Source organism: Enoplosus armatus, chromosome 13 (genome assembly GCF_043641665.1).
Source record: "Enoplosus armatus isolate fEnoArm2 chromosome 13, fEnoArm2.hap1, whole genome shotgun sequence".
In the NCBI taxonomy this organism is placed as follows: Eukaryota; Metazoa; Chordata; class Actinopteri; order Centrarchiformes; family Enoplosidae; genus Enoplosus; species Enoplosus armatus.
The window spans coordinates 23,998,712-24,070,227 of NC_092192.1; the positions used below are offsets into that span (position 1 = coordinate 23,998,712).

General features: G+C 43.0%; 4 protein-coding genes across 6 annotated transcripts; 1 reads left to right on the top strand and 3 right to left on the bottom strand.

The window, feature by feature from the left end:
• Nucleotides 1-8,608: 8,608 nt before the first annotated feature.
• amot (angiomotin) lies at nt 8,609-26,650 on the top strand. The gene is made up of 12 exons (XM_070917336.1): nt 8,609-8,669; nt 10,740-11,778; nt 15,276-15,900; nt 16,757-16,901; nt 19,829-19,921; nt 20,162-20,307; nt 21,829-21,978; nt 22,152-22,348; nt 22,646-22,774; nt 23,543-23,781; nt 23,938-24,192; nt 26,437-26,650. Exons 1-12 carry the CDS (start codon nt 8,609-8,611, stop codon nt 26,568-26,570), a joined length of 3,213 nt encoding a protein of 1,070 aa, XP_070773437.1. The 3' UTR covers nt 26,571-26,650.
• A 7,266-nt stretch (nt 26,651-33,916) lies between these two features.
• Nucleotides 33,917-44,781, bottom strand: LOC139295720 (mitochondrial fission factor-like). Of its 3 annotated transcripts, none has more exons than XM_070917970.1 (8): nt 44,703-44,781; nt 43,489-43,721; nt 42,691-42,815; nt 41,375-41,472; nt 38,589-38,786; nt 36,502-36,588; nt 34,643-34,712; nt 33,917-34,523 (listed from the first exon to the last, which is right to left on the bottom strand). In XM_070917970.1, the coding sequence occupies exons 2-8, from the start codon at nt 43,709-43,711 to the stop codon at nt 34,392-34,394; spliced, it is 933 nt and encodes a 310-aa protein (XP_070774071.1). In that variant the 5' UTR covers nt 43,712-43,721; nt 44,703-44,781; the 3' UTR covers nt 33,917-34,391. The 3 variants fall into 3 exon arrangements, with proteins under 3 accessions (XP_070774071.1, XP_070774069.1, XP_070774072.1); XM_070917968.1 differs by having other exon boundaries at nt 38,589-38,789; XM_070917971.1 differs by having other exon boundaries at nt 38,589-38,789; nt 43,489-43,682; nt 44,703-44,728.
• A 7,622-nt stretch (nt 44,782-52,403) lies between these two features.
• LOC139295804 (transmembrane gamma-carboxyglutamic acid protein 3-like) lies at nt 52,404-58,480 on the bottom strand. The gene is made up of 4 exons (XM_070918063.1): nt 58,466-58,480; nt 55,417-55,465; nt 54,624-54,784; nt 52,404-52,961 (listed from the first exon to the last, which is right to left on the bottom strand). The coding sequence occupies exons 2-4, from the start codon at nt 55,424-55,426 to the stop codon at nt 52,404-52,406; spliced, it is 729 nt and encodes a 242-aa protein (XP_070774164.1). The 5' UTR covers nt 55,427-55,465; nt 58,466-58,480.
• Nucleotides 58,481-63,761: 5,281 nt separating this feature from the next.
• Nucleotides 63,762-65,763, bottom strand: ripply1 (ripply transcriptional repressor 1). Its single transcript, XM_070917728.1, has 4 exons — nt 65,666-65,763; nt 64,558-64,636; nt 64,231-64,304; nt 63,762-63,963 (listed from the first exon to the last, which is right to left on the bottom strand). Exons 1-4 carry the CDS (start codon nt 65,761-65,763, stop codon nt 63,762-63,764), a joined length of 453 nt encoding a protein of 150 aa, XP_070773829.1.
• Nucleotides 65,764-71,516: the final 5,753 nt, after the last annotated feature.

The following is a 71,516-nucleotide window of genomic DNA, read 5'->3' on the forward strand; positions in this document are numbered from 1 at the left end:
GGTCTCATGCACGTGTGGTGACTCAAATCTCTTTGGTCTCTTCATGTCTCCAGAGTCCTGGTCCTTTCTTTTGTTGAACTGGACTGTGTTTCTTTGTATGAGAATAGTGAGAGTATCAGCTCAAGGACGTCCTCTGCAGTGTAAAATAGCTGAGGGGAAAGTCACATTCTGCCTCCATGTTATCTTTTGATCATCACAGAAAAAAATAGCAGTCTTGCCCAGCAGTCCACCCTGCTGTTGTTAAAGTCACAAGCCGTGAAAGGGGGAAGTTACAGTCTCGAGTATTTATCTCATTGACGGTTGGCAGAGTAAACGCTGGTAAAGCAGTTACACTAGTGCACAGGTATGAAGGAGTGGCCCAGTGCTGAATGGTCGCCAGATCCACCTGTCTCTACTTCCCAGCCCCACCTGTTGGAGCGAGGGAAGAGGAGGTGTGTGTGTGTGTGTGGGGGGGGGGTTGCCGCCTCAGACCTGCACAAAGTAGATGTTGGTAAAACAGAGGCACTCAGTGAAACGGACAAACATTGGATTACCTCCCAGTTTTTCACTCGGGTTGGTTTTATAGAGAAGACACAGTGATTTTTCTGGAGGAAGCCACACAGGTAGGAGCATTTTTTTTTAATTTAGGGTGGAAGCGTCATTTAGCTTGCAGTTATCTGAGGTGCTCATGGGGAACACATGAAAAAGCCCTTAATCCAGTGGTTCAGTTTGGGAAGAGGGGATTAAAACACACATTGTGTTTCAGCCTCAGTTTTCATCAAAGCCAAAGACGCCGTTGAACTTAATTCACGAGTTCATAGTTTCTTTGTTGTGATGCCCTGGAACCCTACTTGATTTCAGTATATTCACTTCTTCATATCCGGAGTACCTTGTTGTATGTGACGCTGGGTTATTTCTAATTCATAGATTTCAAATCCCTTTCAGATGCAGGAGGCAGTGTGTTTTCAGCAAGTAAAAAAAGTTTTCAGCATAAACAATAACAACCGCACAATAAGCCAACGACTGAAATGAGCGATGACCAAAGAATGTGGCAGTGTGGAAAGTCATGAACAAACTTGCAGCTGGAGACTGACAGACAATGATCTCACCTGCCTTTGGTTTTGCATTTTAGAATCTCAATAAATTGCGTGCTAGTTCACAGTGTTTGTCAGAGTTTAGAGTTACGGAGTACAGCCTTCATGCCTACCAAAGTCCACCCTTGAGAGGTATAGGTTGTGAAAACAGCCCTATAGTAAAACAGTACAGGGGGATTAATCCTGAATTTTACCGACCAATAAGATAAGCAAGGTTTGGGTTTGGCTAGCTGGCTATTTAGCTAACGTTATATTGGGTGCCTTTTGTCGACACTCGCTCAACATTTCGTAAAGTCGATGTGCTTTCGTGGGGGGGGGGTTGACGTGCTACAGTAACCTTTCCAAATGTTGAACTCATTGTTATGAATGAACAGTTATGATTATTGACAAGTTTGTACTTAGCATTAACACGTTAGCGACTAACCACCACCGTAGACCGTTTTTCTTTACAAGGATTCAATGAAGGAACGACACCTACAAATATTATCAATGTCGGTTGTGTATTTCTTAAATTGCTGTATTGGCCAAGTGAAATTAATAATTCACTAGTGATAGGCTTTAGGCCTATAGTATACTATTCGCTTTGGCTGTGTTCGAAATCGCAAACTAACGTACCTCCTACTATACTGCCTCAATGCATACTCAACCAGTATGTACTGCCTACTTTCAAGTAATTGAACTATTAATTATGCCATTACTAGTAGACTGTTCACGCTGCAAGCAAGTTGTATCAATCACATGACCAGTCCATAGGCCCCTAGTTATAGTTCAAAGATTATTGGACCCCAAAGCCAACACTTTCTTACTCCATTTCAATAACCAGCTAATGTCTAACAATAATAAAAAGCACTGCCCTACTGGCAGTAACTGTGCAACCGCTGGAGTTGGCTGTTTGATCACTTCAGAAAGAAGACATCTATGCAGTCACAGCCCGCGCTTTACATCACAGGGTAGCCTGGCGAGGTGCTACAAGTGTGCTGTGTTTTCTTGCTCCCACGTGGTCTGGTTGTGCGACAGGAAGTGAAGTCAATGCATTAGCTGTCCTGACAAATGATGACGGCATTATTTCAAACTGCAGAGGAGCCTGGCTGCCGTGCTCTTAAACAAACTTGGTGTGCAGAGGACAGTTATTATTTAGTGACCAGGTCATAAACTGTATGTGTGTGTGTGTGTAGAGAGAGAGAGAGAGACAGAGAGACACTTCAAGAGTTTGGGGAGACTCCCCATTGTAGGATAGTGCTGTAGGATACAAAAGCACCATGAATCAGGGTCAGTGATGTCAAAACCATACGTCAGTCATTAATACTCTCCTCTAGGTATGTGCGATTGGCCTGTGTATAGAAATACCACAAGGGAACTCAGGTATGGTGGCAAAGTTACATTTATGGATATAAGGCAAAAAAGGGTTGTGTGCGTTGTCTGTGGGTGACTACGCCGCGAGTGTTAAGTGCCCACGACATGGAGTTTTACGTTCTTGAGCGCGCGTCGGCCACTATGTAGCCTACAGTGGCCACGTGCAGAGGCCTCATCGCTATGCATCGCTATATGAGTATAAGTCTGGCTTTACACGACAAGTTTACATTCACACGCACACACACACACACACACACACACACACACAGATCAGCACTATATATCACGGCAAACGCACCTTCAGACAAGTGAATGTTTAGACCTTGGTTGCTGAGTTAACTGTTTGTATGAACGGGTTTATGGAGACGCAGGGGTGTTCAGGGGGAGGAGGACAGAGCAATACATCTGGAAGTGATTATTTAGAAGGGAAGGTGGATCAGTTCTGTTGTCATACTGATTGTCTTACTCATACTGTCTTCTGTCCTCTCAGAATGTTTACATGTCACCCAAAATTCCACAGGTGTGGCACGTTGAGCTACATCGGCTTGTGTCTTATGTGTGTTTTGATTCCTGGAAATGTTTCGTGTGACTGAAGGGCTCCGCTGATGCATTTTTTTTTTCATGTCACTGAATGTTTTGTGCTACTCTTCACTTCTGCGAAGCATATTTACGTCTTCCTTGAATAAATCAGGAGTATTCAGCGTTTTCTCAGGTGTGGAAGGCCTCTTTAACATCATAAGCTTGAATGGAAATCGGGCAAATGAAATACTTCAAAGATGAGCAGTTGTCTACAGTGGGGTGACACATTCCTCTTGTTCACAGGCAAACTGACAACCGCCTTTTTTAAATTCAATCAGTTTGCCAAATCAAACAGTCAATCAAACTTTAAATACGGGGGGAAAAAAAGATACCTCCTCCAGTTTTTTTCCCTGTGTCGGACAGACGTTTGTACCACATTCAGTACATGTGTGTGTAGGTTTTGTGTTTTTGTGCGTGCAGGTTTAGTCAACGGGATAAGTCTGTGTTTAATGTTGAGACAAAACTGGGCTGAGGCCCACATCATGTTACGTAGCAGAGCGTCTTCTCGGTCTCATGAAACCCTCAAAATGGAATTTTACAAATGGATAGTGATAAAAAGCTACGCATATTTATTTTGTGAAAGGAAAGGGTTTTCCCTGTACAGTGAGGCTCATGAACCCTCTTATGATGGAAGACGGACTTCACGGAACCCTTTTGGTTCACTGTCACAGAGACACTTTTTCCATGATGAGTATTAATGGCTATTATATTATGAATGTGGTGACGGGGTAAGAAAAAGTATGGAAATCAAAAACAGCTGGAGATGGGATGAGAGCAAGCAGAAGAGGAGAAATGATTAAAAAAAAAAAAAAAGAACCCTGACAAGCTTCGTATAGTGGAACACAGGTACAAAACTGCTCGCACAGTCACATAACTAGGAATCAGAGCTGCACCGGTTTAAAGTTTTACACAAAATGCCCCTCCTTCTATTTTTGTTTTTAATTGTTTCAGTTTCCATCCGTCCCTCTGTGCCATGTGTGCCAGAAGGGATCCCATTCAACTTGCTCCAACACCAACATGTTTCTCTGTAAACATCATGCTAAGGATCTGGTTTGCTCCCAAATTGCCATGGTGACTGCGGCGCATTCAGTAGCTCCCTCGAACGACATTTTTGTTTCAATTTTAGTTTTTTCCGCTTTTATTACCGAAGCCCGTATTACCTGTGACAGAAATACGCTCATCGACGTTGCAAAAACCAAGCCCAGGGATTGGATTACGTGCAGTGGGCCTTGAGACTATCGCTGGTGACTCTGTCTTCCAACCACCCAGCCAGACCAGCTGGACCAGACGTCAGTGCAAGAGATGCGATCGCCCCAAAAACAGCGGGAAGTGCACAGATTTAGCCCCCCATCTGGAAAGGAAGCCACGCTTTTAATCATGCATTACCCATATCTGTCCAAGTTCTGCCCACTTTGGGATATAAAGGGGAAACTGCTGATTCTGGGGAAGGTGCCGATTTATAGATCACAAGTGGACAAGTTGCAAATGGGCTTCTTAGAACCCACATGAGCAAGGTTTTTTTATGCTCAGCGACGAGTCGAACGCAAGCACACCGTCGGAAATGATCTTAAGTTCAAGTAGAAATCTAAGAACATCTTTATAAGTGAGGCCCCAGATTTTGGTGGGTAGTGTATGAAAAATGTGATGTCGCCTAATCAGCCACCATGTTTTTCCAGTTTGAACTCGAGTTGCAAAACAGTTGGAGCTACTTTGGGTACTCCTGGCTCTTTAAGTAAAAGTGTTTCTTTTGTTGCTTTAATTATCGGTACAGAAGATGAGAACAAACAAATGTGAGAAAATACATGGTTCTTTCAGTCAATTTTGATTGAATTCCACATGGTGTTTGGTTCACAACTTTTAACAAGGCAAGACTCTGAAGCAATGGTGACCGAGGCTCATGGGTGTCATAGTATTTAGAGTCATCCACCGAACTGACAGAAAATACCTGATTTCTCAGGATCAAGTTGAAATGATTCAAACAGGTGGTCACAACATAATAATAAATATAAATCATAATTTTGAAGGGGAAATTGAGACAGCGGCTCCTCCAACGTTGCAGCTGTCTTGTGTTAGCCCGAAGTGACAGCAGTTCCAAGCTGACGCTCGCTGAGCTCGTTCCAGACCACAATCAATGCGTTTACAGGCACTGTATTAATACAGTTACTCTAAATGCATATACATGCATCATGTCAGTGTGTGTGTAACGGAGTAGACTGACAGTGTAGTGACAAATGCTCAGTTGTGGAAACCAAGCTTATTTAGACTTCTGCAGGCCACTATTCGTTCCAGTTTCAGTCGGACTTTGATTGGAATTATTTTAAATACATTGGAAATGCATTGCTACGTGTTGTGAGCTCTCCTTTGCTGCTCTGCTGTGACTCTCACTGCCTGAAAGTCTTTTGTCACACACATGTAAAAAGCCGATGATAATTCCACGTACCTGTATACATAGCCAAGAAATCAGCGCTCTCCAGGAGAAATCTATCTGGGGAAACCAGGTTTCTACAATCCCCTAAACCGATTAAAGAAACAGGTTTCTCGTTTACACTGGAGAAAGCCGACTGTAACCTTGTCACTTAAGTGCATGTAAATGAATGAGGCAAAAGTTGTGGGCCGCTTTGCAAAGCTATCACCAACTTCCCAGACACAGTCTTCCATCTCAAATGAACCTATTTATTTCCTCACTGCAGAGTGTTTGGGTCTCAGCGACGCCGAACCAGCGCCTCTACATCCAGGACCTGCTGAGCCTACAGGAAGGCCAGAACCAGGAGTCGAACCACTTGCCACCGTCACCGTTACACCGGACCACCTCTCACCAACAACATCACCAACCTATCTCACCTCAAGTCCCGCCCAGGCGGCCTCCCGGTGGGCCTGCTGCAGCATCGCAATATGAGCCGCTGTTGCCACTGATGCCCCTGAGAGAGCGCAGTGAGAGCAGCCATACAGGTAGGTATGAGGGGGAGAGGACCTATGACATTTCGGGCAAATAAGTTGGTTAAGGGAAACAGATAAGGCAGGAAGGAAAGAGAGGAGTAAGGGGTAGATATTTGAGGGCAGACGAAAGGAGACGGAGAGACAGGAGAAAGGAAGGGCAGAGGAGGTGTTAGGGCAAGTCATATGGTAGAAAAAGTGCAAATGGATTGTTAAACCAAGGGAGTGGGATAACAAGTTTAACAGTCTGTGCGCACAGTTTAAGTAAGGCTTCCAGAACATCCATCTGGCTTTCAGAATAAAAAGGGGGGAATTATAACTCTTGGCAAACGCGCTCGTTTTGCCAATGGTTTCGCACTATTCCATTGATCAATGGGTGGAGGTTATGGTCAAGAAACAGCAATGTGCCAGCGAAGGTGAAGGAGAAGACTGGAAGCTAGTAAACACTGATGTGAACAATGCAGGATTTAGAATATTTAAAAAATCGGCTTTGCAAATGTTTTATGAGAAAGGAAGTGCACTCAGTGCCTTTTGGCAGGGCTGAATCATACACTCAATGCATGTTGGTGAGTAACCTTTACTAATGAAGACTTTGCAGTGTCTGATGTAAACCCTGCTGTGATTGGCTAATGGTCATTAGGACATATGTTCTGGTATTCTAGTTGTTTGCCAACAGTGATTCCTTTAGGAATTCCTTCAGTGGGTATAAATAACAAATTACATCACCTTAACAGTATAATCTAACCTCCCATCCCTTTTATTCTGAAGGTCAGAGGTGCAAATTAGAAGTCTTATCGTTCACATGAACACAACGTGCAAGACTTCTTTTTCCCCCTTACAGGGGGAGTCTGTGCACTAGGCTATTAATAATGAGTTACAAAGGTTTTCACTAAGTCACTGCCTCCCTCATCTCAACAGTATCATCTGTCATGCCATCCCATTCTCGGCTGTCTTTATTTCTGTTGTTTTTGCTGTTTTTATTTTTATTTTTTTATTTTTGTCCTCTGTCCTCCTCTTGTCCTGCTGCTAGCTGGCTGTGCAGGGAGAAGATTTTGGGGGTGAACTGCAGGAAATGGCAGTTGAAGTATGTTGGAGAGAGTATCCATGCACAGTCTAACGGGCTGGGTAGTGAAAAAAACATAAACATCAGCTGTACATTTTACATGCATTTACTGCAATATTTTATGTATTAATAACCTTTTAGGTAACAGTACTTTCTTGCCTATAACAGCCTGTGGACTGATTTCTATGTGAAGGTCTCGGGACGTTTTTGCTGTTCTGTACAGCCAACAGTGTGCAACGCTAGCTAACGTTAGCTTGGAAACGGGATCCGCTATCGTCAACAAACGACTGGCACCCACCAAAACAAAGTCTAACACAAAGTCCACGAATCTTGCTTGCTAACGCAGGTGAATTGCAAGCTAGTTAATTTATCAAAATACTGTCTTGAGTGGATAACGTCAGCTAATTCATCCAGACTCCTGGGGCTAGCTTGTGTTTGCAAATTACTTTATTAGTTTATTACTTTATCCATGCAACGCAGCCAAGTTACAGCTAGCTGGCCAAGCTTAGCTTGCTTGCTTGCTAATGTTATCGCTAGCAAAATATTGGTTATGTTAGAAATGAATTAATTGCCGTTTTTTGGAGGGAATTTATGTTTTGGAGGGAATTTAACATAACTTTTAAGTTTGCAACAGATGGAGATGTATCAAATACATAAAGGTGGACATCATCAGTATAGCAATTATAAGAGACTCAGCCAAACTGGCACACGATGTGCCCTAAAGAAAGCATGTAGAGGCCGAATTAGACAGGTCCAAGGTTTGACCCTTGAGGGACTACACAGGTTGGAGGAGAACAATCAGACACTTTAGCACTTTAGCAATGGATGCAAAGAACTGGCAATTCGATAAATAGTCGGTAAACCATTCAAGAGCTAAACCAGATCTCCCAACCTACTTCTTCAGATGATATGATAAAATATCTGTGGTATCGAAAGGAGCATTTACAAATTAACAGATGCAGCTGGACTGCAATAAGGTGTTACTTGTGACTGTAAGGAGAGCTGTCTCTATTCTGTGCCTCTGATGAAATTCATTTGATCATTCTCTGCAATTTCCAAAAGTTGAGTTCTGACGACTTTGAAATTGATGTTGAGCCATCGGGTCATATAACGTGGAAGCTATTGAAAGAAAATCTGAATTCTATTATTAGAATATACTTCTAAAACAGAGGAACTACTAATATTTGATTTCTATTCAAAATGTATGTGCATGCATAAACAGTTTAGAGCTACCTGTAGAAATATATGGGCAGCTGAGCAACAGCTAAGCAAAACAGTTCCACTGAACTGAACGGATGTGGAGGCGTAGATGAAAGCTTGTCAAAATGTCAAGATGAAAGTTTGCATATTGTATCTTTAAAAAACGTCAAAGGTTTATCAATGTCCAATGGAAAGGTTTGCAATCTTGGGTTGTTAGTTTAATTTTCTTGCTTTATGCAATATGATTTTTGTGGACGTTTAAAATGAGCTTTTGTGCATCTGAATTTCCACTACCCAGCCCATTATACTCCAGACTCTTCAGCTTGAAGACAGTTGACCATTTGATGACATAGCGCCAAAGCTAACATTTTTCCTTTTGTCTCATATGATCTTTATTTACCCACAGATGTTTCGGAAAAAAGCATCTTCCTCCTTGAGAATGAGAAGAATAACAGAAAGCGCTAGATGTAATCATTTCTTTCTTTACTCTGTCGAAATAAGGTAGAGTTGTTAACATTCAGTGTTGTCAGAAGAAACCACGCTAATATAAATGCAGCCCTACACTGCCTGCCCAAACAAACTTGAAAACAACTTAATTGTATGCACTTGTTTCTCAAGACTGCAAAAAGGTTTTGAGTTTAAACCTTTTGCTGAATGGGTTACCTGTTGGGGGTTTTACTGGCTCTAGGTTTGATTTTCTTTGATTTGGACCTTAACAACATATTCATCCCAGGTGGTTTCGAACTTTGACAATGTTGGATGTTCAACTGAAAACACATTGCTTCTGTCTTTAACGTTGTATGACCATTTCCAATCAAATTTCTGTGAGAATTTCCAAATCACTGGGTTTTGTTTCCTTGCAAATTTGTATAATCCTCTTTTTTTTGTGTGTGCCATAGCCAGTGGGTTCCAATCTCATACATTTCAAGTAAAAATGATAATTTTCCTGCCCTTTGATCGCTATGAAGGGGTAAAATGGAGTCACTGTGATCCTGGGTGGTCCTCAACACTTTGATTCTGGGGTTCACGCATGTAGTCACTTAGTTTAAGTCCATGTAGCCTGACTGAAAATAGTGTTTTGTGACTGAAAATAGTGTTTTGTGGTGAAAACGTCAGGCTGTTGACACCATCTATGCCTGTAGGAACTCAGATCAGATCAAGGGTAGAAAGTTTGCCGTCTGACTCACCTGTTTTTCAGACTGACTTTCCCCATCAGCCCTGGTTCATTTGAATACTGACATGGAAATTAATCAACAACAATTCTGATGATTGAATAATCTTTTCAGCTTCTTCAAAGTGAGGGTTTGCTGCTTTCCCCTGTTTTACATCATCTTTGGTCGCAAAAAACAAGATATTTCAGGATTTCACTTTAAACGTATTCACGCAGATTAAACCATTACATGATTAATTGAAATAGTCAATAGAATAATTTCTAATGAAAATAATCATTATTTGGCGCCCTAGTAGTGAGCAGTGGTAGAAAGTAACCAAGTACATTTACTCAAGTTGAGTATGGTACTATTTTATGCTACTTTATACTTCTACTCCACTACATCTCAGAGGTAGATATTGTACTATTAAACCCAATACATTTATCTGAAAGCTCTAGTTACTAGTTACTTGACAGGTTCAGATTAACGATACAAAATATAATCAGTAAATAAACAATCATATTATATCAATAGGCTTTATCGGTTCCCAGGTGGAAATTCAAATGCTACTTAATAATTGTAATGCAATAATACATATATTATTCTGAAATAGGCGATTCTGAATAATCAGCACTTTTAAGTATATTTTGATGCTAATACTTGTCTACTTTTAATTAAGTAACATTTTCAATGTATTTTCAATACAAAGTAGCTGAGTATTTCTACGGTGTGGTATTACTACTTTTACTTATGTACTTAAGTAATTAAGATCTGAGTACTTCTTCCACCACTGGTAGTGAGTCAAGAGTGCAGGTTTTTGCAGAGGTCACAATGTTGTGGCACTTCAGGCTAGTGCTCAAAGATTTTGTTTTGATTCTGTAATGCTTAAAAGTTTAGCATTCACATATTCTGTCACATCATGTAATGTGTAAAGTTTCTGCTTTTGTCCTTAAACAACCAAGAGGCAGCTTTCTTTTGCACTGTAAGCATTTCACATTAGTCCAATCCACAGGCCCAGTAGCCACTGTTTAGTCATCAAACAAGGGCCAAGTAAACAACGCTACATTTCATAATGTCAAATGATCTCTTCCGGATCCACGATTAGTCATCACACAGCTGTCGCAGTCAGCATTCTCTGGTTTAAATCGTTAGCTTTGATATTTGTGTGGTTTGTTTGTGATTTGGGTTCGAGGGGTTCAGGGTTTTGCTGGTGGTTTGGCTCCTCAGGTTTTTCTCAAATTGTTCTTCCTCTGGCCTCGTTTTAATTTCCGACCATGCATCAATGGGTCTTCCATGGCAGAGGTTAATGCTTTCTGTCCCTTTTTGTCTTTTGTTCTCTCTTTTTCCCGTGTATTTCTGGAATAACTTCTTTCTTCATCATCACAGGGAGTATTGACCGTGGGCGGAGCTTGTCCTTCCATGAGGTGCGCGGCAAGCGTGAGGCAGAGATGAGGGCCGCAGCCGATGAGTCGTCCAGCAGCAGCAACAGTGTAGGAGGCGGTGGCAGCACCGTCCTGCAGCGCCTCCTGCAGGAGCAGATGAACCGGAATTATGTGCTGCAACAGCAGCAGCAACAGCAACAACAACAACAACAACAACAACAAGGAGGAGGGGGAGCAGGAGGTGGAGGTGGAGGTGGAGGAGGTTACTCAGGACAGGGACAGGTTGGCCCTTCTGATGATCACTCCATGACTCCCCACATCGCCCGTCAGGAGCCCCAGGGACAGGAGCTGCAGACGGACAATGGCCTGGAGAAGCTGGGCTCCACCAGAGTAGGAGGAGGGGGCGGGAGCAGTGGAGGAGGTTTAGGGACTGGAGGTGGAGGCAGCAGCGGAGGTGGTGGGAGCAGCCAAGGGCAATGCCTGAACCCAGAGGACCTCCCTACGTACGAAGAGGCCAAAGTGCAGTCGCAATACTTCCGTGGTCATGGGCCTCCTCCTCAGCCTCAGCAGCAGAACAGCCAGCCCCAGCAGCCTTCCCTCCCCGTCTCAGTGGGTGCCGCCTTCTATGTCACTGGGATGACCAGTGCCAAGGTGCGCACTGAGGGTCGCCCCACAGTGCAGCGAGTGAGTGGCGCGGGGAAGGTGCACCAGGATGATGGGCTGAAGGATCTGAAGCAAGGACACGTTAGGTCTCTCAGCGAACGGCTTATGCAGCTCTCCCTGGCCACCAGCGGCGTGAAGGCCCATGCCCCCGTCACTAGTGCCCCACTCTCCCCCCTGCTGCCCCCACCGGGGCCGCCGGGCGACTACTACAAGCCTCAGCATCGCGGCCCACCTCCAGACTACCCCTTCAAAGGAATGGGCTCGCCTACCAAGCAGCAGGAGCCTGGAGGCCATTTTTACCAGGAGCAGAGAGGGAGGGAGCACTCGAGGGAGGTGCCCCATGTCCGATACCAGCCCCCACCTGAGTATGGCTCATTCAGGTAAGGAACGTGCACACACACACACACACACACACAGACAGTCCTTCATCATCACACACAATGTGTAGGTATTTTAAAAAGTGCTTTTTTGGAATGATGTGCTTTCCTGTTAGACTTCAAATGACATGAGGACTCCATCATTTGGTCTAAAGACATCTCAACCCTTTTTGGCCCATTGTCGGAATTGTTGGATCTACCAGGCCCAAAGTCATCATTACCGCTGATTGGGCTGAAGCAAGAATGAGCCCCAACATCCACCCAAATATTTTTGCACATCATGCCAGACATTAATCATATTCGAAACAATAGGGTTTCTTAATACCTGCAGAGTACATATACAAGTGTAGGGGTAGACGAAAAGACGATCTCCAGCTGAGATGGACTTATTTCAAGTGAGAAATAAAACATAGAGGTTCTTAGCTGGGTTGCCCAATAATACCACAGGGGATTTGGACAATGCCTAAATGTATGTGTGCCTAAATATGTGAAGCAGTCTGTGACATTGGATATGTTGCCTCTTGACTTAGGTTGCGTCTCTTGTCCCCCTTTCAATAGCACAAGTGAGGATTTGGAATTGTTAATTTTATAACCCCATAATTTGCCATAGCTTTTGATCAGGCTTAGCAAAGCAGGGACAGAGTGCCCCCTTCTTTTGGTATATGATATTCAGTACTTCCCTAATGTTGGAAATCTTGTCGGCCCTTAATGGATCCATTTCGGTCCCGCTCAACCATGCTTGGAATTGAATCTTCTAGCCTCCTGGCTAATACTTTTTGGAGACTAATTGGACACAGATTTCCTCATTTATCATTAGGTTTCCCAGGCTTTGGAAGTAAAAAAAATAAATAAAATCAATGCCCCTCTCATGGGTATGGAAAGAATCCCATTTTCAAAGGATTCTAAAAACATGTCAGCGGTTTGCACAGTTTTTTCTTTTGAACATCTTATATACAGTATATTGATAGGGAGCCGGTCAGGCAGCTTTTTAATTTGCCAGGCCAACAGTCTTCCAGGATTTCATAGTAAAATTGTTTTAAGCCTGAGCGATTTTGCAGCTACCTTGGAAGCAGATAATTCATTATACTGGGATCTTATCAAAATCAACCTTCCCTCTCATAGATTTGGAGCAAGTATCCTTCATGATTTGGCCTCTGATATCAGCCTTACTTCAAAGGCATTGAAGGTATTGACTTCAAAGTCAAGGAATTAGTTGGAATTAGGATCTTGAACGGTTGAAACCGCCATCTAGGCAGGTCACTCACCATTGTGACATCTGTATAGCATTGAACATGCATGGTCAGGTATTACTTTAGACAACAAGGATCTGAGATCACTAAATTCGAGAGTAAGTCTGACGATTACTAATATCACGAGTACTCTTTGAGGACAGGTTTAAATTCCCTCCATATCCTTTAAATTCAACTCCTAAATAGGCCCTTAGATGGATCCAGAGCACAATTAAAGTCACCAGCAATAATATATTGACCGCAAGGGGTTGAAATGGTCAAAAAGAGATTATCATAAAATTTGAGGTCATCAATAGTAGGCCCATACATATATATATTTGTTTTTTCAGTAAGTAGGGCGCCCTGTGCAATAACAACTAAACCTTGTTAGTAGTAGTTGAATACAGCTGTACAGAATACAATATGTCTGTGTGTGAACTAGTTACGATTTGCCTTTTAGGGCTTTGTTTTTTTCCGCCATGACACAAGCATGTGTGCCCCTTTATCTACACTTTTGTTTGTAATCCCAACTTTTAGAGTCTGATGTTACTTTCTATCCATCTGTTAAGTCTGTCTGTATTCCTGACATTTAAAATGAAAGTCGTGTTTGGGCCATTGGTTCAGTTGTGCACATTCATCACAGACAGTGCTCTACAGTACACTGTAAAAAAAAGAAAAAAAGAAAATAGGTTATTTCAACAAGTAGAAACTGAGGAGTCAAAGAAAAACTTAAAATGAAGTTCAGTCAAGTGAGTTATACTGATGAGAGCTGCTAGTAATGCCAACTTTGTCACCAGTAAAGCAGTTTTGAGTATGATCCCTCATTCCTAATTATGGTAGCTTTTACTGAAAGTTAGATTTTAATTTTAATGTGACTTAGCAGGGATGTGTTAAGGTCAAAACCAGGAGCAACGTTGTTCCAAACAGACTCATCATGGGGCTTTCTGCACAGCTGCACCTTTGTTTCGAGCGCTGTCATTGAACTTTCTGACACACACAGATGCTTTGACTCGCAACTGAACGTTAAAACTGTCCCGTTTCCATTTAACAAAGAAGTATTTCGGTGCGCTATTGTCATTTTCATATTAGCTTTTGTAAGACCCGAAAAAAACCAACAAAAAAAACCCAACGTCTTTTTGACTCGCAAGTCACGTCTCTAAAGACTTGAGGCGTGACTTGGACTTGGGTCCAAAGGACTTAAAAAGCAGCTCCGGCTTACATTCATCAGGTGGACACAAACACCGCTCCAGATGAATGCTAATGCGGGGCTAATGTGGGTCCCTCAGCTTGTTGTGGAGCCCATCTGGAGCTCTGACATGGAGCTGTTCATGTATGGGAATATCTCACTGGACATTGTTATATTAATAAATATCACTTTTTAAACACAGTTTTAATAGTAATTCATAATGTTAAAAGCCTGTTTTTTTAGTGCCATAGATGTTAAATCTTCTAATCTCATTTAGTTTGCGTCTTCATCACAAGTCACAGCAAGTACAGGACCACAAAAAACATCTTTCAAATTAAGGGGAAATCCACAAAGACACACATTCATCACTGCCTTCCCGTGATTATCACATAGCTGTATTTTGACTTCTCCAACTTGAGAACTGAATGAACTCCAACATGAGCTGGAATGATCAATTATCAATTTGCACTAGCAAGCTTATCGACGCTAGCTGTTCTAACCCGTGCCCCACACACACGGGTTTCCAAACACACAGTGTCACAGTTTGCAATTTGGAACCCACACAGGCCCGTGAGGAGTGCCATTGCCCAATGAAGACTTTCCATGGTTTCCCAATAGTGTTTTTTTTCCGAGATGGTGAGGACGGATCCTGTTTGGCCTGTTTTTTCGCTTTACCTCTGAGCAACCAGATTCAAACAGCCGTGAATACCGCAGAATTCTAATCATCAGGGCAGGACGAGTCGGGACATGATCTGCTCGGCTTTGGTGACGTTCCTTTTGAAGGGCTAAAAGGCAGGAATGTTTGCCCTGCACAAAAGCGAGTGAGCAAGCAAACAACAGGTGAATCTGACTGAGCTAGAGGACATTTACGTTAAAAGTTAGCAATTAAATCCTTGCCTTGCCGCTGTTTAAACACTCACTGTTGGACGGTCTTCCCTGAGAGACACAGGAAACCTCATTGTTTATGTATTGTTTTATTCATGCTTATACAACGCAGGGCTGCACAACGAAATGCAAGCTGCAGTCCGTTTATGCTACACACTGAGGTTTAGAACAGTGTAATCACACAGTTTATCCCTCCTCAGGTCCAGTAAGGAGGGTTCAGTTCACTCCCAGAGGCCCCTTCACCAGCACAGTCCCACCTCTTCCGTCACCTCCGTGGGCTCCTTGTCCCGCACCCAGTCCTCGACCCTCAGCAGCATGCTCAGCGCCTCCCACTCCTCCCATCCCTCCTTCCCTCACCAGCACTTCCAGGGAGAGCCCTTTCCCAGCATGGGGCCCCGCAGTCCACAGGGTCCCGGCTCCCACCAAGCAGGCGAGCCCTTCATTCTGGGGCCCATTCACCCAACGCCACCAAGAGGTCATGGTTTCCCTCATGACCCCTACGGCTCCACCCCGAGGATGCACCATCAGCAGCATCAGCATCAGCATCAGCAGCAGCAGCAGCACCATCTGTATCAACAGCAACAGCAACAACAACAGCAACAACAACAGCAGCAGCAGCAGCTGCAGCAGCAGTTCCAAGGACCTCCACCTCCCCAGCCCCAGCTGCCGGTCCAGGTTGGGCATTTCCCCCACCCCCACTCTTACTCCCACCTGCAGGGGGAGCCCTTTGCTATGATGGCACGCGTCCACCATCTGGCAGAGGAGAACAGGGTGCTGAGGCAGGAGATGGAGGCCTGCCGCGAGAAAGTCACCAAGTTGCACAAGGTAATATTTTTTGCAGAAGAGCTTTAAAGGACGAGGATTTAAAAAAAAAGTCTATCTTAAAACAATATTGACATGCTCATGTGTACACCGCAAGGGTTATTCATTGCTGAAATTGTTCCTCCTGCCCATACTAACCACAAAGAGACCTCTTCTAAAAGCAGTTTCAATCTAAGTAATGGGACACAAAATTCACATTCCTTGTTTTGTGGAAAAATGCAATCTAAGGCTCAGCTGAAGCTAATACTTATGTACTAAAAAGACTGTGGACAATTGGACTGAAATGTATAAATAGACAACAGCAATAACTAGTGCATCATATGTGATGCAAAGGCAAGAACTGTGGGTTGCTTTGAACAACAGCGTCTGCCCCATATGGTAGAAAGTGAGATTTCCATGTCTCATTCGATTATAAAGCAGCTCTAGGTGCTATAGAAATACTGTGAAAGTATCAAAAAGCTCAGTCCAAAGAAAAATGAAACACAGCCCATATTCAGAGACTGTGCCTTTAAAAGGAGCTGTTGGGACTTCCCTAAGGTTGTGATGTCACTGCACTCAGCCACACCCCCAGCAGGTCATCTGATTCAGGCACAGGGGGTTCACCGTGAAGGGCCAGTAGAAGACAAATGACGACTTTTTTTGAACTGTGAATCATGCAACAGCTACTCTAGTGGAGTCCCAGAGTACAAATAAAGAGCTGAAACAAGCATAATATGGGACCTTTTAAAGTAATTCATTCAACCATCTTGGTTAAATTCTGTTAAATGTTCGCTAGTTTTGTAAGTCTTGTTGTTTGGTGCATCTCCTTCACTCTCCCTGTCTCTGTTTCCCTTCATTTCCCCCTGTACCCCTTGGGCAGTTGGAAACCGAGATCCAGCTGGTGTCCGAGGCCTACGAAAACCTTGCCAAGTCCTCCTCAAAGAGGGAGGCCCTGGAGAAAACCATGAGGAACAAGCTGGAGCTGGAGGTGCGCCGGCTGCACGACTTCAACCGGGACCTCCGAGGTGAGGGAGCCGAGAGGCGCAATAACTGTGCCCATATATGACAAACATGCACTGGCTTCTTGGCACATTTTATGCTGTACAAGTATTGACATAAATTGAGATTTTTTTTTTGTTTTATTGAGGCTATTTTATTAAAGGTAGCTCTGATTGGCTTATTTCCTTATCAAACATGCAATGCAACACTCACAACGCCCTTTCCTTTCCTTATCAGAGTCTTTTATAGTTGTTTCCTGCAGTAGCACACGTGCTGCTTCTGCTACATTTTTGTGGGACCGAGGCCCCACTCAGACCTGGTATTAACATGCGTCCTGGGTGATCAGATCAGTGGACAGCTCCAAAGTACGTCTGTGCACACCTGCGTCTCCACATGCGTGTAGCTGCCGTTAGCTAGTTAGCTCAGTTAGCGGTGCAGCTAGCCAGCCGGCCTATTGGCTGTAAAGCTTAAATAAAGCTTTATTAAACGTCCTCCTCCCCACGGTTCAAAGCTCCTGTGTCAGTGGGGTAAACACCAGCACTTATAATCAAGTTTAAAGGTGATGTAGGCCGAATGAATTGGGGCAATACTGAAATAACTGTTCTGCGTTTAAACAACGATTTGGAAAAAATAACACTTGACCATTGTCCTCGTCAATTCTCGCCAGCGCGCACACACACGCACAGGAGAGAAGAAAGCTTCGTTCATGGTTCAGAGCCCAGACTCAAGTCCACTGGGAGCCTCTCACAACAAATCACCACAGAGCCTTGTTTTTCTTCCCTGCCATCTCTCCTTCCTGCTTCCCTTCTTTCTTTTTTTCTCTCCCTTCGTAGCTTTGGCAGTGTGTTTTGACGCGTAATGGATACTCTCTGCTCTACTTTTCTGGGTCAAAGGTCAGCATGTACTCATTGGGGCTTTTGTTTTGGAGATCTTGAATGAAATCAAGTCGATCTTGCGCTCCGATGACACATGATTGAGTGTGGGTGTGTGGAGCAAAGCTGTTTTCATCTGCATTTGTTCTGCAGCTGTCACATCTTCGACAATGAACCAGTCGACCATTGTCTGGAATCAGTCTCAATTCAATTCAGTTTGATTTATATAGCGCCAAATCACAACAAAAGGCATCTCATGACACTTTACATACAGAGCAGGTCTAGACTGTACTCTTTATAATAACAACAATTCCCACATAACTGATGTTGGATTGTATTTAATAGGATATGCAAAAAAAGAAGCGATGCCAAAACGTGTTGAAAAGAGAAGTTTTCGTTTTTCATTTTTTTGTGGCATTTCTGCTCTGTTAGATAGTAACAGCTGTAGAGAGACAGGAAATGCAGGGAAGGGGTGACATGCAGCAAAGGGCTCAGTTTGGAATCAAACCCGGGCCAGTGCAGTAAGGACTCAGCCTGTGTGTGGTGGCACTCACTCTATCAGGTGGCTCTGATTTCCAAAAAATCAGTTTGTAATTTGTTTGTAGTGCTTTTTGCCCGCTTTGTCTTAACGGCAGTCAATCCCCCCTCACCCAAAAGTTGGGGGCCCTCTAACTGTCATGCAGCTACTGAAGCTGTAATCAGCAGGTTTTTGGTATTTTTACTTAATTGTCAAAATTGCAATAGAGTGCTGCAGGAATGAGTCCTAAAACCCAGGAATGAGTTAGCATTTTTAACACTTCCGGTTCCCTCATCTGGAAGTCAACAGGTTTTTTTTTAAATGGGTTTTTGGTTAGATGCCTGAAATAAGGTCTGTGGTTACACACAAGCTTAAGAGATTTACACGTTTTGTTCTACGACATAAAATACGTCAGTGAATGGTGAATTTTGAAGCTTTTTATGCGTCATAAAAAAGGCGATTGCTAACAAGTGGCGAAATGAGACTACAGAGGTTGTTGGGGACATTAATGTCTTCATGCCGAACACGGAAAGTCATCTACTCACTAGTCCGCCTTTACAGCCTTGTTGTTTTTATACTATCTATATATCTATATCTATCTATCTCTTAAAAGTGAAGCTTAGCGGTGGTGACGTCGAAGTAATGCGACCGTGGTGCAGTTCGTTTATAGCCTAACATTAGCTTTTCACTTCTGGCGATTCCACTTACGCTTCAAAAATCACAAAAGTGGTTCTCGTGTGCGTGCACTCCTTTTGACTGCTGTTTTATATAAGTGAGTGATTGACTTGTCAGTTTATAATTTTTTTGTAGCGGTCACATTTTCCGACCGGGTTGGTTTAGAACGCAGAATGTTGATAGGGATTGCATGCAGCCCTTTGTGGTCAGTATGGTAGTATAGCCGGTAGCCTATGGGCTATTTAGTAGAAAATCCAAATCATCTCGCAGGTCGGAAAAAAATAAGTGCCGCAGGCCTGATCTGGGCCTTGAGTTTGACACATGTGCAATAGATGAATCATCTCATGCTGCATTTAATCAAATCACTAGTGTTTGCAACTCAGATCACTTCGAACAGAGTACTTGCCCTGCATCTCAACCCTGAGTGATGACTTGTACTCCTCCATCCTTAAAAAAAACTAAAACAACTATTGTTTCATTTTGTTTTTGTGTGAATTGCTGAGCAACCGGCTCCCAGAGGGGCTTTTAATGTGGAGGGGCGGAAAAAAAGGAAAGAGACAGAGAATGTGTGAGTGAGTGAGGGAGTCGAAGAATGACAAATGTAATAAATATGTGTGTGTGTTGAGTCAGAAGCAAATTAAATTAAGAGATTAAAAAAAAAACTGAGACAGCTCTTTCAGCTCTAATACATTGCATGTTTAAGTGAGCTTGTATTCACATTAACAGGCCTGCAGGGGACGCACATGTGCACTGTCAGTACGAGGCAACAGCAAGCTCTTAACCCTTAGTCCGGAGTTCCCCTTTAATGTCTGATGTGTGTGCGTGAAATCTTTCTTTTTGTGAACTCTGAACATGAGTGTTGTTGTTGTTGTTGCTGTTGTTTTTAAAGAGCGCATGGAGACAGCCAATAAGCAGCTCGCTGCTAAAGAGTGTGACGGCTCAGAGGACAACCGCAAAACCATCTCCCAGCTGCTTGCACAGAGTGAGCACCACACACACACACACACACACACTCAGAGGCTGGGACATAAACTGTTAAAGTTGAATCCATGCATGGATTAAAATGTCTAGGTGGGCATAGCAATAACCTTTTTTTGAAAATGAAGAGGATAGACGTTTTGTGTTTGGACATGCTTTTCACGTGCTTGTGTGTTTTGTGTGTGTGTGTGTGTGTGTGTGTGTGTGTGTGTGTGTGTGTGTGTGTGTGTGTGGGTGTGTTCAGACAAAGAGACGCTGCGCGAGAAGGAGAAGCTGGAGATGGAGTTGAACGCGCTGCGCTCTACCACGGAGGACCAGAGGAGACACATCGAGATCAGAGACCAGGCCCTCAACAACGCCCAGGCCAAAGTGGTCAAGCTGGAGGAGGAGGTGAGAGCGTCCGCCTGCTGACTCTTGACCGGATGTAATCCTGGTTTGGTGGATTTGGCTTTACTGCTCATTGCCATCTTCATCCATCCAGAGCCATAAAGTCCTGATTTAGACAAGAAGATGGATAAAGACCTACATGTCAATCAAAATTAGTTTGTTATCAGAAATTATGTAAAGTTTGTTTTTTGAGATTTTTGACAGTAGCGAGATAATGAGGAATGGCATGAGGCGCCCGGGCCAGACCCGAGCAGGGGACATTGTGGTTCACGGTTGGCACCGTAACCCCTGACCCCAGTATTTCTAGTAGTGAGGTGATTAAAACATACATGACATACATCTTACATTATTCACTTTTTTTGAAGCAAGATTGATGAACACCAAGTAAGAGGGTAAGAGCAAAATAGGAATATAGTTTGTGCATGTAAACACACCCACTGCTGCGTAATGAGGCTTTGACATCTCATTTGTGTCTCCTTGCCGGAAAATCAGGTTGCTTAATATGTTTGTGATTCTTGACGAGTTGCACATGTCTCCTGGTTACCGGCGTTTTACTTCTTAGTGGGACATTTCTCAGTGCTGCTGCTCCCAGCGTTCCGGGCCCGATGTTGGCCGGCTATCTGGCCCCCCCAGAAAAGTTTTTAGGCCTGGTGGCAGGTGTCTTTTGATAGGGTCCTGGCACGAGAGATTTGAAAATGTGACTGTGTAATGTATTGTTGGAAATAAGTCATTTGTTCAACACACATTTAAAAAAAAAAACTAAAAAAAAACAACTTACAAAGAATCTGACGGACTGACTGCACGTTTCAGCTACAACAAAATACATTAAATCAAATTCAAACAAATAATAAAGTTTTTGCACACAAATTTGAAAAAGAAGTCCTGATTGGCTACTGATTCGTACAGCAGTTGGAATGCCGGGAACAACAAAATAAAGAAAATGAAAAAAAAAACACAAGTAATATCAAAAATGTCTGCACTCCACAAAAATCCAAACTGATGACTTCAAGGCCCCGGGAAAAATCGGCACTCGATGCGTTACATTTGCTTTTAACTGTGCCCCCTCCTTCATGAGGTGCTCGCCGGCTGTGCTCTGCTAAGGTTATTTGGCCTTTACCTTTCCTCCTCGGCATTATCCCGAAATGTCTCAAAGGAAGTACCCGTGTCTCTGACTGTTTGGCTAGGTGGCTAAGGTTGCCATGGCGACATTAGCCGGTGGTAGTTGTAGTGACGTAGTGACTCGATTCGTGAGCAGGAATTGATTAGAAATCCTAGCTTCTGTATAGTGCATGCGCAGCTGTGCATAGGAGCCGGGCTAACCTCTGACACAGAGTTTCCCTGAGGTAAAGCTGGAGTATTTGCTGCACTGGAATGTGTTTTGGTCCAGATGTGGTCGCCAAGGAAACAGATGTGTGCCATCTTGAACTATCAAAATAACCTCACAGAGAACTAGGTGAATTAGCACAGCAGAGTTACCATGATGTAAATATTACCTTCTCTCTCTGTGTGTGTGTGTGTGTGCAGCTGAAGAAGAAGCAGGTCTACGTGGAGAAAGTGGAGAGGATGCAGCAGGCTCTGGCTCAGCTCCAGGCAGCCTGTGAGAAGAGAGAGCAACTCGAGCATCGACTCCGCACAAGGCTGGAGAGAGAGCTGGAGTCGCTACGCATGCAGCAGGTAACCCGACAGCCCTGTCTCCCACTAGAAAATATGTCAAAATAATTGTATTGATTCATCTTTTACTATTTAATCTTGCCGTAACATCAAATCACTACATTTGGGAGGTAACAAAAGTGCAACATATTTCATCATGAGCCCCCCCTCTTCTTGTCTCCCTTTGTCCTTCCCAGCGTCAGGGAGGCTCTCAGAGCAGTGGCGTGGTCCCGTCAGAGTACAACGCCACAGCTCTGATGGAGCACCTGAGGGAGAAGGAGGAGCGGATCCTGGCTCTGGAAGCTGACATGACCAAGTGGGAGCAGAAATACTTGGAGGAGAGCGTGATGAGGCAGTTTGCCCTGGACGCTGCCGCCTCCGTCGCCACCCAGAGGTACGAGTGCACGAGTCGCACTCTCTGAGCCCTTAAGTCAAGCCAAAACGTCCCCAAACATAGCGGACTTTGTGCTCCCTGATTGGAAAAGTGGAAGTGAAATTAGCTGTTAAGGTCTGGTGTTTTCCCATAAAACAAGCACCTAACATCTAGTGGTCATTAGAGGAAGTGCAGCTTGTTTGTTTTTTTCCCACTCACTTCAACACTGCAATGGTGGGTACTGCTCGTTTCAAATGGTCTCTTCCTCCTAAATACCTTTTAATCATTATTGTATTATTGTATTGCCCTGTTTTGCAGGGATACATCTGCAGCAGTGATAAGCCACTCTCCCAGCAGCAGCTACGACACGTCGGTGGAGGCTCGAATCCAGAAGGAAGAGGAGGAGATTCTCATGGCCAATCGGCGCTGTCTGGACATGGAGAGCAGGTAAAGCATTCTCCACACACAGGCAGCCTCCCCGAGACCTGGACATGTTAAGATAAATGCATGGAGCCGAGCAACAGCCTAGTAAATATTCCTTTCTCTTGGGAAGGTAATCATCACTTAAGGGGGCTATTGGACGGACAGCAAGAAAATGTGTTTTTATAAATTTAATAAAAGCCTCAAAACATACCAAACTGTCCATGAAGAAGACTGCATATAAAGATGGACGACGCGACTGCTCCCCCTTCCCATGGTGGCAGGCTGCAGTATAGGTTATAAACCCTGCCCCCTCCATGTTAGCGGATGGGACATGGGCCAAGCCAAAAAAAAAAAAAATCAAAGTACACATCAAATGTTTTTTTACCAAAGGTGGTTTCTGTCATTTTAGGTAGTTCTTCTCACGCTGATGTTTGTGTTTTTCTGATACGTTCGGTTTTAATTAGTTATTTGATGCTATAAAAATGGGGTGAAATGTCATGATTGACAGCTGAGATTGACTGTGGTGTGCTCACGATTGGGTCGGGCTGCTGTATGGGTGGGACCTTGCACCGTGGCTCCACTCGCCGATTGCTACTGCAGGGACTTGCGGTTTGGCTTCGTTTTTGTACAGCGGGAGGAAGTGGAGACGCGTCGGCCATATATACAGTCTATGGTCTGCACCAAATGAACTGAACTAGAAGTGTAAAAGCACTTGTGTAGCTCTTAGAGTCTCACTGTCCTGCAGTAACAGTGGCTTCATTCTGGTCCTCCCTCTTGTTCCGCTTAATCCAGGATAAAAAATCTCCACGCCCAGATCATAGAGAAGGACGCCATGATCAAGGTGCTTCACCAACGCTCCAGGAAGGAGCCCATCAAGTCGGACGCGCCATCCGCCATGAGGCCGTCCAAGTCTCTGATGTCCATCTCCAACACTGGCTCCGGTGGTTCAGGGCTTCTCTCTCACAGCCTGGGACTCAGTAGCTCGCCCATCACCGAAGAACGCAAGGACACCAGCTGGAAAGGCAGTCTGGGTAAGAACCAACAGAGTATTTACCACATGTGACACTTGTGGCACAGAACAGCAGCTGATACTATGGGTGAGAAATGGGGACAGACAGTCACTTGTAGCTACTGTCCTACTGTCAGTGTATTTGAGTAACAATTGCTCTCTTGTCATGTTCCTCCAGGGGTTCTGCTGGGTCCTGAGTTTCGTACAGAGTCTCTCAGGACGGAGTCAATCTCATCGTCCCCCTCCCCGGTGCTTCCTTCCACACCAATGACAGCGGGCCACTCGAAGACGGGCAGCAGGGACAGCTGCACACAGACTGAGAAGGGCCAGAGTCAGGACACCAGCAAGCCCAGTACTCCAGCCCTGCAGAGCATGACGCTTCCCGCCCGCCTGTCCAGCCCCAGCCCCGTCTACATCCCTGATCGCATAGCAGGTCAGCTCACACTGGGAGATGTCTAAGGCTCTGATCACACCTCCAGTGCCCCTCAGTTTGAGGGTGGTGTCTCGGCGTAGTCGGGCAATGGTAGTTATTGCTCAAAGCGTTTTCCCGAAAGTTTAAAGAGTCACGAGAGTCTTTGACCAAATGTAGGTTGAGCAATGGATCCCAATGCATCCTCAATACCAGATCGTGTAGTCTGTAAAATGTCCAAATGATATCCAGTTTAGAATTATACAAAACTGAGACAAGCAGCAATGATTAATATTCTGGTAATCAACGTATCTATGAACCGAACAAATTGTTTCACCGAGAGATATCAAAAGGAAAACCCACACATAAAGTATGTCGAATAGAACCAGTAAACAAATAACCAACATTATCGATCTCTTACTGACCTAAATGTACTCATCTCACATTTTTTATTTTTGACATCCAAAACAGCACCATATTCACATGGCAGCCATTTTCCTCCGATGTCACGCTCAGGGTGGGAAGCTCAAAGGCTGTTATCATGTTGTGCTGCTGTGTTCCAGGTTGCTAGCCGTTTCCCGATTGATCAGCGACTGAAAAGACAATAGATAGTGAAAATCCAGAGGGACATTGGGCCATATTTCAAGGTGAAACAATATATTTGATGACCCATTAGCTACCATTTAGCATTCAACCACTTCCCAGCTAACGTTAACATTACTGTTTCATAATGGGCTGGATGTAATGAAGCTTGTAACGTGACGTTAACTGTCTTGATGTGGTCTGTATTAACATTACACAGACATATGTGTTCCAGCGAGCATAATATCACATGACGTTACCGACTTAACCACATCATTTCTGAGGTCGGGCGACAGTTAACGTTACATTGCGATTTACATCCGGTGCGTTTTACTCCCAGGCTTAAATAAATAAATGTGTCCAGATGTGTGTTCAGAATAAATGTACGCCTTTCTAACACCATCAAACGGTAACGATAGCTAACGTTAGGAAGTGGTTGAATGCTAACGTTGGCTGTCAAACGGTAGCTAATGGGTTATCAAGCATTATGTTTTACCTTGAAATATGGTCCCTCCGGATTTTCACTCCTCAGTGTCTTTTCAGTTGCTGATCAACCGAGAAGCGGTGAAATGACCACATGATAACACATAGCACAACATGATAACAGCATTCGAGCTTCCCACCCTGAGCGTGACGTCAGGGGAAAATGGCCGCCGTGTGAATATGGTCTATGGGGCAAATATCTTCTATAACCTTCCTTCAGTACACACAAAATGTTGGGATACTATGAATGACGGGTAATCTTAATCATGACAAGGTATGCTTGGAAGTTGTAGTGATTGATGTGATGCAGCCATATCACGTCACCTTTGGAGGCCTTCTATTGGCTGAGTCGGTGCTTGAGGGGTGGGCATTGTGGGTAGTAGATATGATCGTAGTCCTTGGCTTGTTCACTCGCTCACTGCTTCCTGTATAACAGACACCCAGGGGCCAGTTTAATTAATCTGGAATAGAATGATCCGGATTTGGAAATCCCTTTATTTTTCTAACCAGGATCAGGTAATCCGTCTTACTTTTGTACTGGAAAATTGGATTGGGATCACCCTGATCCAAAATCAAACTTTTTATGAAAAACTACTACTACAAAACTACTTTTGACTGCTTCATCTCTGACGATTGTTTCATTGCAAATACTTTACAGTGGTAAAGGATAATTAAATTAAATTCATTTTTACTTTATCACAGTAATAGTAAATCAAGTGCAAAATGTAAATAAATGTATTTAAACTACATGAAGTGTATTTTTGATCAGTTTCAAAACGATTTTATGACATTTTGATCCTGAAATCCACCCTGAATCCACCCTTCAGATGGGACCAGAATAATCCTGTTTTTTTGGATCAAAGTGATCCCAATCCTACTAGAAAGTTTTGAACAACAACTGAGGGTTTTATCCAGATTAAAAACAGGACTGGATTACGTGATCCGATCAGATTTTCAGAATCCAAATTTCCTTTTGAACAACCCATTTTCAAGATTTGATCCAATCTGATGGCTGCAATACAATCTGATTAATTTTGAACAACTGGCCCCAGTAGTTTACTCTATCCTGAGAAGTAATGTGCGATTTCGAACACTTATGACTCATCATCATCATCTTGCATCAACAGTTTACGAAATAGACAGGCTGGATCATCAGAAATGCTGACTGATCATTTTTTTCAATGTTTTTTGTCACCTCTGTAGATGTGCCAGTGTTTCACAGCAGCACTCTGGAGCGAAGGCTCCCCGTCCAGTCCCACCCTCAGCAACAGGCCCCTACTCCAGCCCCGCCCACCCAACAGGAAGTGGATAACGACATGGTAGAGATCCTCATCTGAGCCCATGACTCATCCAAATGAATGATTGGACGGCAGCTCCATCAGACAAACACAGTGACAGATACGAAAATCATCCCAGCTCACCCCTCCAAACCTGCAGCTCTGTCTGTGTTTGACTAGCCTCGCATAGCCAGACCTGTCTCCACACTTAGGAGAAAGGTCTGGCTCAACCCATCGTCATTCTGGGATAGGGGCAGAAATAGAAAAACGGTCTGGTTTGTTTGATTTTCTTTCAACCAATCACAATTGTCTCGGGCGGCGCTGAAGCCCAGGATGCAGCGACCGTGCCCTTTCAAAACGGTAACACGCAGGAGAATTCTGACTGAAGTAGTTGACCAATGGCAGACTTATACCAGCAGCCTACATCCGGTGAGTCAGACTAGTGTTTGACTGACCCACGCCAAGAGACATTTTCATACTCTTATGTTTACATGTACATTCATTCAAACGCTTCCAGCTTGACTGGAGTTTTTTTTTTATTTTTATTTTTTTAACACATTTCCTTCATTCCCTCACTAAATCACTGTTTATCATCACCTTAGGAAAACCCAGAAATCAGAAGCAAAAAGCAGACAAGTGACGCCCCCCCCCCCCCCCCCCCCCCCCCTTCCTGTCTCATCTCAGTGTTTTTCTGCAGTTTTCCTAAATGCATATGAAAATATGAAGTGGCGACTGGAACGTAAAAAAAATGTTCACAAGCCCCATATTTATTTTTCTAATGCAACTCTGCAACTAAGTCCGTTTTGTCGAAGAAGTTAGACAACCTATTTAAAAAAAATAAAAAAAATCATGACGTATGCTTCTAAAGGTTGACGCGGTTAACATTAATGAGATGGGGGAAAAAAAAAAAAGAAGCGGGCAAAGCTGAGAAGCCAAAATCTTAAAAATTCAACATAAAAATAATTCACATCCACACACACACACACATACACAAATGTATTTTAAATATTTACATTTAAGGTGAAGGATTTTGCTTTTTTGTCACTGTTATATGACTCGCTGGGGTCGGTGACTACTGCACTATTTTTTGGAGGGGGGCTGGTGGTTAGTGTCATTGTTAGTGTGTGTGTGTGTACAGACTAATGGTGACCACATTACTAACTGCAGCACCGACGGGCATATCAGCACATTTGGGAATGTTTGCGAAGCATTTCTTTCTTTTCCACCATGCATGATTAATGATGGGGGAAAAAAAAAACTGGCCTTGCTACAAGGACTTTGCTGTTAGAGGAAGCAGCTTGTTACTTGGACACGTGATGGAGGTTTGTAAACTCTCCTGTACAGAGTTGCTCATTAGCTCCATTGGACCAAATATACCTTTTTTGTTGCATTTATTGCACTACTTATTTTTTAGGAGTGTGTTTCTTTCTTTCTTTCTCTTTTTTTTTTTGATATATGACTTTAAAGACGTCTGACATTAGGTGTTGTGGTGGTGTTGACGCTAGTTAGACATGGCACTTGGGTAATCAGAAATGATGTAAACTATGAACATTTTTAACTGTGTAAATAGGGTATTTACATTGTGTATGTACTGTAATGGCCTGCGTAACTGTGTGCCGTGGAGGGATCTGAGAGCTGAGCCTTTCAGCTGTGTTACATTTCCAGGGCTGTTGAATTAGTGAGTTGGGATGTTGCCTTTTTGATAGCGGACTTGTTTTGCCCCATGGTTGGTGCAAAGTAACTGGCATCTCAGTAGCCCTGTTTGCTACTGGCACAGGCACCACAAGCCATCACATGTGTACTAGTACCTTTCTCAAACTACCCCCTACGCCCCCTCCCTACCCACTTCCACTCCGCTTACGCGTCCACGTCGAGGGTCCGCCATATTAAATGCCATCCCAAACCAACTACCAGGGAGTGGAATAACCCCCCCCCCCCCCAACAGCGACTCTGTACCAACGCTGACTTATTGACCACATGCAACGCCATGCATACAAATATGAGTTCCGTGCAACATAAACTGCTCAAACAATATTGACATTCATTGTCCTTTGGACATTTCATCCACTTAGGTGATATGTAGGCCTAAAGAAATCATGTTTATTGCTGTGACATTCTTCAACAATATTATCCTTGTCTTTACATGAATTAAGGACAAAATGTTTTAATCACATTACAGTCAAATTACAATGAAGAATGTAGGCTATTAGTCTACACGAAACCATGGTTACGAAACGTTACAAGAGAGGGAGGTTCGTCCCAAAGCTTGCTGCTGTATTTAGACCCTACACCTTCATGAAGGGTGCTTCACTGAGCTGCGAGTGTGACTTCAAACGGAGTTCACTCCATGACGGAGTGGGAGTGGGGAGGGTCCGGTTTGGGAAAGGCCCATAGTGTTTGGCGACCTTTGTGGCACATTGACTTCAGGCAGGCAAAGCTCTAAAACTACTCCGTCTGATGACTTTTCCCTTTTTTTGTTATATAGTTGACCTAGGGTCACTAGGTTCTCTGCCTCCTCCCTGCGCACCAAGCTGGAAACTCTGACCATTGAGAAGATGGATCCACCGTTTCACCACCACCAGAGATGTATTTGAAAATATACTTGGATGAACTACACTAAAGTGTATCCTTCAGAAATGATCTTCTTTTTTAAAAAGATAATCAGACTAGCTAACGTTTTTTCTTGAAACCCTCTTGAAGCCCCCTGAAGTCAAAGTGCAGCTTGGGTCAGTAAGGACGCACAGTCCTCATAAATTCTTTATTCTCTGGACTAGTACACTTGTGCAGGTTTGCGCCAGATCCAAACTGGCTAACGCCTGACTGTGTCCGTGCTGTGAAGGGCATTCTTTTGTGTTTTGGGAACATGGTTCCCACTGCACAAGTGGGGTGGCAGGGGGGGTGAGAGAGTCAGACAGTTTTGTAACCCCTAACCCTGCCTGCATGAGCCCACCGGTGTGGGTCACTCTCAAATGGCAGGGCCTCTCGAAGTTCCCATGCTTGAAAAACGAAATCTTTGAGTATTTTAGTCCCAAAATTGACATAAAATCACTTTATTGTGACTATTTAAATGTTCAGGCACTTGTATTACCGTACATACCATCCATCTGACTTGTTAGTAGATCAAAACAAACCACGAAAAGTATTTTCAGACACCATTTTGACCAACTTGAGGTTTGATTTGAAGTCACACACCTGCCTTCAAGAGCTGTCAGTTCGGTTGTGAACATGAAAATGTATGCAACAATCGACGGAGTTTGCTCATCCGTTGTCCCGTTGAATATCATTTTGTTACCAGGCTAAGGCAGTTTTGCATTACTTTACACTATGCATAGTGGAGTGTTGGGTATTGGCCGTGAATGTTTTCCATTGGATTGCAGGAGTACCCTCTAAGCTCGACATATGCTTGCTTTTGACCAAAGGTAACAGAATGGATCGCTCCGTCTTAAAAAAAAAATGTTCAAAATAAGGTGAAATATAATCTTCAAGTGGGGTGAGGTCATTCGAGAATTTTGTTGAAATAAGTTAAGATGATATTTTGAGACTCTTAACAGAGACTATTAAGAGTCTCTCCAGTCATTTCAAGATATTGGCATTGTCACACGTTTCCCCCGAAATGTAATCGCATCGTTTAATCTACCTTTTCATGTTGGCGACCTCCACTTTTAAATCAAGCCACAAAGTCAAGAATAGCTGAGCCTTTTCAAAATCAAATGTTTTTTTTTTTTTTGGACTTATGTGGTTAAACATTACATTTCCAGTGACGTTAATATAGTTAGATAGAGATGTCCACCCGAAAACCAAAAAAATGTTGGACCAAAGAAGTTGAGAGTGGTCAGCTTAACCGTTGTCGTCATTGTGGAGGGTCAGTAGGATCATTTCACTAAAGAACTTAACAAGTAATGCACTGATATGTTGTAGCTGCCATTTTTAGCAAGGTATAAGGATAGACCACTACTTAACCTCATCGGCCAAAATGAATGGTGTTAGTTTTTATGGTCCACTACAGAAATCTACAATCCGTGTGTGTGCGCGCGCGAGAAATCATTTGCAAGTCGAGCTGCTTTGCTTTGCTTTCCTGTCATGGAACAAGCATTTTGACTGAAACATGTTCATAGCTGCCAACACATTTTAGTCTTCTGTTGCTGTGGTGTCCAAAACCCCACGTTAGTATTGGTGGATCCCTAGAGAAAAAAGGTTCCTGGTCAATGTAAAGGTCTGTTACTGGTTCCGACGTGTTACTCATGGGTTGTGTGAAAGCATTACAGAGCTGAAAGCAAAAAGCACAATGCCAGTGTTAATTAATAAATATGTTCACTCATTTTTGCCATCACCAGCACATTATTATGTGTCCTTTTTTTGCTGGTACTTTAAAATATCTATCCCAAGCGTTGTCTTGGAATCTTGGAAGACAATGGGCCCTGTGGGAACTGTAAGGCTTCAGGTGGGATCGCTGCAGGTTTCCAAAGGTAGACTGCAACCTTCATGGAGATTTTGGTGAACCTTTGAATGGGTTTCAATAAACCAATCCCTTCAAGTACAGCAAAAAGTCATTTACATTTCCATTGCTGGCATTCCCTGCCCTGAAACACACATTTCACAGAATGTTCTTTATAATCAGACCAGAGCATTTCAAAATACAAAAATCTTCTTTTCTCAGTCGGTTTGCAGAAGACAAAATGCCAAAATGCTGAAAAGGATGTACAGTTTAGGATAGCTCAAAACAGTGACGTGTAACGTTGGGAATTTCTAAATCTAGCCTTGCAACTAAAGTATAGGTGTGAGAAATATCTATGGTTCTGATCAGGCCTGCACTACTGTAGGTATCTAGTTTGAGCGGGCTAAGAAAACCAGCATATATTCACATTTTAGAAGTTGGAACCAGTGGATAAAAATTAACCAATTACCAAAACAGTTAGTCCATTCATTTTAGTCAATTAATAGTTTGAGCTCTACTTCAGGCAATTCTTGTCAGCAAGGAAATGTTTTCATGCGGCACTTGAACTACTTTATGACACCTTCATCATTAAAAGCAATATGAATCAGAATCAGAAATACTTTATTGGTCCCCGGTGGGAAATTATACAATTATACACGCTGTTAGCATGAGGGTAGCGTTAACAAGTGTCTGTTTTTTGATGGCCATCTGCACTTTTTTTTGGGAACTGACAGATATGTGCCTTCATCATCCCACCTGAGAGCTCACCACAGGCCTCGGTCCTGCACCAAAGCGTCCCACAGCTTACAGTCCCACCATGCACACACACGCTTTTTTTGTGCAAGGTAAAATCACTTTGAAGCCACGCGCTTCGCTCCTACAACCTATGCAGTTCCTTTTTACAAAGAGTCCCATCATGTTACAAGTGCCTCCACACCTGCCACGATACAGACGACTCGTGTTTTGTTTTGTTTTTTGTCTTTACCAGGCACTAGTCATATATATATATTTTCCTGTGCTGGCACTTCAGTGATTAAAAGCATTGCTGCCTGTTGTGTGCATGTGGAGCTACCATCCGCTGTCATTCACTGCACCTCCTGAATGTGCGGTTTTCCCGTAATGTGACGGATGCCTGGCAAAAGAGAAGCTCGTTTCAAAACGGCTGTGAAGTTTTCCTCAAGGGGACTGGTTGCGCCAGCTGAAGCTCATGCTGAAAAGATAAAAGTTAGGAGTTGCAGTGTTGCAGTGTTTACCAGCTGTAAAAAAAAAATGTCAATGCCTGCATTGTATTTGTATCGCCTTGTATGCAATTTTGTCATTGCTGTACAATCACAACTCACGTAAAAGCAATTTATTTTCTGATTAATGATCTGTTCTTCTACAACATTCATCTCATACAGTTTCTTATATTATTGTATGAAGTCATTTAGTATTCTTTCTGTATACTTCTTCTGACAACCCCCCTCCCAAAAAAAACAGTCTCCAAATGTTTGTTTCATAAATGAGTTAAGTTAGTATTAATTGAATTCTTTTTGTTAAATAAATGAATACTGAGACTTTAAGGTTGTTGCTGGTGTTTAGTTTACGTCTTGTGTGTTTGCATCAAGGCTCATGCAACCATCAAATAAACCACAAAGCGCTAAATTTAAATAGATAATCTACTTTTATTAAATAAACACTGAGGAATAATGGCACAGCTTTACCAAAAATAAATAGACAAAAAGTAATATTTAACCCTCACACAAGAGCTTCACCTCAACCAATCAAATGTGCACTGCAGACAAACAAAAGAAAAACACAAACACACACACACACAATCTGTCTCCAAGTATTATCTGCAGCTAGTTTCTAAATGTGGACAATTCAGCCTGACAAATGAATGCCACTGAACTTCTCAGTAACAGTGGAACAGTATACGGCGTTATCACTCCTTCATCCCGCAGTGTTAACGCGGCATGAAGAAATCTACAAAAGCTACACTTCAGATAACATTTCACCTTTGAAATACCTTGACAGTCATTACACTTACTGTACACTACTGATGTGATACTTGAGATTAGTGTTAGTCTGTCGTGGGAGCATTACCTTCATACAACATTGTAACAGAGTGCTGCAGGAATGAGTCCTAAAACCCGGATATGAGTTAGTATTTTTAACACCTCGAAGTCAATGGTTTTTTTTGAATGGGGTTTTTGTTAGATGCCAAGGTTGTTCTACGGCATAAAATTCGTCAGTAGATACACGAACAAAAACGTGTACGTTTCATAAACTTTTGTTTTGCCACAGAGCTTATTTTCTGCGATAATCCAAAACCCCATGGAAAAATCCCATTGGCTTTTTGTCGAGGGAACCAGGGCGATGCTAACTTCCGGGTTGGCCTACAAAAATACGTCATCCCTGCAGCGCTCTATTAGGTGTCAGCCCTGGGATTGTTTGGCGACCTTTTTTTCCAAGGTGCACCCCGCCTCTCGCCCAGTATCAATTGGGATTGGCTCCTCCACCGACCCCCGAGGATAAGCAGGTATAGCTAATGGAAGGATTCTTTTTGCCCTTTTCACTGTCTGAGACCACAGCTCCTCGAGCACTCTTATGTAAGTACTACATGTGTATGTGTGTACATTTGTTGGCGGTTCTCGTGAGGACCCATTTTTGGATGGATATTTGTACTAAGTGAGGGCATTTAGGCCAAATCTCACATATTTCAGGGGTTAGTTTCAGGTTACAGATTGGACTGAGATTCCACTAAGACTTTGTTTGACATTAGGCTTGAATTGAGGAAGAGAGCAGCAGGGTTGATGTGATAGACATTATCATGTCATGTTGTTCACACTGCGTCATTTTAATGAAGTCAGTAAACTTTTCAGATTACTGTACAAAGTAAGTGACTGACGGCAGTTTGTCATGACCTTGGAGGAGACGACCCCCCCCCCCCCCCCCCCGATGATTTCAAAAATAAACACTGAGTGGACTACTACTCACAGCTTTTGCCTCAACAATTCCTACAAATCCCAGAATGCCTCTGAACAACACCCCAGAAAATATGCATTCAGTTAAATATTCATCTGTAGGTGGAAAGAGACATGACCGTATGGTGGTGGTCAGTCAGAGATTCCCCCCAAAAAAGTTGCCTCATTAAACCCAACCTAACCTGCTGCGTTGCATTCTGGGTCTATTTCCTGTTACTGTCGGTGTATAAATTGGTCTCTGTGCCACTTCTACAATTCATTTCTCCCTGTATGATTATTGACTGTCGGATGTTGGAAAGAAGCCGTCGGTCTTTGATTCTGAGTGACAAACACAAAAGTCGGACGTTTACGGTTGACATTTCTCGATTGCTAAAACATTTTCTGCACAGCTGCTGAAGTTAATTAACTGAGGAAATGAACGTGGGTCCTCACAAGTTTAGTCAAACAAATGTGTGTACACAGTGAGTGTGTGTGTGTGTGTTATCTGCGGATCCACAGCCAGACGTTGAGCAGGCAGGCGGAGAAAAGCAGTGAGAACAGGACGACTTCAGTATTCCTCCGTTCAGTGTTGTGCCTCTCGAGGGCTGCCAGGCGGCGACTCATTTTCATCACCTACGCAGACAGACAGGGAGACAGGGAGACAGACAGAGACGCGAAAAGTGACGATGAACAAACAATGCTAAAACCGAGCAGGAGGCAGACGGAGAGGCTCGCGGGTTTTCTCGGCCTACCTGTCTCCTGAGGATGATGAACTCAACTGCAGCTCCTCCCTCTTCTTCTGGGCTCCAGTTCTCCATTGTCCTGAACAAGGACAGGAAGAGAGAACAAGCTCTATTGGCGTACACAAACCAAACTTCAACGGAATACCAACACTAAATGGAACAAGGAGTGAAATAGAATGGTTTAAAAGGAAGTAGTTGTTGCCGTCTGACAACGAACAGCAGCAGTCAGAACTGGAACCCAGTCCACTTAAAAGCATGGGTTCACATTTATTTCAAGTCTGTCTTAACACTCACAGGCCTGCATGTACACTGAATGAGACTTTGTTCCTTCTGTCCGTGTGGACAGGACCACAAACAGATTTCCCTCTTAAAGCAATTTCAATAGAAGTGATGGGAGGCAAAAATCCACAGTCCTCTTGCTGTGTAAGAATGCATTCAACTAATCAATGCATACTTTCTTTCAGAGTGAAATGACACCATTAATGCCTTGCTTCATATAAGAGATATATAGAGACAATTCTGCAAATATAGTATGCTAATGTTAGGTTTCGGTACCATTCATTTTAATAGAGCGCTGCAGGGATGACGTATTTTTGTAGGCAAACCCGGAAGTTAGCATCGCCCTGGTTCCCTCAACAAAAGGCCAATGGGATTTTTCCATTGGATTTTGGATTATTGCAGAAAATAAGCTCTGTGGCAAAACAAAAGTTTATGATACTTACATGTTTTTGATCAGCAAGATAATCTTCACTACACCGCGGTCACGTTACTTCGACGTCACCACCACGAAGCTTTACTTTTAAAAAGAATATAGATAGATATACATATATAGACAGATAGATATACAGTATAAACACAATCAGGCTGTAAAGGCGGACTAGTGAGTAGACGACTTTCCGTGTTCGGCATGACAACGTTTAATGTTCCCGCAACAACCTCTGTAGTCTCATTTAGCCACTTGTTAGCCACTTGTTAGCAACCTGCCTTTTTTAAGACACGTAAAACCTTCAAAATTCACGAGTGGGATATCTACTGATGTATTTTATGTTGTAGAACAAAACTTCTCTTGTGCTTGTGTTAACAGACCTTATTTCAGGCATCCCACCAAAAACCCATTAAAAGAATCCATTGACTTCAAGACAAGGGAACAGGAAGTGTAAAAATGCTAACTCATTTGCGGGTTTCAGGACTCATTCCTGCAGCACTCAATAAGTACATTTATAAGCCACATTTCCAGAGAGTTTTTTAAGACATGTAAAACCTTCAAAATTCACAAGTGGGGTATCTACTGATGTATTTTATGTCGTAGAACAAAACACTGAAATCTCTTAACCTCGTGTTAACCACAGACCTTATTTCAGGCATCTAACCACAACTATGAGCTGTAACAGCTGTGACAGGGACACAATGCAGGCGGCGGCAGCTGAAGATGAAGATCAAAACAGATGAGACATAGTTTACTTCTGGACCTCTGATTGTAAACTTGATGACTGATCTAAAGACGTAAACTTGTGCAGAGGAATGCGCTCCGATGCACACTTTGATAAGGACCATATGAATGAGGAAATGAAGCGGTGTCTGACAGACTTCCTCAGGCTCAACAGAAGGAGACGGAGAGAAACTTGTTGAAGAAAAGCTGCCAGCGAGCAGGTTAGGTTCACTGCGGCTGTTACCACAGTCACCTCCATCTCAGGGTTAACTAAACTCAATAGTTTTCACTAAACCCGCTTCATCAAACGGGGCCCATCACTGCAGAGGTTACTCCAAAACAAGAGGAAAGATTTTGCTCAACAGTTTGGCCGAGTACATCGCAGCACAAGCATGAGGGTTCTTTTGGCACATAAACACACACTTTTCCCTTCAGTCACCTTTTCTTGCTGTGCTCCACGTGTGCTGCTGCAACAGGCACCTCGGTCGCGACTCTTGCTGGTGGTGGCCTCTCTTCACTGCTAAATCTTCACTCCAATAAGAAAAAAAGAGAAACTACAGTCTGTCTGTAGGACCTCCAACAACATGACAGGTAACCAAGCTCCCGACAATGCACGGATTTCAGCGGCTTGCAGAGGGTGAAATGTTAGAGCAAAACAGAAATAAACGAGGTGCGCGATGAGAAGCAGATATTGGTTAAAATGGGACGCAGGGTCACACTATTCGTCCCTAGAAAGCATTTGTTGACACCGCTGAGCCACATGGAGCACATTCCAAGTTAAAGCAAAGCAGGTGCATGTTGGCGTTTTCCACATAGAAAGATTATTTACAAACATTTGAGTAAGTAATTCATCAGCTGCAAAAAAAAAAAAAAATTAGGTTGAAAACTTAAGAATTGTGGATATATGGAGAGTGTTAATACATTAAGCAAAATAGAGTGCTGCAGGGATGCCGTATTTTCGTAGGCAAACCCGAAAGTTAGAATTGCCCTGGTTCCCTCGACTAAAAGCCAATGGGATTTTTCCATGGGATTTTTGGATTATTGCAGAAAATAAGCTCTGTGGCAAAACAAAAGTTTATGATACTTACACATTTTGTTCAGCAAGATAATCTTCACTAATGAACACCACTTTCATGATTTTCGGAGCGTAAATGGAATAAAAAGCCAACGTCAGGATATAAACGAACTGCACCACGGTCGCATTACTTCAACGTCGCCACCACTAAGCTTAACTTTTAAGAGAATATAGATAGATATAGATATATAGACAGATAGATATAGAGTATAAACACAATGAGGCTGTAAAGGTGGACTAGTGAGTAGATGACTTTCCGTGTTCGGCACGAAGACGTTTAATGTCGCCGACAACCTCTGTGGTCTCATTTAGCCACTTGTTAGCAACCCGCCTTTTTTAAGACATGTAAAAGCTTCAAAATTCAGCTTAATTTTCATTTTGTCGTAGAACAAAACTTTGAAATATCTTATGCTTGTGTTAACAGACCTTATTTCAAGCATCCCACCAAAAAAAAACATTAAAAAAACCCTTTGAGACGAGGGAACAGGAAGTGTAAAAATGCTCACTCATTTCCAGGTTTTAGGACTCATTCCTGCAGCACTCTGTAAGTACGTTTATGAGCCACATTTCCAGAGAGTATCATTAAGTAGTGGTGCATGTAGTTTTAGATCATGAGGTTTTTGTTTTTTTTAAATACCTGGAACTGTGTGTAGATCATGCCGCCCAATGAAAAACACACCCTTTTGTGCAAGAATTTGGCTACAAAACACTTTTGAGTTCTACCAATCAATCCACAATCCCATTCTTGAACCAAGATACCCGGAGAGTAAATGAAATTAGCAATCAATGGGTAAAAAACACTTTAAAAAAATGACCATCACCAGTTCAAGTTGAAGGGTGCAATGGAAGCACTGGAGAAAGGGTTAGTGCTAGTAGGAGACCACACACACACACACACACACACACACACACACACACACACACACACACACACACACACACACACACACACACACTTTTTGGGACTGTCCTAAATGATCAGAATATTTGCAAAATATACAAAAAGAAATTAAAAAAATGTTTAGATATAGAACTGCCATTAAAACCATCGTACTTTATATTAGGAATGTTACCAGGAGATGTAGAAGATAATCCGATATTACTATTGAGAGTCCTTCTTCTAATTGCCAAGAAGATAATCACAGTCTCCTGGCTGAGGCCTGCATGCTATTTATTTATTTGTAATAATGTATAGTCTTCTGTTTCCTCTGGGTTCTTGGACAAAAGTCATTATTCATCCCTGTTCATGGGAACTATGTATGGACATTGAGAGGATGCCCCCTAAAGACATTTATGCCTGCGTTGTGTCTTTGAACATGTCACTATACTGTGCGATTGCACAAAGGATATAAAAAGAAGTAAAAAAAAAAAAAAAGTGCTTCTCATTTACAGGTGAATATTTTGGGGATGGAGTGAGGGACTCATTGAAAGCTGTGAAATATGGCTCAGACCTGTGTTTCTGGCTGACCGTCAGCAGGAGGCGCTGTGAGGCCTGCAGGCCCAGCTGTTTGGCCACCTGTAGAATGGACTGTGGAGACAAAAGGCTGAGGGGGGTGGTGGGGAGAGGCTGGGCCTGGCCCTGAGGGTCGCTGGTCTGGGCGGAAAGAGAAGCAGTGGAGTGCTGGTGGAGACGATGGCCTGAACCTCGACTGCTGCCAGTGAGGAGAAGTGAAGGGAGGAGGACAGAGGGGAAGGAGGGGGACCAGAATTAAAAAGGGAGGCAACACACATCACCAGGATCACATTAAGACAAGAGACTATGAAAGAATAAGTGAACAATGTAAGAAAGGATAGCATGAATCAGGTGGGTCTGGGGGGGCAGTAAGGAAACGAGGGAGAGTAAAAGGAAGAGTGGAGAGTAGAATAGTAAGTGGAGGGTTGGAGATGAGAGACGGGGGGAGATCGAGCAAAAATGACTATTTGGAAGGTACAAGCTAATGGCACATGGGACAAAGAACTGTTGCCATTCAGCCGCCGCACTGCTTCAGATTTCAAAATAAGTTTTGAAGTTTAAGACAAACTGTAGATCATCCAAAACACGGTAACCAGAGGGAGAGCACACATTAAACTTCTTTTTGAGTCCCTTTATTTGATGCCTTTTAGAACCACCGTGAATTTTGTGTACCGTTACACCCCTAGTATTGGAAAAAAAAGAATGCAATGTCATATTTAATGTGTTAATGTTAACGTTACACATCTTATTTTAACTTATGAGGGCAGTTGGACTGGCTAGCTAGTAGTGTTAGCCTCGACACCAAACTGAACAGTCAGTGCAAAATGATGTATGGGTAAGTTAGCTAGCTAGCTAACATAACAGCTAGTTTATTGACTGGTTTATTACTGAGCCCGCCCATCACACACAAGCCACGCCATCCTCCAAGTACATTCTCAACCTGTGGGAAACACTGTCCCATGAATTCCCGTTAACTTCCCATGGAAAGTTTCCACCTTGAATATTCCCATAATTTTGCAACCCTATGTAGGGCCCAGCGTTTTCCGGAGCTTGAGTCAAGATATTTCTGCTGCTGCTGCTCGATTTTGACCATTCTTTTTTAATCTGTCCTTTGCAAGTCCCCTAACTTTATGACAGTGTGCTATTAAATCACTGGAGTACCCGGACAGTCACATTGTGCTTTGACCATAGACTGTATATAAAGATGGACGACATGACAACCCCCCATAAGTGAAGCCTGAAGTTCGTTCAAGTGTTCGTTTTTCTAATACGTTTGGTTTTAATTAGTTATTTGATGCTATAAAAATGGAGTGAGGCGTCATGATTGACAGCTGAGATTGACTGTGGTGTGCTCGCGATTGGGGTGGGCGGGACCTCGACTGGCTCCACTCGCCCGATCACCACTGCACAGACTCCGAATGACGCCACCAGCGCAAGACAGCAGCAGTCGTATCCGGGAGAGTATGGCACTTTCTGTACAGTGGGGGGAAGTGGAGACGCGTCGTCCGTCTTTATACAGTCTATGGCTTTGACCTGAATCTGTTTTGCAGTTTATCTAATGATTCACACAGACGAAGCCCCCCCCCCCCCTCAGACCAGTGACTGTACACTTACTGTATCTTTGAATCCACAGATGTTATTTATAGCTCTAGTGAAACTCACATGACTGTGGCTGCCTGATTGGCTTCGAGTGGAGGCCCTGAAAAAGTAGAGCACCACCCTGGCTCTCCCTGCACGAATACAGATATATGCAGGAGGAGACTAAAAGGCCTCCACAGCCCTAGGCCAATGAATCGCCCGTAACACTACATTTCCACCAATCCCCCATCACTCCCACATACATTTTACAGCAGCTACATCCAACCCTGAAATGGTTTCTCTCTTGACAGCTTTGATTTGGACACATGGCTGCAATGTGGGAGTGGTCTATTGGCATATTTGGCATATTGTGGATCAAACAAAGGAAACTAACCAAAAATGTCTCCAGGTTGGCTCAACTTGCAGCAGTTACAACAGAGCGCCTAGCTCCTATGACATGATATGTACAATCTGAGAAACTACACGAAAACATACTTACTGGGAATCTGAATCCATTATCTGCGGGATAAACGCACTGCATTGACAAAGACCACAACAGACGAATGAAGGAGATGATGCTCAAATACAGGATATGCTTCAGGTTTGAAGTCCTTTCTCTGTTCAGTGAAGTAAAGTATTTCTCTATTTATTTATATAAAGTCTATGAATTTGAGAAGGTACAAGGTTCTTTTCCTGTGTAGTTATATTGGATGGGTCATATCACCAACAACGACGATGTTGCTGTCATCTACACGAGTCTGCAGAGTTCATGCAGCTTTTTAAGAGTCAAATTCAAGCACTTTCAAGGTACCTACACCAAAATTTCCAGACTCAGCCTTTATCATCACATTTAAGTTGTTACTATAAATGCAATTGCGAAAAATAAAACTTTACAGAATTCCTTTATATGCACAGCAATCAATGTATATTGTCACTTTGTTTATTTTACCAGCTGTTCATATTAACTTTGATTATTTGGGAGGCAAAAAAACAATTTGGTGATGGGATTGTTGGTTTACATGATTGTGTAGATGAGACACCAGATTATGTTGAAAATCAAACTTTTTTTTTCAAGGAATATATTCGATTTCAAGCATGTTCCTAACTTTGAAAAGCATAACGGTTAAAATTAAGCATTTTCCAAACTTTCAAGACTTTGTACGATACTACTGACACAAACTGCATGGGTAATCCTACAGTACTCACGAGCTGGATGGGTGTCTGGGCAGCGCCAGTGCCTTTTTCAGATGGGTTGGCATGCCAGACGGGAAGCTTTGGTCACTGTAAGTTCTCCGTATGGGACTCTGTCATACAGGAAGAGACATATCAGGCAGCTGTGACACATCTGTAGGGTTCTGAAACACCTGCTCTTTTAGCTCTAAATTATGCTACTTTCTAATCTTGAATGGGAGCACCGGTACTGTACAATTTCCCCCCGGGGATCAATAAAGTATTTCTGATTCCGATTAAAATTGGTCATAAAAAAACAGAAAATAACACTACGATATCTATATCACAGCAGTGTTGGACGGTGGATTGGGGTGGGCAGAAAGACCAGCTGCATTCTGTGCAGGGCCGGTGGTAACAAGACAAAAAATAAAAATAATGACCTACGTGGGTTGTCTCTCTCTACTAGCCATTTCACCTACTGATATCATGACTGTGATCACAGTTAAACAGAACTTAGTCTAATCAACCACAAAGGCTTTATGCAAATCCTGTTTTCTTAAGCAATATTGCAGATGTTATTCCTAACCATAACCTTACAGTAAAAAGTCTCCAGTCTGTCTCTGTACTGGATGTACCACTTATCGTTCAATCTTGGTAAGACTGTACTGGAATATTCCTATAACCATCTACAACATACTGTAGATCACTGGGAGGCAGACATTGCTGTTTCTTCACAGCCCTGCATTCTAACCAGTAGGGCAAAAGATACAAAAAACCAACACATTTCAAAGCTGTTGTTTGGTGAGAATGTGTAGATTTTAGGGATGCTGAATGATGTCCTTCCGAAAAAACAAAAAGAGACAAAGTTTTAGGTTTAAAACGTCCATTTCCAAAAGGTTTCTCACAAGAGGGGCTCATATTGTTTTAAATGATCTTCAGCTCAAAACACGGGGAAATGTTATTGAAGACAATGGATCTGTTGCTTCTATTTCTAAGAAGCTTTTCTTCACGAGTTAGCGTCATACACAACCTCTGAGGGCGGCTGTGGCTCAGGAGGAGCAGGTCGTCCACTAATCACTGGGCTTGTCCCCCTGCTCCTCCCGTCCACATGCTGAAGAGTCCTTGGGCAAGACACTGAGCTCCTGATGGTTAGCCAGCACCTTGCATTGTAGCTCGCTGCCATCGGTGTGTGAGTGTGTGAATTGGTGAATGACAGGCAAATTGTACAGCACTACATAAATGCAGCCTTTTACCATTTTGACTACAGCGCTTCATTGTGTTGAAATAAAGAGCCACATTTTCCTCCTCATTGTGGAAACTACTTGCAACTCTCAACCCTCATGCCTAGCTACCTGCAGCGCTTCTCTGTAGAAGACCTCTCCAGATGGACTCTCCCAGCACGGTTCCAGACCCTGAGGGCTGCAGATAGTCGGTTTGGATGTGGTGAATAGAGGTCTGGGGCTCATATCAGGGGCTTCTGTGGGTGGACACATTAAAACAAAAGTCTGAGAAAGAAGACACGATGAAATGTCTAGTTTCAGGTCTCAACTACATGGATTTCATGTTAATACCATTTTGGACAACCAACACAAGGAAACCAGGTTTCAACAATATGATTGGGAAATCAAAAGTCCAATTTTATTTAGTAACGCAGTGACAACATATGAACATACTCTATATATTTACCAAAAACGTGAAACCTTTACCAGAAACTGCCCTTTCATGATTGGAGCTGATAATTCTCTGTAAGTTCATCACTACATTATTATTATAAAAATATTGATTACAGCCACTGTAAAGTTCTTGTAGACACCCTGTATGACACTCATATCAGGCAGATGATACTGACTTTTTCCAACCACATTCTCCCCAAACAGTTTCACAGTAATACTGGTGATCTCAATAGAGATGCCGCAAAATCCTGCCAATCCAGGCATATTTTAAAGAATCAGTATCCACTAAAATAAAGGTGCGTACAGTGCAAGTGAAACGCGTTTCTGATATCACTAAAAATGTGTAGCCCTTTTCTTTCAGTTCACCAACATTTTCTGAACTTTTCTGAAAAATGTGGAATTGACCAAACATTCAAAGCTCTTGCCCTCCATACATTGTTCAGACTTTGCACACCAGTTGAGCATTTGAGAACCTACCTGCGTAGGTCAGCCGATCAGGGACCTGCATGGTGTATGCAGGTGGAGGCTCCTCTGGCCTCCTCGTGGCCCCCTCTCCCTTCTCCTCCTGCCACTGGTGCCCCGAGCCGACACTCAGGCGTTCCGGGACACGCATGTTTTTGTCGATGGCCTCCATGAAGACCGGATCACGACCAGGGTCCTGGGACATCTCCCTTGGGTACAAAGTGAATGCCATCATCATACGACAACACCTGTATAAAACAAAGTTTCTAGTTAAAGCATCTTACTTTTACTTGTATTATAAAACCTCCTCCTCTTTTAGAGACGGACTGAGCAACACTGAGATGCAAATAGATTTCCTATGTTAAAAGCATATATATATATATATATATGCTTTTAACATTTGCAGAGATACTTGTACGATATACGTAACAGGAAAGTTAAAATCTTTCTTTATTGTGGATTTCCATCAGCTGTCTTGTGGTGTGGGTGAATAAACTAATAAGCTGAGAAACCATGGAGAGGTAGCAGTGTCTTTCCGTTATGCAACTGTTACATTTCATTATTCATTCTGGATTTAGGACTAACGAACGTTGTTACTGGCCCTGGTTTTATTGTCCTCGCTGTTGCTTTAGGGCCGACGATTAGGTAACGTTACGTTAACGTTGGCTCAAGGTATTTAGGCGGCTATAGTTCCACTTTGTGTCGAAAAAGTGTGGCGAGCTTCGTTAGTTTAAGAAGTAACGCTAACGCCAGCTAACGAAACCAGTCCAAATGGTTGCTAAGCAACGGCGGAGGCTCAGTTTATCAGAACTGAAAGCCATTTTCAGTATGTGGCACGCTGTCACAAACCTTTAAATTAAAGTTAAAGTTACACAAAACAGAATAGTTTTTGTTGCCAAATGTTCTATTCTTTCTATTCAACTCTTTTCAATCGAGGAGCACACGTTATTATAGCAACTTCACAAAGTTCATTAACGCTACTAGTGTTAAATTAATTTATCCGAATGCTAACGGGGATATTTACACAACTTTACTGACAGCGTTTGTGTAATTGGGAATGTGACGTACCCTGCAGCAATGCTAATCCGAGGAAAAGCAAAGCTAGTCGGCTAGTTAGCAACAGGTTGCTGACGGTAAGTTAGCTAACAAGAGGTCACGTTTCACAACTCACGACAAGACGCAGTGCTATGACGAGGAGCATAAGTATATGTTTAAAAGTAATTAAGTACCTCAATAACGGATGACAGACGTGATTAAGCAGTACAAAACGTTTTTATATCTATGCACAAAGTGACTTCTTCTTCTTCGTCTTCTTCTTCTTTGAGTTTTAATGGCGGTTGGCAAACCAGCGTAAAGGCGCATTACCGCCACCTACTGGACTGGAGCGTGGCGCTGTAGATTGGCAGAAAACAAAACAAAACGAATGAAATAAAATAGATTTAATTAATTAAATTCTGTCGATTATTCCTGTTACTCTTAAGTAATGAATTAGAAGATTGCATACTTTTAATAATGTCTTTCCAAACAGATTCTCCAGTGTAATATCATGTTTTCCACCATTTAGTACTGATATTAATTCCCTTCTTTCTCCATCATACCTATACCTATGCAATCTATCAGTACATAGTGTATAAACAGTACAGTTTCCGGTTTATTACAGTGAGTGCATAGTCCAGTCGAGCGCTTGCCTATTCTGGGTGTTTGATTTAAACCTGTATGTGCTATTTTTGAGTAATGACCATCTCTTCCTTTGGGCCAACGCTTCATATTCCCCTAATGGCTACATGTTTTTGAACGCTGTACAGATGTCTTCCTGTGTCACTTAAGTCCCAGTATTCCTGCCAGGTTTTTTACACACACAATCCTTCATGATAGTTTTGACCTCTGCTTTACTTAACGGTACTTGTATGTCGGTTAACTGTCGTTTTAATGATTGTTCAGCCAATATGTCAACCTTCTCATTTCCTTCCACCCCTACATGAGCAGGAACCCAAAGGAAGGAGATATCCAATCCCCTATCACGTAGTCTGAGTAGCATATGAAAGATTTGCTACGATTACAACACTGGGTTGGTTATTTTCTTCCACCCATTGCAATGCTAACGATATTCCGAGTAATTCAGCTGTGTACACTGAAAGATGGTCTGATACAGTGAGGGATGAAGAATGCAGCACCTGTGTGCCCAGTCTCTGGTTCCATTTGTAAATATGAATGTCTTGTGTTGGTCAACATAGTTTTCTCTCAATGCCTGTGCCTGAATCCTACATCATAAGGGACCTGGCCACTGATCCATATGCTACACTGCCATAATCCAACACAGACCTTATCTAGGTTACGTACATTCGTTTCAACGCAACTTGCACCAGAGTGTGTAACATCATAACATCATCTCAAACTGTTTGTCCTGGTTTTATATTTACTACAGCCGCAATGAATATTGCTGAAATTACCCAGTAATTGCCCAGTACACGTACCCAGTTAATAGTAGTAGGTGGATGGTTGGATTTCCAATTGAAGAGAACCAGCTATTACCACAGAGAATCTGAAAATATTGGGTAAAAAAATGGGTCTTATGGAGGTTAAACTTTAAAGATAACTGGGAGAAGGAAGTAAACGTCCTATGTACAGGTCTTTAAATGTTCTAATTCCCTTTTTAAACCAGAGCATAAAGACACTATCATTCAATGATGGAGGAAATGCTGGGTTTCTATTGCAGGGAGAGGACAATGGAAATGATTGTCCAAAATGGGATGTGAACTGCGTCCAAATGCGCAAAGACTGATTGACTACCGGATTACAGTGTGGATGTTTGGGTATCAAAGTTAGTAGGGAGCAGACTAATGCTGTCAGGGATGATGGTTTGTAGGAAGCCTCCTCTATCTGTATCCATGTAGGAACCCAGTCACTGGGACCACAATGGCCTTGTGGCCAGTAAAGGTTGCTGTGGATGTTGGCAGCCCAGTAATATAACTGAAAACCTGGGAGTTCTTATTAAACAAATTGGCATATTTCCGCGTGACAGTAATTCTGAGGTATTTAAATTCATCCAAAGCTAGTTCAAAGGGTGCAACTGAAAGTGGAAAGTTACTCACATTTATGTTTATAGGAAAAAGCTCACCCTTATTAATATTGAGCTTGTGGCCAGAGATGCTGTCAAACCTTTTGAGACAAGTGAGGACCCTAGGGAGCAAGGTTTTGAGATGAAACGTCAAAACATGGATGGCTCGTTGGATGTGGAGACTTGGATCTGCAAGTCATTTCTCTTCCCTGCAGCTTGAGAGACGGACTCTGATGTTCACACGGGATGCCTTTCATGAGGGCCAAATCTTCCCAGAAAAAATCCTGAGTTGGGGTCAATGGCCTCTCAACGTCACCAGAGGTCAGATAGAAATTGCCTCCATGTCTTTTTTAGCACGGACGCTGTTCAAAAATGTGCATGTCAGCACACACACACACACACACACACATTTTAAATCCTTTATTTGAATCCACCAATTACATGACTAGTTGTCTACAGGATTCAAATATTTACAAATATTTGACACTCAAGGGTAAAGAAAACACTTCCTGTGCCCGCACAGCCATGGTACCTGTTACAGACTGTGAAAGTATAACCCTCTAAAAGTCAGTTTGTGAACGTGTCCAAGGCTGCCAAATATCAGTATCACTAATCTCCACTTATATATCTTGGCTCACTGATATTTGTAACCAGGGACTGGTACTTGGTCACTAAGATTCACAACAAGGAGGAAGAAACCACAAAATAAAAAGGTGTACAGTATTATTACTCTGAAGAGCACTGGATGATTTGTCTTAATACACAATAAGAAACGGTGGATATGTTATTCTCTATACAAATGACGACTACAGAGATCTCAGTGTATGCTGTTTTGGCACATGTCAGCACACGCACAAACAAGTATAGACGCATGAGAGTGTGTAGAGTACGTGCACACCCACCCACCCACCCTCTCTCTCTCTCTCTCTCTCTCTCTCTCTCTCTCACACACACACACACTGAGATAATACTTTAAATAGGTTAAGTGCTGGAATGAAAACCAACAGTCGATTTTTCCTTTTCCTATAAATACAATATGAACATAATTAACCAGTAATTATGCAAATACACTGTACATAATATTGTATATTATAGTATCTTACCGGGAACATTAATATATTAATATATTATATATATATATTTAAACCTTCTGAAACCAAAGCAATACCTTAGTATTCCTCCACCCGAAATCGGTCCATTTAACATTTTTCAATTGTTTTTCTTCTGCTGGTGAAGCTCTGATGAAAACTGCAGGGTGGACAAAATTAAAGAAACACCTTAGGTTATTACGTACTGTGATACAACAACAACAACAAACATCTTGGAGTAGTAGTCGATAGTTTTTTCTTAGTCTATAAAATGCAGGACCCCCCCCCCCCCCCGCCATAAAATGCCCATTACAATTCAGGCATGTGATTGGCAAAAAAAAGGCAGGAAAATACAGAGAGCCAGAGTGGCATCTCCAGCTTCTCCAGAAATGCAAACAGGTTGGTAAACGCCAGTAAATAGTCGGCACCATCAGGGTGGGATGAACTAAATTTAAAAAAATCACATCCCTCATCTTTTCCCAGAGCCAAAAACTAATCCCAAAGGTATTCAGTTTACAATGGAATATAAAAACAAAAAGAGAGAAATATTGGGCGATCCTCACATTTGAGATTGGAACGAGTGAATTATATTTTTGCTTGATAAATGACTCAAACAATTATCAAAATTTTTGTTGGATTTACTTTCTGTTCTGTTCAATGAATCAGCGAACCAGCTAATCGCTTCATCTCTTCTATCAGAGAGCTTAATCAATTCTTACGCTGTCGGCTAAAACCTTCATTATGTTGGCATTGGCTGCTGGATTTGGATTAGTATTTAACTCAGTGGCGTGCAATGCTAACACAGCTTTTTCTGACAGGGCTACAAGGCTGGCCTTTGGTTGCATCCAAAGTAGCTTGCGCTGTAGTAAACTATACAGTGGTAGCATCGCGCCGCACAGTAAAGCAGCAGTGCCGGAGGAGGACACACAAAGACGGACTTCCTCGCTGGTAACACTGGAATCGGAGCTAGACCTGCACAGACAGCACAATGTCTGCCGTTTGTAAAGGTGGACGAAGTACAACGTTTCATCCACACAGCTTTGGCGGAAAAATATCCACAAATACGCGCGTTTTGATATCAATCGAAGTTCAAAAAAAGGCCAAGGTCAAAGTGGTACAAGAGAGAAAATATTAAATAATATTATTAAATATACATCCATTTTGGTGATAAGAAAATCAGTTTTATGTGAAACATACATAATTCAACCATTTATTACTTACTTACAAACAGTAGATATTTCTTTTTGGAATGTGGTGGAAACAAAGGCCCATGTGAACAAGTTGCAGGCTGTAGGAAAGGCAGTGAAGAACTTCAGAGTACAATAGAATAGAATACAAAAATAAGCCACTGGTGGAAAGCTGTAAGTGCATCTTATCCGACGTGGTGAGGTAAAAAACTCCACTAATATTCAACAAGAATGAAAACCTCACTCTGCAAAATATACACACAAAACTGGCAGTGTTGGTGCTCGAACTCAACTACAGACACAATTATTTGTCCCTTGAGTCACACACACATCCGTTTTATATAAATTAATATGATTGTAAAGCTACACCAGGGGCTTAAGCCACACTGCTTTTGCATGGATCATGTATACTTTACATCAGGGCTAATCTCTGTAAACAGATAGCTGCATGTGGATGCAGAATCTGGAGGCAAGGGACATGGTTTTAGTATCGGAAGCGGTTCTTGTTTTCCCATTTGTGGTCCCGAGTTGTACTGACTGATCACGTGTGAGCGGGCTTTGGTTGCACGCAGGTAAACAGTCCGTGCACTGGCCAAAATGCATGGGCTATTGTCTGACGACGATTTACGTTTTTTTATCAATCGTGGGACCCCAGAGGTTGACTTTTTATTGGCTTCTTTTAAAAAGAATCTGCATTCAAATCGTTGTCAGATGAACGACGATAGGTTCTGAGATTGCTAATCGGACTGTAAACAACGGCCGGCACGCGGAAGACGAAGTCTTGGCTACAGCGGAACCCCCCAAAAACATAAGCTGTTGCTCCCAGTGGCCGCCAGGCGAACGGATCACGGCCAGCCATTTTGCAAACCACGCATGCTGTTTTAGATTTGTTCTATGTATTTGCTTACCATTGCATAAAACCAATCAAGGTTGTCACGTGTAACCATACGAGGTACGATCCCAGTGAAATGTAACCCCGCCAGTTCCTTCCATTTGTGCATTAAAAGAGTTTAAATAGATTAGAAATAGTAATAAATACGTGTATGATTCTATTCATATATATTTTCCATATTCAAATACTGAAAGGGCAACACATAAAATGCGACGGACAGTAAACAGACAGCAGATGTAGCCTGTACTGGTGCTGCAGCTGCTGGCATGGATACCGGAGCTGGTGCTAATTCTGTAAACTATACAGTTAATATAGGCGAAATAACTATAATACTCTTTCATGTCTTGTCCTCCTTATTTATCCAACGGGGGAAAAAAAGTTCTTAAACAGTCCTTAAATCTGGAACCAAGATAATAAAACAAGCTGTTTGGTGGTTTGCTGCTACTCTACAAAGGATCTCAATGAATGAGCTGAATTTTCTTTTTCGCTCACTGGTGGAAAAAGCACTGACAAAGTTGATGAGTTCGATCCTGGCGTCGCACCGGAAGAGTTACATAATGAATGCGTGTCCACGCTGTTACAGCTGTGCGTAATATTACACCGTGCGGGAGAGGTGTGACAGTGTCTGTGCCATCCTAGCGAAAATAATTCACTGAAACACGGAAGGGTGATTCTGCCTGTGTATTCCGCACGTGTCACTGCATTTGTATTTTGCACTTCTTTTTTTCTTTTACTCTTCTCCAGTACACCACGCTGTATTCACCAAACCTGTTTGTGGTTTCCTTATATACAACACGTTGATCAGTCATGTGATAGATATGTATCACCACAGATACCATGGTATCTGAGGAAGAGGTTTTTTTAAATTTTCATTTTGATTAATTGATGTTCACACTGGTCTGCACAGACTTTAAACATTTGTATCTTTCGACCACTCACACAACTACACTGCTACACTGACCGCACCATGTAAAATGCAACAATTATGAACAAAGTGGTGTGACGGAGGCACAGTTCAATCCATTCCGCAGCTGCAGCCAAGGTTGCCGTACTGACTCATACTGCCAACTGTGCTCTTCGTGCACGTGACGCGCAATACGGTCCACGCAGTCGAAAAAAAAAACTTGCACGCACAGAATTGCGATTGTGCATGTGTGAGCGTACGTGTTTGTGTGTATTTGGATCGTCTCGGTGGAGGAGTACATCTCGTAACTTGAACCTGCCCCACATTTTTGTAGCGGCCTCCGCTTGTCCCACATTTCATGGCACGGCCAGGGAAAGTCACTTGATGGGAAGGTTGGGGTTTTAGGATTTTAGGTCCACTAATGGTGAGCAGGAGTTTAATACTCTACTATTTGGCTTTTGGAGGGCAGAATGATGCATTTACGCTTGCCTTGCAACTACTGATTATTTTCATTATGAATTATTCTATGGACCAACAGTCCAAAACCCAAAGACATTACATTTACATTAACAATATATATATATATAAAACAGAGTAAAGCAGCAAATCCTCACAATGGAGAGGCTGGAGCAAGCAATTTTGCTTAATTGATTATCAAAACTTTAATTTTTTTGTTGATTTAACTAATCACTACTAACCCAGACAAACAAATATACCAGAACTGTAAAGGTTGGATAGAAACTTTGTGATACAAAGCCCCATCACAAACAGCAGGAGAGGAAATAGGCTTGTGGCAGAGTAGATATCAGTTTGGTCCTCAGGTAGATGGTAAGACTGGTGGTCATAGTAAGGTAGAGCGTATATTAAGTGTCATGACAAGTGTCCATTTGGCAACAAACAAAACAAACTTGCCCCTGTATGGCACAGCACTGAGGAATTCTTACTAAGAACTTGGTGAGAATCAGTCACACACAGCTCAACAGAGTGCGTGTTTCCTTCCTCTCCATCATCACCATAAGGCCATGGCCGGCACCCCTTTCAGAGGCTTTTTTTTACTATTATTTTTTTAATAATGCAATATCGTTTCAGGTCCTGTCCTGTCTGAGAACTAAATGGCCGTCCACACAGCACGTGAGGGGGAACATCTCGAGTTTGCGATCACTGAATTGTGAGAAAAGGAAGCGCTTTCGGACAAGCGGACGGCAGCTGGTGCGTGGAGGCGGCAACGGTCGAGATCCAGACGATGGAGCAAGTGTTGGGGAAGTGAATGAGCTCATTGATGTTGGCAGTTAATCAACTATCAGATTATCAAACGTGGAGTGCAGATTTAGAGTGAGAAGAGAAATCTGAGCCCAATTGGCTGTTGATTGTGGGTCTTTCCTTGAAAGTTTGAGGTGTTTCTAAGTGCTCTTTAATCTTGCCTACACACACATGCCCCACTGTCCGTTTGTGAACGATCTAAAACAACCATAAACCATGAGAATTTTCGACCAATCAACAAGCTCGGCTCAGAGTCCCAGTGCTTCCGCTCTCGACTGCGTACGTACAATTTAAAGAATCGTACTCTATGTCCACTGACAGACAGAGACAAAGCGCCGGGCCAGTTGGCAAGGAAACCTTACAGTCAGTGTCCAGTGCAAAAGCCCAGCTTGCAACATAGAGCTTCAATTATTAAGTATTACATGGTGCAAAAAATATGGGAATTACAATATGGGTTTCAGCAGCCTGCAGCCAGCAGCACCAACTGAGGCAGAAACCACTTTTTTTTGCCATCTTGTGGCACTTTTTTTTCATTCATGTTTCATTTCTCCTTTATGATCTCCTCATATTTGGGTGGAGGGTCGCTGTATGAAGGTGCTGAGGTCTCGTCACCGCTGCTCTCCAGGTGTCCTGTCACCTCTTCATAAGATGGAGGTGGCGTGGCGCCGGACAACCGCGAGGCCACCGACAGGGAGGAGTCCTGGACATAGAGGGCGCGAGTGTTCTGCTGGTGGAGGCCGTGGGAGTCCGATTGGGAACCTCCTCCTCCTCCTCTCTCAGCACCGCTCACTACAACCGTCGGATGTGAGCCGGACTCCTGGTGCGAGCTTTCGGTGTGTGCTGCCGTTTCCCGGTGAACCAGGATGCGCGGCAGGCTGCGGGTGCTGCGGTTGTTGGCCAGGTAGCGGTTCTGGGTGTAGGCAGGCCGCCGGCGAGTGGCCTTCTGAAGCTGGCACCTCCAAAGGAGGAAGAGGCCGATGATGATGAGCAGGGCCACGCCCAGCAGAGGAACGACCATGTAGACAGTGTCGGCACGCTCAGAGCGCCCCTCGCCGTTGCTGCTCACTGTGTAGACGCTGCGAGTCCTCCAAAACTCCATCTGGGAAGCACAGGAGATACATTTCTACACCTTGGGTTCATTCTGAATTCAGTGTCAGACTAAAATTGAAACTAACACTAATGTCGGGGTAGGGGAGAAATGTGACTGCTGCTCCGCCGCATGTATATGTGGATTTCAAAGTAGCCGTAGGGGTGTCTAATAAAGCCAGATTACCAGTCAAACCAGGAACCATATTCCCCTGGACTAGCCTGGTTTCAGTCAGGTTAGATCTCAGGCTTAGCCTCACTTGAGGCAAAACCCAGTGCTACAATGCGCCCTCCCTGGAGGTTCCTCTTTACCGCTGCACTGTGAACACACGTCTGTTGGCAGTGCATGTCAAATGTGCATCACATATTGACATGGGATTGCTAATTAAAATCTTAACCAGACACCCAGAAATCCATTGTTTAAAGCTAAGGTCCGAAGGTATTTAAACAATGTTTTCTTGTTGATAATAGGCGTTTTCGGACCGGAGGATCTTTTTCTTAGTTCTAAATAGGGCTGTACCCGACTCAGAATCTTGTCAGTCGAGATTTGGCTGGTCAATACAAATATTTGACTATTCATTTCTTCTTTTTTTTTTCATATAGACTATCAAGCAATGCTTTATTAAATTGCCAGACTTTTGAATGGGGACGTTCGGCGGGACGTTCAGGGTGACAGCGACGTTCAGTAATATAGTAAACAAGTCAAGTCAGCCCTCCGAGCTAATACGTGCTAACTACACTAAATGTGCAACATTTTTTGCCGACACTAGATATCAAATAAAAGCCAGAGACTATATCGTGTGAAGTTGCCGTGACCAGTAAATTCACCACTTCCAAGCAGAACCGGGCAGCTGCCTCAATCTCGCTCAGAGGCAGCCTGGGTTCCGGGTCCACAGATGCCTGCACCCGGTGTGGGATGTCCCCGGAAACACCCTGGCACAAAAAAAACCAAAAACCTGCTCGACTGAATTTTGACTGAGGGGTGCCCGACTGATGATGAAATCTTTCAGGGGGCAGCTGAGAACTGGCAAGGATCGTAGTTCTTTGAACAACATTTTGAGGGACTTTTTTTTTACCGCCTACATTCACAGTAGAGTAGAGGAACCTTGAGTGACATAAGTGCATGCTATAAACCTGTGTAACCGGGAACAGTAGCCTTAAAAAATGCTCCAAAACATGGAGAAACCGACAGTGAAGTCCAGGCTCTATTGAGGGTATAAGCGACCAGCTGAAAGAAAATGGTGCTCTGAGGACCTCAAGAAATCGCCAAACTAGACTATATAGAGATGGCAGCTTGATATAAACATACATAAATATATATATATATATATATATATATATATATATACACCAAGCGGAGTGTACACTACCTATTTAACGTACAAACAAATAAGCTCATTCATTCAGCCCCAGATCAAATTTAATGCCCCCCCCCTCTACAATTCCAGACATTTTAAGACATTTTAAGGATCCGCGGACCCTGTCATGTGGAATAACACACACTAGTCATTTGTTGATGACATGGCAGAATCATTGTCACATAAAAAGAGATCACATAGAGGCCTGACTCTGGATCCTGATCATCTTTCGATAAATCCTGCTATCACGCCGCCACCACGATTGATGACTGAGTAGCTGACGAACACGACAGGAGTCGCCTGGGCACTGGGCTCACCGTTCTCTCTTTGTTCTCGAACACTTCATTGGCCTCCTCGAAGCTGCAGCTCTCCTCGCCACACTCCCGCTCGATGTTCCCCTGTCTCAACTCCTCCAGGAAGCCGTTGGCGCGAGGGAACCGCTTCAGGACGGAGTGAGCATCCTTACCATCGAGGAACGCTGCAACACAGGAGCGAAAACACAACCTGAAAAATTCAGCTATCCGCATTAGGATTGCTCAACAGTCTCATGGGGATACTTCAACACATTCACAGACAGGTCTGCGTTGTTGTGGGTGCGCCTCTGAGTACTTTGAAGCTGATCTTTTTACAGAAGCTGTGAAAGGCAAGGATTGGACACTTTTTGCATATACTATACAAAGAACCAAATATTTTTACAGCAGCACAGGGAAATATCACGCAACACAGAACTCATCTCGACTATTTACAATCATCCGGGTAAATGTGACAGTTTATCATCACATAGATTTTGGGGCTATATTCTTCTGCCGTGACATGCAGCAGCAAGAAAGCATCAGAACTGAGGTTAAGAGGTAAAGAAATAGGTGGTGAGTCAGGTCCGAGGGGACAGGTCTTGACAAGATCCACCACTAAAAACCCCCGCTCGCATTGAGGGCTTCCCACAGGAAGACTGATGGGACAACTAGAGGTTGACCTATGTTTGAAACAGCAAGCCACGCAACAAACCAGACGTTTGTGAACATTATGGATCTGAGCTGATGGATGTGTGTGTGTGTGTGTGTGTGTGTGTGTGTGTGTGTGTGTGTGTGTGTGTGTGTGTTATGTGCTTACCGGCAGCCATGCTCCTGCCCTGCTACTCACACTCTGACAGACCGCAGACCTGTGGGGAGAACACAGCACAGCGTTAGATACCCCGACTCGCACAATAATTTCACTGAATGAAGTAAGCCCTCTTCTCGAAACTGGATCGCTTCCTTTCTGCATTCCTCACCTGATGCGCCACAAAAGGCTTCAACAGCCACTTCCCCGTCTCCACTCAGACACAATGATGAGGACCTGGTTGCCTAGACATATTAGCTGATACTTAGGCTCGAGTTTAACGCCTGTAGGCAACGGAATGTGTCATGGTCAAGTGATGAATAAAAAGTCAAACTATGAAAATCCTCCATGTTTATTTGCCATTGGGCATCTGTAGTTTGTTTTATTGCAAAAAAACAAAAACAATATGGAGAGGACCTCTTCACTGTCAAGATGTATGCTCAGATGTAAAACTCTGGTTTCAGCACCACTGAAGCTGGCGTGGAGGCCTGTGATGGAACAACACCTCACTTAACACACTGCATGCTGGGCTCCATGAGTCATCAATCAAATCACCGATAATCCATCAAACACAATAACATAAAAACATATTTTCTAGTTGGTTGAGAAAGTGAGTATCATTCATCAGCGACATGCTGACATCATCCTCCTTTTGTTTACGTTCTATTTTGCCGTTAGTGTTTAATCATGTCATGTTTTATCCCAATTATTGTCAATTCTTCTGCTGCTGCATTTGCGTAGTTTCTCCTTGGGGATCAATGGTGTTTCACTGTGTCTTACCTTTTAGAACAACAACAAGATGGCACTGATTATACATGCCATTACTAGCATACTACTGTAATCTTGCTATTTTTGGACTTGACTGATAAAAACTAAACTGCAAAATATGACATCACCAACAGCCTACACACACACACACACACACACACACACACACACACACACTCTGTCAACTTATTATTGGATAACGACACATCTACTCCACTCTCAGGCCGTGCTCAGACCTGGTACCAACATGCGTCTCCGCATGCGCCTCGAGTGACCACTTGTGATCGGATGTCACTTCCCCCGCTCCATATGCAAATAAACACGTACCTCATTTCCGTCGGTTTTTATCCCGAATTTGATGAATTTACTGTTAATCAGACCACAAGTGAGACAAAAATTAGGTTGGAAAAACATGATGCTGTGTTTCTGGGTGCATCACTGATTACTGTACAAAAACGCAACTTTATAACTTTATTCCCTGATTCTGGTGGAACTTGTGTGTTTTATGGAGAAAATGTTTTCTGGTTTTTCCTCTGATGTCCTCCGGCTGCTCTGCCTCAACTCTCGGTGATTTGCGGAGTTTCCTGATGGACAGACAGCTTTAACTTTACTTGTTAAAGAATGTGGACACAAGCGGCCCAGACCTACCTCCGAATGTGGTCGGAGCGATCGGGTCTCAGTGCGTCCTCAGTGCGTCTTGGGTGCATTGACACCTGGCATCAGAGCTGTCCACTTGTGATCGGATCACCCAGGACAGATGTTAATACCAGATCTGAGCAGCTGCTTCAGAAACCCCCGAGAGCAAGTCTTGATTGAATAATGACAAACACTGCACTCAACCTTTCCTCAGGCTTCTACATAACTGCTTTCTGGCACAAGGGCTAAACAATCATTCGTTCACACAGTGTTTCCGTGATTATATCGTAGTTGGAAAAGCTCATATTGCTCATGCAAGAAAATGTACTCTGGCTGCCATGGAACGCACGGGTTTACAGGTTCAGAATTTACCCACAGACTTCGATTAACCCTTCATGCACACAGATTACATACTGGCCTGGACACTGATTGTAGTCCTGTGACACTACAACCACTCCGGCATCATTCCTGCCGGCACTCTGCTGCTCAAGAGCAGCCATCCAGGCCCTCAATCTTGAAGACTTGGAGCAACAAGCCATAATGGCCTACTTTGGGGGAGAGGATGCGGATTGTTGACGCAGGAAACGTAGGGAAACAATCTGAAATCGGTGGTGTGCTTTGAAATTGGTTTGTATACTGGCATGTTAATAGTAGTTAATGGATTTCTAACACTTACTTAAAAATCTTCCTTTAATTTCAGTTTTCAGAATCAGAATCAGAATCAGAATCAGAATCAGAAACTGTTTATTGCCAAGTAACATACATTACAAGGAATTTGCTGTGGTCTGAAGGTTGCGTAGTTTCCTTTTTTTTCCAGATCCACAAGTCATATTTTCTTTTCTCTCCTTCTTGCATCTGCCTCATCCTTTTTCTTTCTTTATTACCGTCATTGTTAGGCTATTAACTTTGGAGTAACTGACTGACCTCACCTTTGGTTCTGTCTGACACCACCGGGGGAAACAGACAGTTTTAGTTAATGCATGTCACTCTGTGAAATATTACAGGGAGCTTCTTTTTTTTTTTTTACATGCAGACGGGCCCCCATTTAGCCCTACCTCTGGCAAATATAGGCTACTATAAATATACATGGAGAGGGGATGGAGCGGGATGGGGTGGGGGGTTTCCATAGCAACAGAGAAAGAGATCGGGAAGGCTCTGAATCAAAACCACCAACTTGAATAATTAGGATAAAACAACTGTTTTAAATGGGATATGTAGAATATCAAAACAATAGAAATTAAAAAAACGAAGTGTTGGCCTTCTCCTGAAATAGTCTATTGGGACTAACATTTGAGACACACACACACACACATACACTCACAATAATATTCATCAAGTAGCATCCTGTTTTTACAACTGTAAGCCAAAATACTGCAAGCTAGATCAAATTAAATGATAAACCTCCGCCTTGAACCCAAACCATTATTAAATGGAAGCCTTCTCAAGCTTCTATAACTGCATATGAAAAATTCATTATCAAGACTCATGTTGACTTTAAGTCATTTTCTCCCCCAACGACATACTGTGTAGACCACACACTATACCCCACTACTATGACCAATCTACGGCTTAAGAATATTGAATTAATTATGGCACGTAGCGGCCAGCCCCCTCTCTACCTCGCTGAAGAGAAATGAACGCGAAGAGTCTTTCTTACCTTCATTCGGCTCGGTGGAAGCCTTCTCCCTTCCATCTCCCGACTCCAGGGGAACTCCCACACGAGTCACCAAATGTCCGCGATTGACGTATCTGCGAGCCAATTGGAGAGGAGGAATCCCTGCGACTGGCAAATGGCAGCCCTGACAATTGTCGACTGACGCAGGAAGGGGGCGGGGGGGAAGTTCTACTGAAATGATAAGAAGGGGGGGTATATATATATATATATATATATATATATGAGAGAGAAGAACTGCTCACACAGGCCTGGTGGAGGTTTTATGAACGGGCGCTGGATGCGGGGGGGGGGGGGGGTCCAAAAATTAACGGAGGGGTGTTTTTTTTCATTCGGTTAAAGTGACTCGCGGACGTAAATCTGTCCCAGATTTCCCGCCTCTCGCAACCATAGGTTGTGCAGATACAACTCCACACAAAAAGCCACACCCGAAATACTCGGCTTCCCGGCATTGTCAGCCACGCGCTCACGTGGCTATTTCACAACATTTTAGAAAAAAACAAATGAATGATTATAAAATCGTTGCATGATTTGCTACTGTTATTACTTGTGTTGATAGCGTAGGTGCCTGTATTATACCAGTATAGTAGAAGTCAATTACCACCATTGTGGTGGACACCAGGACTAACAGGATTCTTTTTCTTATCCCTGCAAATGTTTATTAACATATTCAAATATTGTATGTCTTGCCCACATGGCCTTATCTTACAACGCACATGCAGTGACAAAAACTAAATAACAAATTACAAATGCTCAGTTGCCAGTTTATTAGGTACACGTAATTAAATGAATGCTGTCCAATACGACGCAGGTATTTGGACATATTTAGTTTGATCACCGGCATTATGAAGCTGGTTATCGACTGGCTCAGTTAACTTTGAGTTTTGCAGGCTATGAGCAAGAGCACGTTCAGTTTCAGTCATGTGCAACATCATCGTTGCCATTTGAGTGTCTAATATGACATAAAAGGGGACTTATTATGCTCATTCCCAGTTCTATATTTTCATGTTGTGAGTCCACTTGAGCAGCTTGGCATGATTCACAGTTCAAAAAAGATTCCTGATTTATCTTCAACTGGCCCCTCATGCAGCCCCTCAGTTCACTCGCTGTCTGAAACAAGCCGTTCGAGCTTGGATCAACACAGGATCAAGCTTTCAAAGTAGACGTATTGCAGCTATTAGCAAGATATTTGACGCTCTGTTTGCCAAAAGTCACGTGACCCTTCGCAAATGAGGCCTTGTTGGGTCACGCTCGTATCAGAGAGGTGATGCGCTGCGTTTTGAATACAGCACGTTCTCATCAATCTGCCTCAGCATTTAAAAACAAAGCAGTGTTTACAAGAGATCCCTTTTTATATTACAAGCTTTATTGGACAAGATGACCGACTGTTCCATCATGGTCTCAGATTGAATCCGTCCACAAAGCATTTGGCCAGCAGATGTTGCTATTTGTGACCATCAAATGCTTCGAAACAGTGAACCATTTTCAAGTCGCCTCATAGAGGTCCGGTGCTTCAGAAAGCTACGTTTCCCCCCATCACTAATAGTTACCATGCGTTCTGAAGAGGGTGGCAACCAAACACTTCCTGGTTTTATTCTCTCGCTGACAAGCATGGGAGGATTGTATTGGGTTGAACGCATTATTCATAGAATAACACAGTTCAAGAAGGCGCAGATAAAGTAGAGACAGACAAACTGATTGTGCAGTAGATTGTGGGCCTATTTAAAGGAGAGTTCTTTGAACAGTCAGGATGGAATGACGTTGGTGTTGCTGCGTGCATGTGATGTCCTCTTTAAATCCAAATCTCTCTAGCACTTGATACAGAAAAGTTGACAATTGACACAGACGGACAGCGTTTGGACCTTCTCTATGATGTGTAAGGCCTAATGATAAATAACCCTAGAGCCAATTTTATTCATTATAGTGTACCGCACTCTAGGTCCACACTCTGAATTTTTCTCAGGTTTAGTCCTTAAAACTGAAGTAATTATTGTAGGTGATTTTAATATTCATGTGGAAGTTGATAGTGATAGCCTTAGTACTGAGTTTATCTCATTATTGGATTCAATCGGCTTCTCTGTACATAAACCCACACACTGTTTTACTCACACCATCGGCATATGGCATTGAAATTGGACATCTAAAAGTCTTTCTACAGAATCCTTTCTTATCGGCCCATTATTTAACAACTCTTTTTGTAACAGAGATTTTTCATTCATGAGACAAGGCTTTGACACAAGTTATCACTCTCAAGATATCAGTGTGTACAGAGAGTCACCGCTCTATCGAGCTGTGTATTCCTATAACCCTCAGCAGTAATGACTTCATGAGCTTCTTTAAAGATACATGTCTAACTGTTAGAGACAGAATTCATCACCTCCTGGCCTCAGGCGGTACGGACTTACCTTCGAACACAGGAACCTCGGAAACAGCTGCAAAACCTGATATATTTAGAGGAGGCCGACACACTCTCTACTTTTAAGAGTAGAGTACGGCTTAAAACTTTTTGTTAAAGCTAATAGTCAGGGCTGGGCTCAGGCTTGCCTTGGAGTGGCCCTTCCCATGATGAATGGTAAATGGTAAATGATCTCACTTATATAGCGCTTTTCAACCTTCACGGTTCCCAAAGCGCTTTACAGCTACGTCTCACTCACCCATTCACTCACACATTCACACACCGATGGCGACTGAGCTGCAATGCAAGGTGCTGGTCTCCATCGGGAGCAACTTAGGGTTCAGTGTCTTGCTCAAGGACACTTCGACATGACGGGGGCAGCTGGGGATCGAACCCCCAACCCGCTCTAAACAGCTTTACCTCCTGTGCGACAGTGCTAACCACTGCGCCACCATGCACTGAACTCCTCTTTCCTCCTCTCTCTCTTCATCTGTGCACATTCGTGTCCCATTAATACATGTTAGTAACTTTGTACCTTCATTTTTCATTGTGCTGTCTTGTCTCGCAGGTTCCTGTAGATCGTTGTTATGGACCGCCTGCCGCCTTGGGCCTGCTTGACTCTCCCCAATTACAATTATTATTCATATTTCTGTTTATTAACATTGTTATTGTTAAATACTGCTGTTGCTGTGCATGTCTGTCTGTGTCGGTGTTTCTCTCTCTCCTTCCTAATTTACAAATCAATGCCTCGTGTTCAGCTTTTGATCTCATTTTGATGTGACGTTCTTGAAATCCAACCCCCCCCCCCTCACAACAGCTTCAACAGTGTCCCGCAAAATAGTGGGGTCACCCATTGTTGTTATCTGTACTGTACTGTTCTCTATCTCCTTCCAAATATCTTTAATACAGAATACTTTCGTTGTATGAATAGGCATTTATACTGAGCTATGGTCAGATGAGCAAGGCCAGGAGGGCGAGCAATCAATCTTTGTATAACTAAATGACACAAATTCTCTGAATTTTGTCTTGTTAACTGGATTTTTGACACTAGTTTGAAATCTGCCTTTGCTTGGCAGGCAGCTGGCCTTGGTGTCTAAGGCTGAGAGTCCTGGGTGACGCAGAATGAGCATGCTAATGCGTACTCAGGGTGTGTGGATTACAGGCAAATGGCTTCAGGGTTTAATGATAATTGTGGTGTGGGCAGTTCTCCCTCCTGTATTTCCCATTTGTCCTCCTCTTAACTGGGAGGTCTTAATAACTAGTTTGAGGGTTTAGTTTAGTAAATTCTTTTTTAAATTCTTCTTTCTATTTCCCATTTAAACATCAATTAATGAAATACTTAGTAATTTGGTGTACTTATGGATTTATTAATTCGCAAAAATTTTTGTTGATACTTTTTATTGTCCAGTTAGATGTCGATAAATGAAAAGCTTTACAATTATTTCCATGACACTCGCAAGTTTAAACTAAAACTGCCTGTGCTCCCCCTGTTGTCCAGTCTCAAATGAAACTGAGTCCAACAGCACACTCGAAAGCAAATAATAACATGATCATACCAGCATACCTGTTTCTTCGGTGTCATGTCAGCTGAAAATCAAACTAGTCTGGAACCGGATTCCCTTCTCTTTCAGCACTCTTTTTTTCTTCCAAACTTTTCTGGAGATTCTCTCCTTGGTGGTTCACTCTTGGAAATTGACAATGATGAAGATAGAAATCCTCCGGTCGAAAAAGCTTGCGTTTAAGCAGACTGACTGGGACTGACTTGCCGCCTATGACTTCACAGAGTCAAACTTTTTTTTTTGTTGTTTTAAGGTGAGAAAAAGGGCTTCATTTTTTTATCCTCCTGAAAATGAGGTGGATTTCTTGCCTGAGGTGATTCAAGTCTTCCTGAAATGTTTGAAAGTCGTTCCTCATCTCAGTTTGGAACTGGAATCTGATATTATCGTTCCTGTGACAACAGCGGGGGGCATCCAGTGACCCTTGACCCCCTGCAGAGATGTCTCTGGGGAGTATGTCTTTATTCTCTCTCTGCCATGTTTGTCTGTCCTTTTCTCTTTCACACTAAATCGTTATTTATCATTTTACCCGTTTCACACTACTTTCTATTTCTCAGTAAACATGGACTTCCTACCTGTTTCTCCTAACCTGGCAGTTCCTTTGCTCTTTAGTCCCACCTGTCCTCCTGTTCCTTTTGTTTCCCACTCTTCACATTTCTTTTTCGATCTTCTTTCTCTTTTAATCTCACCCTTTTAAGAGATGGAGAGCAGACCTCCACTCCCTCCCGCGAATCAGAAGCAGTGGACAAACATCAAAAGGTGGGAAGGAGGTATAATAATGGTGAAGACACGTCCTCGCCACAATAAATCCACATAAAGATAAAGAGGAAAACAGATGAGGATAAACATTCTTCATTGCCAAAATAGGTTATTTTAATTTGTATACAACCTCAGTTTGGACAGTACACAGTGAGACTGATGCACAAATGTATAAAAAATAAGTCAACATAAATATGTGTTTATGTACAAGTTATGTACAATGCATAATAAATTAGAAATGTAATTACATTCTATATACATTGAGAAGGATCAGACCCTGAGATTGACTGTAAACATAACAAGTAATCCCAAAATGGGAGAACATGACACTTGGCTTTCCCCTCTCACCAAACACACTGAGAAAGCAACATTGAGTAGCAGATGCTGCACACCACTGCACAATGAGTAGTGTAATTCCATTGTGCTTCTTTCTCGACTTTGCTCTTCCAGTGACTTTTGTTGTTCGTTTGCCACCTACCACATTATTGAGTTTATTCTTATCTTTAATTTGTCTTGTGCACCCTTTTAAAATGCAGTTTAAAACCAATGAAGGGAGTAGGCTCCCCGTCACTCAGTTGTAGGGGGTGAAATGAGACTGCCGCTTGAGGCACCCCTCTGTGTCGCAGTCCTCCTCCCAGTCCTCCTCATCATCGTCATCTTCCCCGTCGGACTCGCAATAAAAGCTGATGGTTGCCTGAATGGGGAAGTTCCTCAGCAAGGCCTCTCCGTCGCTGTACAGATAGTCAAATGACTTGGATTTGGGCCAGAACAGCCTGTTTGAGAGAGAAAGAACAAGCTCTTGTTAACAATCAGGCGCTCATAACCACAGTGGTCTCATGTGGTCACCGGTGCTGATGGTAATCGAGCGGTGGTAACTGGGAAGGTGTTCTTGCTTGTTTGTAGAGTATAAGGGTTAAATAGCAAGAAACAGATGCTGCCACATAGCTGGAATTGCAGTCAAACTACCCTCTCGAGTGTGTTGTGGATTTCGTGTGTGATATCTAGGGCGGCATCCATATGTAAAGAATGAGGATACAGACCTGACAGGGTGCTGGAAGGCCTGAGGTTTCCCATCTGACGAGAAGCCACTGGGCACTGTGGGTCTTGAGTAAGGCTGAGGGCGGCAGAGACAAAGGGAGTGAGCGCTTATTGTCACTGTAGGGCGTAAACATCAACACTTCAAAACTGGTGATTTTTAGGTTTCCAGGCTAAGTCAGTGCTGAGCTGGCACGTCGCTCAGCTGCCCCCCCCCCTCCCCATTTTCTCTCAATATAGCTTGTGGTGGTTTGAGAACTAAGACCGTGAAAACAAGCAGCTAACAGTGAGTGAATCAGTAATCTAAGATCGACGGAGGTGTTGCGTCTTACACAGGACAGCTTGCTCCGTGGGTGTCGCTCTGGTCCATCCACGCTGCTGGACAACCACGGTCTCCACAGTGAGGTTTGGCTGCAAGGAGGGGGGGGGACACAAGGGAGGACCGATTAGAATAGAACAAAACATATGTTGTTTATAGCCCACTTTTACATGGTTCATTAAATGCTAAAACTACTAAAATAGGTCCACTTGGAGTCACAATGTGCAGTCAAACTGATCCTGGGCCAGTGTAAAAACACAGCTGTTGAGAGACATTTTGTGTGGAAGCACTCCATGGATAATAGCTATTTACAGATGGGAGTGAACATGTCAAAGAGACACCTTTTCTTTCTAGTTACAGACTTAAGGTCTCCATCTCTGATACTACCTTTGCATCCTGTTAATCCAATGTTTTGAAAACCTTTTTTTTTAATGACAAGACTCCCATCAGACTTATCCATAAGACCCAAGTAGGACCATATTCCTATGGTATATAGCCCCATATTCTTAGCTGATTCAACCCACGATTTAACTGAAGACGGTACAAGTGAACCCCTCTTCATTTTGCTAAGGAACTCCCCTATGAACACCTCTGGAGCTCTGTGGTCGGAAGTTACACATGAAAAGTCTCCCTGGATAACTATGAGAACATTTGGCAACAAAAACTATTCTGGTTTGTGTGCCTGTTAACTGTAGGGTTCCATCACATACTGATGGAAACAACAACAACAAAAAATATCTAAATGCTGAGCTGCTACCGTTGCCTAGCAACCACCTGGACTGGTTAAGCTAGCTAGCGTTAGCATTATTTGTTTTAACTAACTAAGCTCGCTGCACCTCTTCGACACAAAATGGAACTACAGCCGCGTATTGTCTGAATAAAAGTGCGTTTAAAGGTGCGTCAGTGAACGCCGTAACGTTGAGCAAAGTTACAGCGACTAAAACTACCTTTGAGATAATTTGAGCTAACGTTACGTGAGGTAAAATGGGTTTTAGACGTTTTGTATTTCAGTCAGCACTTTGCTGTATAGTGAGCAACACCAGCACCCCCTCGATCAGAATTAACATTTTGACCGTCGTCTTAAAATGCTCAGCAAAGCCACCGCTCAGACCGGTGCCTACCTGCCGTTTGTGTCCGAGCTGCTGCTCACTGTCGGCGGGCGCGACCACGGTCCTGCCCCGAGGGGCGGCTGCTTGTAGACCAAGCATGCGGAACTCATCCTTCTCGCTTTTTCTTCTCCGGGGGAAAATCCACCGAGTCGGCTTGTTCTTAGCTCCTAGCTTCCCTCCTTCTTTTGCAAGACTGGGGCTGCAGCAGCTGGAGCAAGCGGTGTAGCTAGTTACGTGGCTCAAAGTGTCGCGCTGGTGCAGTGAATGAGTAAGACTGCGTCCCACTGCGATGGCAGGGGTTTATAAAGCACTGGTGGTGGGCGTGTGTGTGTGTGCCGCCGCAGGGAGCCCAGAGAACAGTCCCCCTGGGTGGATAATACCTACTCATTAATGACTATCTTCAGTAATGATAATTAAACTAAGAAAACGCATTTTCCGCACTTAAAACTCAGAGCAAAACTTTATTATTCTTGTGCTGCAACACAAAAACTTCATTGTCCACGGAAATAAAACGTATCGTTAACAGTGGCCTGTCACGAAAATGGATCACCCACAGGAAATATGGCAACCAAAGGAGTATTTAGGTGTATGAAACTATAGAACTCTAAATATATGAACATGTGCACAGAAGTGGTACAAAAGAGAAATTATAGGCAATACAGTGAGCTACACTATGCTGTATACCCTGTGAATGGGGTGTTGCAGACATGATTTTGTGCAAAGTGAAGGAATATGAAAAAACATTTGTATGGATGGATGTGTAACCTAAATGGCGAACCGAAAAGATATGAAATGACATGGGCTACAGAAATGTAAAACTGCAGAAAATGTTAAACATGACACGTGCAAAGTGAAGGCCAGATAGGAGCCCTGTGAATTTCACAAACAAGCCCTTAGAAATTCACTGTAGCCTCTCTACATTTTGATTTATGTATTAGAATTTACAGTTATGCTTTAGAATAATTTACAGTGTACAAGTACAGTACATACTGATACATACACGAAGGTACAAAGGAATGAGATGTGAGTTAGGGAATAAGGGGGTAACATAAATATATTATGTATATTAAGTCTGATAAGGTGTCTACGTCTCTGCTTATGTATTGTGTTAATGCTTTTGGATTTGGATTTAGGTGTCCTTCTTGCCGTCCTGACCCCTCACCTGCACAGGCCCACCCCGCAAGGGCCCACAATGGCAGTAAGCCTTTTTGTTATCCTGACTTTTCTTTTTCATGTAAGCACTTACTGCCTTGGCAAACCTGGTGTTTTGAATGAAATTTGTCTGATAAAATCAATGAATCACTCTCTCTGAAACACACAATTTACTTTAAAAAATAAGTTTTACCACATTGTGGGTCAACAATTTTGGTCCACATATGTCTCACATAAAAAAAATTATGTGTTTTAATGTATTAGTGTGGATGTAGCCTTAAGGGACGGGTGGTGTTCTAATCTCAATCTAATTTTCTCTTGTTAATTAGTTTACTGTTGCTCCCTACTGGCTTTCTCACAGATGGTGTCTAACTCTTCTCCTCACTGTTTTTACAGACAACACGGCGGTTTGAGATTTCTCACCACCCCGCGGTGCCGCGCTGTTTAGATAAGGGAGGAGGCTTCACAACGTGCTCATCAATGAGAGCAGCAACAGGCTGCAGGGGCGAGGAGGATTTACAGGGCCAGCACAACACCACAACACATCTCAAAAAATGAAACACATGTTTTTCCACCTTCGTTTCCCATTAAAGTGTATCAGTAAAGGATGCGCACGATTCAGGCTAGGTCTACATTGATTTAGTAAAAACCAACAGCACACCATTTGGATTGTTCTGTCTGTCATCGCAACTTATGAAAAGGTGAGTTTGAAATAAAGTGCTACTGAAGTCTGTTTCATGATTTTCAATTTTCCACTCTTGGACTGAGACACATTGAAGAAGACGCTCTTGAGTGAAGCACTGGCGGCGTGTGCAGCCCATTACAGCAGGTGTGAGGATCCTCACCGGTCTCCTGCTCTAATGGGCCCTAATGGCCCTTTCATTGGGGATAAACAAAGCTGTCAAGGGCCAGCAGGAGCCCCACTGAGAAGCCAGCAAGTAGCAAACTGGGCAAAAGGCACAAATGGGCCTGAAGTAATGGGACTGGTATAATGGAGATACCACCATGCACAGATGCTGCTACAGTCAAATCATCTGCTAATGAAGAGGGCTTTATCTGCTCCAACATCTCTTTAGACAAGGAATTGTTTGAAAATATGAATTAGGCTATATGATTTCATATGTAAAATACATAGACTAACATATATATATACATACACACATACCAATATTTGCCCTTCCTTAAATAAAACACTGATCAGTCAAATGGTTCACTGACTTTAGTTAGGCTACCTTCGATATGTGCTTGTTTGCAAAGCCCAAAGCCAGAAGTTAAATGCATGTCCAGGATCAGCAGTAGGCAATCCATGACGAGGACGACAAAGTACCAGTCTGTGACAAAACAAGCGGCAAAAGCTTAAAAAGTTTGGGATTTGAATCAGCCACCTCGTTTCCTGTTTGTAGACACTGATACGATCTGACGAAAGCCTCTCGTACATCTTGCAGAAACAAATGTGTCAAATCTAAACTGATGCATATTGAAATTGCTTAAGATGTTAATGCGGTAGAGATGTCTAGGGGTTAAAGACATTAGTGGAGGGGGACTTCTGGGGGTTTGGTGGTGGAAAGCTCCAACTTCTCCCTCCTCTGCCCTGTCAGAGGTCATGACCGCTCTGACACCCGCAGCAGATCTTCGCTCAAAAGTTTGCCCACTCATCCAAATGAGCTCTCCACAGCAGAGCCCTGGAAAAACAAGGAATACCACACTTGTTTAATCCACCTCATCTTCTGTGTGTGTGTGTGTGTGTGTGTGTGTGTGTGTACCCCCCACTGTTTTCACATTTGCTGACAGCACAGACAGGGGCCCCCTCCCCTCTGCTCTCCCCCGGAGTGAGGAATGCTGCTAATCAGCGACCAACTGCTCTCTTGTCCTGTGTACATACTTTCTTAATTAATCGTCAAGAGCCAAAATCCTCGAAAACAAAACATTACGCCCTGTAGTACATAGCAGATCGTCTCTGCCATAAATCATGTTTTTCAAAGGGACATTATTTCACTGAATTTTGACAATTAAGTTGTGTTGTATTGTATTTGGTTGTTGAAATACTTTGGTTGTCCTGGATTTTGACACTGAAACAAACAAGGCTGTAAGGTTCTTCATTTATGTCCACAACCTAAATCAGGGACTTTTGTGAGCCCATAATATGTTGAACATATAACAGAGACAAGGCCATAGTCAGGATTTTAGAACTACAGCGAGGGCCACCAAAGAAGCCCTGAAGTTATTTATTCATTTATTCATTCAACTGCTCAAATAACATGACAGTTAAGATTCAGTTTCCCAATGTTATTCTGGTGGAGAAAAATAATGTAATGTTTTTCTTTCTCTACCCACTCAACAGTTTGTTACAGAAAGAGTAAGCGATGTGTACCTTTAAATACCTTAGGTGTGTGGGGCAATTCATCATTCTTTCATTTTCTGTACATTTGAAGTATTTCTTTTTTGACTCCCCGATAGAATTACCAGGTCTAAGCTGGTCACCCCAGTAGGAAAGTTCTGGCTATGCCCCTGCTTGTCTGGTCCGCAAGTTCATTTATGTTTTTTAAAGATTCAGTGAATGAGTTTGACGACTCTGGTCTAGATTACATAAAGCATATCGCTCTACGAGAACAACAATAGCGGATTTGTTGTCTAAATGTAAGTTACTATGATACAGTTTACTGTCTTGTCTTGTCACCCTGTGGTCTCGACTACAAAACACTCCGTCACACTTGTTACGTGAGAAGAAGCATTTTTTCAGCTTTCGGAATCACTACAAATAGGTGTCATAAAAACTTTGCACGAAATCTGTGACCACAAAGAGGGCAAATACTGACCCATTTCAATGTGAAAACGCAGCATGCCACTTCTGATTCATGCAAAAATGATAACGTTCGCTGTTGCTCTTTCTCATGACAAAGAGATTTTGACCTTGCCGCTGAAACAGTTCAGGTTACATCGCCCAAATGTGTCATATAAATGAAACGTGATGCGGCCCTTGTGTCCTTTTGATAGAACTGTGGACGTGTTCCTTGTTCGACTTGCAGCGAGCACACTTCAGTCCCTCACATCTGCCGGGTCAGAAATGTTTCCTGCACAATACAGTCAATTTCACTCGCAAGTCCAACTCTTTTGCAGCCTTCGCAATCCTGTGTGTCGTTCGGGGGCGTTCAGAGACGACCCTTTAGGTGAAGGTCACTGATGTTATCCAGTGATGTTGGATAGAGCAGCGAGGAGCCCTCACACCTCTGGGCTCATGTGTGGAGGTGTTGGGAGTCACACTCCACGGCCCAAACACATCCCACACTGACAAAACTAGTAGTGTAGCTGCACTGCATTTCCCAGTTTGGTGGGTTATTTTCATTTGCTTCCTTCAGACTCATTCGTATGACATGCTATTGTTCTATTGTGGAAATGAAAATGACAACGCCAACACGCTACCAGAGAAATACATTTAAAACTAGAAAAGGTAAAACTTTCTTCCAAAAGCCTGCGACGAGGTTGGTTATGGTTTCTCTGAGACTCTGAGAGTCCGGCAGTAGCTGCTCATGACTGGTTAGCTCCGACTAGCAGCCCCACAAGAAATGCATGTTGCTACCTGTTATGGCCTTTGGCCGTGTGCATTGCACCCGTTGATTTATGAATTCTCAATGCAAATAAAGCTGGGGTGTTCCACCACCAAGATTGCACCTGTCTGCTGTGGGATTCCCTGTCACCAATTGGACCACCACCTCCGTTCAGGCCACTTGTTCCTCCTCCTGTCATGAGCCTGGTCCACCAACCCAGAGTCTGTTTCGCAAACCATGCGTATGTTGTATAAGCTGCCCAGAGGAAACAATGGGACAGCCCACCTCTGTGCATCTTCATATTCTGTTCACTTAGACCCTGTGATGTCGCTGTCATAGCCTTGTCGTTCACTACGTAGCCACGAGGCCATGCCCCATACCGTTGTTTGCCTCCCCACTCCACGCTAGAAGCGTAAATACAAATCACGTGAATTACAATTCACCCAACTGCATTATGTACAAAAGCAAGTGAACACATCAGCGTTCATTTGACTGCAACACTCTATACCCTAGTATATTCTGTTTGTTACCAGGCCAAGCTACGTTCAGTTCAGAATGCATGCAAGGTTGATAACTTAGCAGCATATTATTTTATTTATCACGTTTCTTCACTCATTTTTTCTGGTTGGTCCTTTAATTTGTCACCTGTCTCTACATATCTCTTGCTGCCCAATTATGAGATATTGAGTCACTGGAGCTTCTCAATGTAGCAGCTGAGGAATGGCAAGAGAAAATGAATAAATATAAATGATCGATTTTATTTGTATGGTACAGAAGCTGTCTCATATAGAGCAGATCTAAACGGACAGCAACTTTCAACTTTCCTCAACTGTTGAGGGTCTGACCTTACAGTGACCCTGTGTTGCACTTTGCCTCCTGCCTTCATTTTGGGAGGTGTTGGCTGCTCCCCCCCTCATCACACCTTCTCAGCACACTCCTCTCTGAGCCTCTTCACCTCTTCATATATATATATATATATATATATATATATATATATATATATATATATATATATATATATATAAAACCTAAATCAGATATATCTTCGTATATATATATAAAATGATAAAAAGAAGGGAGGTGAAAGGAATTTCTCTGTCACATGCAGCAGATTTACTGATGTGTTAACAGTGAATTAATAAACTTGACAGAATATCTTCTTCCCT

Excerpts from the sequence above, each read along its gene's own strand:
- ripply1 (XM_070917728.1), bottom strand. The coding sequence starts at position 65,763 with ATGAGTTCCGCATGCTTGGTCTACAAGCAGCCGCCCCTCGGGGCAGGA. Across the intron at positions 64,637-65,665 it reads AGCTCGGACACAAACGGCAG|CCAAACCTCACTGTGGAGAC; the intron begins GTAGGCACCGGT and ends CCCTCCTTGCAG. Across the intron at positions 63,964-64,230 it reads GCCTTCCAGCACCCTGTCAG|GCTGTTCTGGCCCAAATCCA; the intron begins GTCTGTATCCTC and ends TCTCTCAAACAG.
- LOC139295720 (XM_070917968.1), bottom strand. The coding sequence starts at position 43,711 with ATGATGATGGCATTCACTTTGTACCCAAGGGAGATGTCCCAGGACCCT. Across the intron at positions 41,473-42,690 it reads TCTACAGAGAAGCGCTGCAG|AGTCCCATACGGAGAACTTA; the intron begins GTAGCTAGGCAT and ends CCTGTATGACAG. Across the intron at positions 38,790-41,374 it reads CCCAGACACCCATCCAGCTC|CAGTCGAGGTTCAGGCCATC; the intron begins GTGAGTACTGTA and ends CCTCACTGGCAG.
- LOC139295804 (XM_070918063.1), bottom strand. Across the intron at positions 52,962-54,623 it reads TCGAGAACAAAGAGAGAACG|ATGGAGTTTTGGAGGACTCG; the intron begins GTGAGCCCAGTG and ends TGTGCTTCCCAG.
- amot (XM_070917336.1), top strand. The coding sequence starts at position 8,609 with ATGTTTCGGAAAAAAGCATCTTCCTCCTTGAGAATGAGAAGAATAACA. Across the intron at positions 11,779-15,275 it reads CCTGAGTATGGCTCATTCAG|GTCCAGTAAGGAGGGTTCAG; the intron begins GTAAGGAACGTG and ends ATCCCTCCTCAG. Across the intron at positions 22,775-23,542 it reads TGTCTGGACATGGAGAGCAG|GATAAAAAATCTCCACGCCC; the intron begins GTAAAGCATTCT and ends CGCTTAATCCAG.